Genomic DNA, 71,835 nt, shown 5'->3' on the forward strand with positions numbered 1-71,835 from the left:
GTATAAAACTTATAGAAGATAATGTAAGAGAACATTCTACAGTTAAGTTTGATGATGTTTGGATTTTTTTTTAATTGTTTTTGTTGGATCTGTCTTGTTTTGTTTGAGATGAGGTCTTGTTACATAGACCGGGTTGGCTTTGAACTCTCGACTGTCTGGCTCAGTCCCTCAGTACTAGGTTTACAGGCATGAACTTCCATGTCTGCTTTGTTGATTTTTGTAGATGCGACACAGAACTCAGGCCTCATTAAAAGAAAATAGAAGCAAGTTTGGGCTTCGTTAAAATTAAAAAGCTCTCTGTGAAAGACAGTTAAAAGGGAAAGATAAGTCTTAAACTGGGAGGAAATATTTACAAAACATGTATTTGATAACGATCTGGCATCTAAGTTATATCACAGAACTTTTGAAGCTCAACAGTAGGAAGATAAACATCCCCCAACTTAAAAATGGGCAAAATATCTGAACAGATAAATCACCATAAAAAGATCTACAGATGGCATAGAAACACTGTCAAGTGTGGGCCACATCCTGTGTCACCAGAGTGGAAGCTAGAGCAACAATGAGAAGCTGCAGAGAGCCTGCTTCGAATTTGTGCCAGTCAGAATGGCTGGGACCCCAAACACTGACAACACCAATGTCAGTGTGAACACAGAGCAATGGGAACTCTTCCTTCGCTGCTGGTGGGAAAGCAAAATGGTATAACCACTTCGGAAGATAATTTGACAGTTTCTTAAAGTAAAGAAGTAAACACATTCTTACCATATGATACAGCAATTGCCCTTCTTGCTGTTTGCTCAGACAAACCGAAAACATATGTACCCATTAAAACTTGCACATGTATTTTTTTATAGTAGATTTATTCCTAGTTTCTAAAATACAGATTATCACCAAGATGTCTTGTCAATGGGCGAATGTATAAACAGAATTTGGTGCATTCATACAATGGGATATCATTCAGTGATGAAAAGAAATCAAGTTGAAAATAGAGTTATTAGGTCACAAAAAGACATGAAAGAAACTTAAAATACCTATTGCTAAGTTTTTTTTAAAGCCAATCTGGAAGGGCGTTATGTGTGAATCTAACTGTGTAACATTCTTGGAAAGGCTAAACTATGGAGACGATTTAGGAAAAAAAATCAGTTGTCACCAGGAATAGAGGATGGGGTGATGTCTTAGGGTTTCCATTGCTGTGACCAGACACCATGACCAGGGCAACTCTTATAAAGGACAACATTTAATTGGGGCTGGCTTACTGGTTTTGAGGTTCAGTCCATTATCATCATGGCGGGAAGTACGGCAGCTTCCTGGCAGACATGGTGCAGGAGGAGCTGAGAGTTCTACATCTTGTCCAGAAGGCAAATTGAATCTCTCAGGCAATTAGGAGGGTCTCAAAGTCCACCCCCACAGTGACACACTTCCTTCGACAAGGTCACACCCACTCCAAAACTCTAAAGAGTGCCACTCCCTGGGCCAAGCGTATTTAAACCATCTTGGGTAAATAGGTGGAGAATAGAGAATTTCGTTTTGTTTTGGGGATAAGATATCACCATGTAGCCTTGGCTGGCCTAGAACTTACTATGTAGACCAGACTAGCCTCAAATTCACAGAGATCTACCCACTTCTGCCTCCCAAGTGCTGGGACTAAATGCATACAACACTATATCTGGCTACATAGGAAATTTTCTACGGCAGTGAGATTGTTATCTGTATTATAAGAAAAGATGTACACCATCACACACTTATCAAAATATGGGGGATGGACAGATAGAATCTTAATGTGGTCATGGGTTTTAAGCATTGGACTATGGGTGTTAACAAATGAGCCTCACTAACACCAGACTCTAGCAAAAGGGTGAAATGGGAGTTGAGGAAGGGTGGTATGTGGAAGCTAAAGTTTCTGTTGAAGTTTCTGTTGATTTTAAACCAAAACCTATTCTCAGTAATAAAGTCTGCTCTCCTAGATTATGAAAACATTTTTACCGATTATTTTAGACAGGATTTCACTATGTAATATTGTCTGTTCTGGACCTCGATACATAGACCATATTGGCTTTGAACTCCTAGCAATTGGCCTGCTTTCGCCTTCTGCCTTCTGAATGCTGGGATTAAAGGTGTGAGTTAGTTTGGCTATAACAGAAGATCCCATTGAAAATAGCCTAAACCAGAGGACTGGGGAGTTGGCACAGGAGTGAGTACCTGAAAGTATGAGGAACTAAGTTTGAATCCCCGGCATCCATAGAAAACCAAAAACAACAAAACAAAACAGGCATGGCTGTGTGTGCCAGTAACCATAGGATTTGGGGGACAGGTGGTTCCTAAGAACTCCCTGGCTAGACAAGCTATGCCAAGTGGCTTGAGGCATCAAGTTCAAGCATGATAAAGGCTACCACAGGCCTGTGTGCAGACCCATATGCCTACAAGCTCATGTGCATACACACACACACACTTCATACAATTCAAACCCCCCACGGCCCCACACACACTCACACATGAACTGGTCATGTCCAATTGTAAGATTGCAATGAGCTGAAGACAAATACAGACACCCAGGGAAGCCCCGTTTTCATGAAGCTGTCCATCCAACCTCCATAACTGTCTATGGACACAGCTCTGTCCCAAATAACAGGCTGTGTGAATCTATTGATTTCACTAAGTATTTTAAACAAATTTAAAAAATCAATATGTCAAAATACAGAAGAAATTGATTGGTTTTGTACTTGTTTAGAGACTGCTTGCTTACATGTTGAGTGCTTTATTATCTGTGATAAGTTCAAGGTGCTTCCGAGATGATTGATTCAGGGGCTGAAATACAGCAAGGACTGAAGCTCTCCTGTCTGATACTATCGTGTGTACAACGCTTATGGTGGACACTTGCTCTCCAACCAACAGCTTCTCTTTGTGCTTCTCACTGAGAGAATTGTTATCAGAATGGCTATTGTTACTGAATTGAGTGGCTTAGGATGGAAATCCTCCTGAAACAGAGTCCTGCATGGTGGCTAGCCAATGACAGCTAACTGATGACATTGCCTTCCTCACCAGGTGAGACTGTCAGGTGAGAATGGAAGCTTCCAGGAGCTGAGTGGTTTTGTGAGTAGTTTCCTCTTCATAGAATTGATGGATGAGGAGACTTTTTCCTTGCTTTTGGTGCTAGGGGATGAAGCTGGGCACATGAGCTACCTACCCTCTTACAGTCACGGGGAACTAGACCTGAGAAACAAAATCACATGCTGAGCACAAAGACCAAAAACTCTAGTCCTTCACAGTCTTTCAGTCACTGGACCGTCTTAGAGAAGTCTTCTCCTTTCAACTCAGAAGTTCTCCCCTTCCAGCTCAGAAGAAGTTCTCTCCTTCCAACTAGGTCACCAAGCTTCCTGACAAGTGCCTTTATCAGCTGAACCAGATGCCAGTCTTGAATTAACTATCCTGGTACCACCTTAAACTAATTACAGATAATAAAGGCACTTGCTGGTCTTGTCCAAAGCATGAAGAGAAAAAAAAAAAAAACCTATCCGCTTCTTTTTGTGTTTTGACATAGTAAAATTTAAAACATTTTAAAGACAGGGTGAAACCAGTAACTTCAGAGTCTGTCATTGATCAGAGGGCTGTGTCCAGAAACGAGCACAGCAGCTCCCTGAGGCAGAACAGGGTTTCCCTGGGTGTGTTTGTTTTCATCCAGATTTCGGAATTTACAGTTTGTGCATGTCCACTTAAGGGAGCTCAATGTTTTCTTTTTACATTTATGTGTGGATGTATGTGTATGCATGTGCACGAGAGACAGAGAAAAAGAGATAAGCACAACAGACAGACAGATGGATGTATGGACAGGCAGACAGAGACAGAGTGAGATCAGAAAACAATTTATGTGAATGAGTTCTTTCCTTCCATCGTGTGTTAGCATTCTGTCTAAGCTCCACCCCCACAGTTACCTGGCAACAGCCAGGTATGCCTGACACTATAAAAGGGGATGTTTGCCCCCTCCTCACTCTCTTGCTCTTGCTTTTACCCTCTTCCCCCTTTGTCCCTTCTCCCCCATTCCCTTCTTCCCCTTCTCTCCACATGCTCATAGCCAGCCTCTACTCCTCTACTCCTCTCCTCTTCTACTTCTCTCTCTCTGCCCTACTACCCTCTTAACTCCCTCCCCATGCCCTGAATAAACTCTATTCTATACTATACTGTTGTGTGGCTGGTCCCTCAGGGGGAAGGGACACCTCAGCATGGACCCACTGAGGCACCCCCTTTCCCCAGACCTCCATAGAACATAATCCCCCTCTCCCCTTATCTTTTATAAAACGTAGCACTGTGAGTTCTGGGAATCGAGCTTAGGTTTCTAAGCTTGGCCACAAGTGTGTTTACTACTGAGCCATCTTGACAGCCAGGATTTAAGGATTCTAGTATCTTAAATAATAAAATTTAAGAAACTTTGGGAGAAATTAAAAAAAAAAAGAAAGAAACTTTGGGAGAGTATCTTGAAAAATTGTTCCAAATAGTTTTGGTATATTTGAAGCTGACTCTAATTGGCCAGGTTCTTTTGGGGAGTGGGGGGAAGCCCAATTAACTCCACATGAACTGATAGAATCCACTTTAGGGTGTCTCCATCTAGGATCCAAACCCCAGCTGCTTCCTTGACCCTATCAACATCAGGACCTTTGAAAGTGTTCAAGGTATTCCCAGTTAGCAACACTGATATTTTCTGCAGGTTCCCCTTCCCCACCCAAGTTTCTGAACTTTCCCTCTGATGTTTTAACTTAATATTTTAAGACCGTTCTCTTCTGTCAGCCCGCATCATTACTGAAAAGTGTTTCAAAACTGACCTTGAGCGAAGGAAAGTGATCAACGATGAAGACACCAGGGACAGACCCCAGAGAACAGGAAATAATGAGAAAGCATAGTGAGAGATTCTTCATAAGCAAAGATAAAAACACACATAATATTACAAAGCTAATAACCCAGGAGGGCACCCAGAAGAACATCCTCACGGAAACCCTAACAAGTAGAAAGTCCTAGTGGGTGTGGAGTGGAGGGGAGCTGAGAGTAGGGCTGCAGATGAAGACGCCCGTGTATAATTGGCTGTGCTGACAAGGATGGGGGTGGAGAGGCACTGTCACGGGGTATTTTGATAAACGGAATAAATGCTATTCTGTAGACCTCAGGGGAATCACCTAGCGAAGAAAGATGATTTCTAGTACCAATTAATTCCAAGTTAGAAGTGAGTGCAGCTGAAGCCGTTGAGTTTGTATTCCGGTAAAAGCCGGTGTCAGAACTGCCTGGAGGCTTGCTAAAACAAGGTGCTCGCCCACCCTCCGTTCTCGATGCAGTGGGCACAGAGTGGTACCTGAAGGTTTTGCCTTCCCTCTGTCCCTCCCCCCTCACTGCCCCCCCACCGTGTGTGTGTGTGTGTGTGTGTGTGTGTGTGTCTGTGTCTGTGTCTGTGTCTGTGTCTGTGTCTGTGTCTGTGTCTGTGTCTGTATCTGTGTACACACCACAGCATGCATGTGGAGGTCAGAGGACAACTCACAGGAGTTGGTTCTCCTCTACCATGCAGGTTTCTGGACTCAAGCTCAAGTTGTCACTATGTTGCCCACTGAGCCATCTTGCTGTCCCAAGTGTTATATTTCTTACAATTTCTTAGATGATACTGTTCTTAGACAACTCACAAAAAAAAAGGATAAAAAAATGTATTAGTAAAAAATTTATAATGAGCCAGGCACGGCAGTCCTTGCCTATAATCCCAGCATTTGGGGTGAAGGGAAGCAGGGAGATCAGGAGGACTGGGGGATCAAAGCCGGTTTCAGTGACAAAAGTCAGTGGCCACAGGTCGAATGTGACCCTGAGATACCAGAAGCACACCCAGAACAAACCTTACCACACTTGTTTCTTTCTTTCTTTCTTTTTTTTCTTTTCTTTTTTTTTCGGAGCTGGGAACCGAACCCAGGGCCTTGCCCTTGCTAGGCAAGCACTCTACCACTGAGCTAAATCCCCAACCCCACCACACTTGTTTCTTTTTTTTTTTTTTCTTTTTTTTTTTTTTTCGGAGCTGGGGACCGAACCCAGGGCCTTGCGCTCGCTAGGCAAGCGCTCTACCGCTGAGCTAAATCCCCAACCCCTCACACTTGTTTCTTAACGTACAAGTTGATACTCCATGAAAGGGGGGTTTGGTGGGTTTTTGTTTTGCTTCGTTTTAATTACTTTGTGTCTGTGTACTGGAGAATTTAAAAATCACGTTATAAAGCTTGAAACAGTGTTTTTAAACCATTACTTATAACACCCATTCTTGCTTATGATGTAAAGAATAGGAAGTTTTCAAAATTAAAAAAAAAAAAACAATGACAGGTTCAGTGATATAAAAACATAAAACTTTGAAATAATGGAATTCCACAAAATCAAGAGGAAAAAAAAAAAGAGAGAGAGAGAGGCAAGGGAATAAGAAACTGTGTTTACTGTAGCCATGGCAGCATATTTAAAATTGCCATCTAAAATATATTGAGCTCATTTGAACCAGGTTCCCAGAGGGGCTGGGACACACATAGCCAGTTTCAAACATCAGGAATGCCGACATTAAGCCAACATTTGAAACGCTAAGTGTCGGAAGTTAATTAAAGAAATCCAAATGCAAACAATTATAAAGGGCCATTTAACACATATCAGATAAACAAGTATAAGGATAAATGATCAAATCCAGCAGCAGTGAGATTTGGGAGATCGTTACTGCTGAAGTATAAATCAGTTAGTTTCTGTAGTAGACCCACAAAATAAAAAAGACCGCGCCAGAAAATGTATCCCATATAAGTGATTCGTAGGAACAACAAAACTTTAATTATAAGAATATTTGGAGCAGAATTATATATGTTAGCTACAAATGAAATTGCCAAATCCCCAATAGTACAGTAGCAGAGCAAATAATGCCACACAAGCCAATGTTCATTCATTAGGAATGAAATTGTATGGAAATCCTGCAACCAACAGAATCATGCCCAGAGATGGTAGGCAGGAAGGTAGAGAGGATTCTGGGTTAGGAGACCTGAAATGAAGTGACCTCTACTAAGGACTCGGCAGGAGCTGCACTCTGACCATGACTTCTTCTTCTTCTTTTTTTAAAATTTTTTAAACATTTATTTATTTATTATGTATACATCATACAGCTTTCTGCCTGCATGTATGCCTGAGGCCAGAAGAGGGCACCAGACCTAATTATAGATGTGAGCCACCATGTGGTTGCTGGGAATTGAACTCAGGACCTCTGGAAGAGCAGACAGTGCTCTTAACCTCTGAGCCATCTCTCCAGCCCCCATGACTTCTTCTAATGTCACAGTTTTCTCTCTAGCCCAGTAAAATACCACCTAATGTAGCATCTATCCTCTTCACAGTTGTATGTGCGATCACGTAAGCGCGTGTGCTCATGTGTTTACATACATATGGAGGCCTGTGTTGTGGTTTGCCCTGGAGTTATCTGTATTTTGATGCTAATTCCACTGCCCCAAGGACAGCTGCCTAGTCACATACTCAGGACTCAGGTGACTTCACCAGAACCTTCTTCCCATCGAATTTGTAAAGTACAGGTGAGGGGCAGGTACAGGATAGAAGGAGGCCTGTCATTGGAAGAGAAGGAAGGATGGGTGGGAGAGAAGTTTGAAGGAAGAGGAGGAGACTGGAATGGAGGAAGAGACAGGAGGGAGAGGGAGAGAAGCCGTGGCAGGACAATATGGCAGGTGACGTTAAGATTCCGCTCTGTGTATTTACAGGTTGTTACAAATGTTCTTTTTGTTTTTCTTTTTTTTTTTTAAGATTTATTCATTTATTATATATAAGTACACTGTAGCTGTCTTCAGATACACCAGAAGAGGGAATCGGATCTCTTTACAGATGGTTGTGAGCCACCATGTGGTTGCTGGGAATTGAACTCATGACCTCTGGAAGAGCAATCGGGTGCTCTTAACCACTGAGCCATCTCTCCAGCCCGTTACAAATGTTCTTAATGGATGGATGGTACTGGGCTTTGTATGTTTAGGTGGGCAATTATATCTTATCAATTGGATCTAAGTTTATTGTGTTGTGTGTTCTTTCATGTGTAGATTTAAGTGTAGCGGAGTGTGGGTCTGGGCTGCCAGGGAATTGAAATGTGTGCTTCTGGCAAGATATCCAGCAGATATCCTGGGGGGGCAATGCAGTGCGGGATCTAGTGGGGATAAAAGACAACCACACTTTTTAAATTTTTTATATTTTTACAACCGCAGGCCCAAAGTTGACATTGAGTATGTTCCTCAATCATTTCCACATTATTATTATTATTATTATTATTATTATTATTATTATTCAGAGTACTTGTAGTTTCCTGATTCAGCCAGGCTGGCCGAAGCACCCCAGGGATCTGCCCTCTCTGCCTCACAGCACTGGGATCACAGATGCATGACACGATCAATGCCTGGCTTTTTATGTTTGTGCCAGGGATCTGAACTCAGATCCTGCTTGCAGGCAAGAAAGAACTCTCCCAACCAAGCCATCTCCTCAGCCCTCTCTTCACAAAGTTTTAAGTATGTACACAGTAGGGTTGATCTGGCCTGGTGTTATTCAGTGGGTCTCCAGACTGCCCCAATCTTGCCTAACTGAAACTTTGTCCCCTTTGACTAACACCTCTGATTCCCCTTCTCCCAGGACCTAGCAACCGGCATTCTGCTGTTTCTCTGACTTCTTTTAGACTTCACATTTAAGTGAAATAAATCATACCTGGACAAAGTTGTTAAGGTCACAGATGGGGGGATTTTGCAGTCCACTCACTGTAAGCACACGCACCTACGCTACCCACAGTGCTTGCTGGTCTATTTCGTTCTCTTCTATTTTCTATCTTGTTCCTTTCCACTCCAGTCAAACGTGCTCACCATTAAATTGATTCCAAACCCACCAATATATCACAGCTAGCCATTCATACGATAATGACCTAATTTATAGAAGTGCTTGAAGCTTATTGCCACGGTGTTCTCCCTCTCTCCACCCCACCTCCAACACAATACCCAAAGAGCTTTCATAAAGGCCAGGGTCAAAATGGAGCTACAGAGGAAAGTAATTGCAGTGGGCATGCAATTTTATACCTGACTACATATAGGACATATGCATTGGAAGGAATAAAGGGATTGTTAATATAACTGGGTCAGTATGATTTATATATATATATATATATATATATATATATATATATATATAATATCAACAGCTCTCTTGACCTCTCCTAAGCTATTTCATCCTTCCCTCTACTCGCCCGCAGCTCGACCCTTCTCCCCTGTCCACCCCCAAGAAAACACAGCAGATGCTTATAAGTCACGTGACCAAGCACATCTACTCCTACTGGCTTGGCTGTAGGCGGGACAGGCCTCCTAAAGGTGCCATCTGCTCAGACCAAGACCTGGCTGCTTTTCCTACCTCTGTCTTGGCTAAGTGAGCAGTGGGTCAGCCAGGCTCGGAAGCCCGAGTTGATTGTGCTGCATGCTGTAATTTGCCTGTGGGTAAGCTATGATGCAAACGTGGATCTCAACTGTGTTTACGGATCACTCGGGTATCAGTTAAAATGGCAAATAATTAAGCCTTGTTATAGAAAAGTTAGGCTCAAGGTGGGGAAGGGGGGTATATAGAGTCCTGGAAACTGTGGTTTGAAACACTACTCACTACTTTCACCAAACTTGGGGAGCTCTCCTGTGGTCCCCACTTCAGAGACAGGTGATTGACTGTTATTTGACACTGTTTATCCTGGCCACTTCAGCCTTCCTTCAGGTACAGGCAACAAATTGTGTGTGTGGGGGGGGGGATTGGGGGGGAGGGTGTCGTTTGTTTTGCTCTTTTGTAAAACACAAGGGATATACTGGGATATACTCAATACGGGGCCTCGTTCTTATGACTTCTTGTGACTGGGTTGGCAAATAATATCAAAAGAAAGATTAAACATGTCTTTTGTATATTGTATATTGTTTCCAGTGCTTAAAAATGTATCAGTGCAGGCCAGGTGTGCTAGTCACACCTTTAATCCCAGCACTTGGGAGGCAGAGGCGGGTCTCTGAGTTAGAGGAAAACATGGTTTACAGAGTGAGTTCCAGGACAGGCAGGGCCACACAGAGAAAAATCTCTCTCTCTCTCTCTCTCTCTCTCTCTCTCTCTCTCTCTCTCTCTCGTTCTCGCTCTCACTCGTTCTCCAGTTTGTGTGTGTGTGTGGAGAGAGAGAGAGAGAGAGAGAGAGAGAGAGAGAGAGAGAAACACGTATATTGTTGCGTGTGTATCTCAATTGTTGTAGAATTTCAGACATGTACTGTTTTAAAATTCAAGACATGGTCTCTCTATGTACTCCTGTTTGTCCTGGAACTCACTATGTTGACCAGACTGGTCATGAACTCACAGAGATGCCTCCGCCTCCGCCTCCGCCTCCCAAATGCTGGGATTGAAGCGTGTGCCTCGGTGCCTGTCTCAGACATATTTTCATTTTTGTTTTAAAGAATTTATTTATTATATATACGAGTGTAGCTGTCTTCAGACACCCCAGAAGATGTCATCAGATCCCATTACAGATGTGGTTGCTGGGAATTGAACTCAGGACCTCTGGAACAGTTGTCAGTGATCTTTAACCACTGAGCCATCTCTCCAGACCCTCAGACATACTTCTTAAGAGAGGTTAGTAAAATAGTATTTTTTCTTGAAAAAAAAAAAGGTGAACGTGTTCGAGGCCTGTGGCAGGAAGATAACCATGAATTTGAGCCCAACCTGGGCTACATACAGAAAGTGTCTTAACACTTTAAAAGGTAAAATGATAAAGACATGGGAAAGGAGAGTTAAGAATAGACCTCAGGGGAGATGGCTGGGTATTGGAGAGCACTTGCTGCTCTTCCAGAGGACCCAAGTTCAGTTCCCAGCACCTATGTCAGGAGGCTCACAACTTTGTCTCTGTCTCCTCTCTCTCTCTCTCATGCACACATTCACACACACACACACACACACACACATACACACACACACACACACACACATAAATAAGTAAATGAAAACTTAAGAATAGAACTTTAAGGGGCTGGGGATTTAGCTCACTGGTAGAGCGCTTACCTAGGAAGCGCAAGGCCCTGGGTTCGGTCCCCAGCTCCGAAAAAAAGAACCAAAAAAAAAAAAAAAAAAAAAAAAGAACTTTAAATTTAAGTGACGATTATCATGTGACAGGTGTCACCCAAGAGTGACAGTACAGCAGTGGACACAAAGATCATTCTGGGGCTAAAGCATTGAGTGAAAGCAATGGCATGAAGAGAAGAGCTAGTAGAGCAGGGTCAGAGTCAAGACATGACTTCTTCTTATAAAAATTTATTACATGTTCAAGTCATTCTCCCCACCCTCTGATCTTTTTCTCCTCACCTGTATGTTGTGTTGTATTGTTGTTGTTGTTGGTGGTGGTGGTGGTGGTGGTGTGTGTGTGTGTCTCAAGAGTAAGATATTTTTATTAAAAATATTTATTTAGGGTTAGGGGAAGGAAAAACACATGGGCCATAGCATGCATGTGGAGGTCAGAGGTCAATGTCTGTTTTAGGGATTAAAACCAGGCCGTCAGCTCTTGATGGAGGCTGACTCCACAGTCCGGTCTAAAAACAAGCAACTAGCACAGCCCCTCCTACCCCATGGCTGGAGGAAGAAAAGCACAACACCCATGAACGTAGTTGACAAGGATTCTGAAGAGAACATCCTTATTCTTCCTCACAAACTGACCTAGGGACCTTTTACCTTCAGTGCACAAAGAATGTGCCTGATTATCCAAGGCTACTGGCAGCCATCTTGTGGCCACTCGGGGAAAGACACCTCCAAGGCAGAGGGAGAAATAAAAAGCAACCATACTTTTACCTTCTGTAGAAACACAAATATTTGGAATCGTATAGGATAGAGCCTTTTTAGATGGGTTTCTTCAATTTAGTAATTTTGTATATGGGGTGTGGGGGGGTGTATTAAACACCAGGCCTTAAACATACCTGTGATCTGCACCCCCAAAACAGTAGTATGTGTTTTAGCTTTCCCCCCATCACCCAGACATACTAAAATGTCTTTATCTAGTCATCCACTGAGGGAAACCTTGGTTTTCCTCCTGGAGTGAACTCCTCCGTGCAGTTGCTGCTGGCACGGCTTACCTGCTTAGAGTAGTCGAGCTGATTGTCTTGTAAATGACTTGGCCCATTGACCCTCTGACTGGGAACACACGCTGTCGTCCCCCTTGCCTGCCCTCAGGGTCCTAGGTTCTAGCCTTGGGTTCTTCCCATTGCTGTTCTAGTTTGTGTTTCCCCAGTGACACAGTGTGGAGCGTCTTTTCTAGTTATTTGCCACCCTCTGCGTTCTTTGGGGATCTACAGCTTAAGCCCCTTGGCTCCTTGCTGAGTTCTAGGGGTCCCCCCAAAAGTTTGGGTCCCCGACTTTTATCAGACAATCTTTGGCAATTGTTTTCTCCTAACCTATGGTTTTTCTTATTGCTCTCTTGACTGGACTTTTAGACAAGGCACAGTCTTTAATTTTAACGAAGTCTAGCTCATTCTTCTCTTACAAATATGCTTTCTATGTCGCTTCCAACTAACCAAGGCAAACTCAAAGTCGCCCAGACTCCCTCATGTGTTGCCTCCAGGAACATTGTGGTTTTGCTCTGAGATCTACTTCAAGTTACATTTAGGAAGAGCCGAGGAATTGTATCCTGACTGCTTTCTTCACATTTGGATGCCCACATGTTCACACTGCATTGTGAACAAGGCTAGTTTCTCACCGTTAAGTAGGTTTCTCACCATTACCTGTAGGGTTTCTATAGACAGGGTCAAGGTAAAGACCTTGTCCTCTAGTCCTAACTGCTAAAAGTTTTTCTCATTATCCATTTGTTATGAATCTATTAATATGTCGAGATGACTGTTTTCCCTCTTTTTTGGGGGGCGGGGGGGGGGAAGCTGGGGACCGAACCCAGGGCCTTGCGCTTGCTAGGCAAGTGCTCTACCACTGAGCTAAATCCCCAACCTGACTGTTCCCTCTTACCCTGTTGATATGATAGACTGATATTTAAATGTAGAACCAGCTTTGCATATCTGGGATAAGTCTCCCTTGACCGTGGTACATAATCCTTTTTTTCTTTTTGAATATTGTTGGCTTTAGTTTTTCAAAATGTGGTCAGAAATTTTTACATGTGTCTTTCTTGGGTGACCACGGTTAATAGTTTCATATTTGTGTAAGGTCTTTGTCTGGCTCTGGTACTAAGGTGATGCTGGATGGTAGAACACATGAGGAACTTTTTCCCTCTGCTTCTGGCTCCTGGAAGAGTTTATAGGACATTTAGTAGAGTTTCCTCCTTAAATTTGGTAGAATTTGCCAGTGGACTCTTTTGTAACATGTCTGTTATTAACTATTGATTACATTTCTTTTGCAGATATGGCCCATTTCAGAGTGTCTATTTCTTCTTGGATGAACCTTGACAGACTGTGGTTTCTAAGGAAGGAGTCAGTGTCCTCTTGGTCATCCAGTTTGTAGGCAGAGCGGTCAATGATAGTCTTTGTTAATTGCTCTCTCTCTCTCTCTCTCTCTCTCTCTTTTTTTTTTTGTCTTTTTTTTTTTTTCGGAGCTGGGGACCGAACCCAGGGCCTCGAGCTCACTAGGCAAGCGCTCTACCACCGAGCTAAATCCCCAACCCCTTGTTCTCCCATTTTTATTACTTTTGTTCTACCTACTTTGAATTTAATTTGCTCTTTTCCTAGTCTCCAGAGGCAAAAATTTAATTATAAGGTTTTAGATTACATCCACCCCAATTTTTGCTAACACAGATCCCACTCTTAGAGCTATTCTTGATGTGTCCCAAACAAGTTGGTAGGTTGAGTTTTATTTTCATTCAGTTTGAGGTTTTTTTTTTTTTAATTCTCTTGAGATTAAGCCCCTGAGCTTTGTGTTATCTATAGGTATGTTTTTTAAACCTCAAAGAATTTTGGGATTTTTCCAGCTGTTTTTCTTTTCTTGATTGCTAGTTTAAGTTCATTGTGGTCTAAAAGCCGAGATTATGGGATTCATATTCTTCTATACTTGCTAAAGTGCATATACTCTGTCTAGGTGAATACTTCATATGATTCTTAGGAGAATGTAGACTCTGACATATTGGACCAGGTAACCCATTATGTCCAGCCAATTGGCAGCGTTTTGAGTTCAATCAAATTCTTACTGGATTTTCTGCCTGCTGTATCTATGTTTGATAGAAGGGTATTGAAATCACCTTTTTTTCCCCCTTGAAAGTCTTTCATTTTAAAGCGTGTGTGTGTGTGTGTGTGTGTGTGTGTGTGTGTGTGTGTGTGTGTGTGTGTGTATGTGTGTGTGTGTTTAGAACTGGAGTTGTCCCCATGAGCATGCGGATGTGGGTGATGGGAACTGAACTCGGGTCCTCTACATGAGCAGTGAGAACTCTGAACAGCTTCTGCCTCTCTAGTTCCTCCTCTCACTTCACACACGTGTTTTGATGCTCTGTTTCCAGGTGCACACGCATTAAGAACTGATGACTTCAGCTCATCTTTGCAAGAGTTCTCCTTACTGGTTACCTTCTAAGATCAGCACTGTTCTGTTTGTTGTGATTGGTTTCCGCGTGGTAGATCATTCTCCACCCATTTCCTTTTCATCTCTGGGTGGCTTTATGATTAAAGTGGGTTTGTCATACAGAGCCTGTAGTTTGTTTTCTCTTATTGATCTGAGTACAGACTCTTAATTGTCCTTTGGCTGGTGCATTTGGGCTGCCGGTGTCCATGATGATTGTTGGTATGGTTGCATTAAGTTTTGTTGATTTCTATTCATTGCTCTGGTTCTTTGTTCGCTTCTGTTCTGCCATTTCTGGGCTTGCCTGGTCACTTGCTATTATTCCATTTTCCCTTCCCCTTTTGTATATCAGTTATACTTAATCATCACAATGGAGTTCACAATGCGCATGTCCAATTAGTCAAATTCTACTTCCAAATAGCACTACCTTACCTCATGGGTAGTACAACCAGCTTATAACTAAGTAATAATAGTTCTTCCCCTGCCTTGTGCATACCAGCCCAGCCGGTACAAAGTCAAACAGTCCTCTGAGGGGGAAGCGAGGCTGATGATGGGAAAGATAGAAAAAAGATGCAACAGTCAGATCTGAGAGGGCTGCTTGGCGAATACTAGCCAGCAGCGTGTGTATTTCTCATAGCCTTCTTATACTTCAGTGAGGTGGGAAACAAAGCCACAAGCTACCAAACAACTTTGCTAAAATATACACAAGATATCTGTTCCTACCCCCCAAAACCTCTGTACCTTCCACCAAGGTCAATAGAATTTTCACCCCTTAGCCTGGAGTCCAGGTGCACCTCCTCTTATCATTCCACACCTTAGCGGGCCAGGAAATCTGCCAACAGGCCCTGACCGCCTTGACTCAGCCTCTCTCTCTCTCTCTCTCTCTCTCTCTCTCTCTCTCTCTCTCTCTCTCTCTCTTTTTCCCCCTCTGCTTCAGAGAAGCGGCAAAGTGACTCCCAACACTTGAATCACTGATACAAATCGCTTCATTTATACACAAACATTAATATATATAGTCAAACGTACTTTTATTGTGGCTTTATACAGTTTTCCATTAGATCGATTAAAGTTAAGAAAAAGAAAAGTCGGGCTGGAGAGATGGCTCAACAGTTAAGAGCACTGGCTGCTCTTCCAGAAGTCTTGAGTTCAATTCCCAGCAACCACAAGGTGGTTTGACCATTCATAGTGGGATCTGATTCCTTCTTCTGGTATATCTAAAGATAGTGACAGTGTATACACACACACACACACACACACACACACACACACACACACACACACAAGTATCTTTAAAAAAGGAGAGAAAAAGAAAAGTCTTAGGTCTAGTACAGTGGTTCATCCTTCTAATTCCAGCACCCGGGAGGCTGAGACAGGACACAGACAGCAAATCTGAGGTCAGGATGGTTTACAGAGTGAGTTCCAGGCCAGTCTTGGAAACAAGTTAAAACCTTGCTGACTGAGGAAGAGGAGCAGTAGGAGAAGGAGAAGAAAGTAGGAGAGGGAAGAAGAGGAAGAACCATGACAGGGAGGGAGGGAGAGGTTGAGCAGGGAAGAAAACTCTTCATTTTACATTTATTTATTTGTTTGTTTGTTTGTTTGTCTCACTATGTAGCCCTGGATATCTTGGAACTCACTATGTAGACCAGGCTGGGTCTCCAACTCACAGAGATCCACCAGCCTCCGCCTCCCAAGCACTAGAATTAAAAGTATACACCACCATACCTGGGTTCCTGGCTTTTTGAGCATTTTTTGAAGGCAGATCTACCCATAACAATCTCTCTCTCTCTCTCTCTCCCTCCCTCCCTCCCTCCCTCTCTCTCTCTCTCTCTCTCTCTCTCTCTCTCTCTCTCTCTCTCTCTCTCTCTCTGCTTTCCTGACAATTGATTTTTGTGTTTGAGGAAAAATTCTGCTGAGAACTTCTGTAGGTTGAAGGATCTACTCTGCCCACACTTTAAAAACTTCACCTTCTCGCTTACCTGGTTTGGGAGACATTGGATTGGCTTTCCAGCTTACGTTAATACAGAGGCAGCCATCATGAGTTTGCCAGGGTGAGGTGGAGGCAGTAGGGTAGATGAACACTTGAGCGACTCAGGGAAGAAGCTCCGAGGCGCTCCTTCTAACCAGTGAGTTCTCTCGCCCTGATGAAACCCAGCCGCCTCCAATAAAAAGAATGGCTTGTGTTCAAGTCATTTGCTAATTCCGCCTAGAGGTAGTTCAGAGACAGAGAGAGGGGAGAGGGAAGAGCGACGCTTTGCGTCATTAATTTTAAATATCCTATTTTGTTTTATTTTCAGGATGAAATGGTACGGAACAGTGTAATGAGCAACAGAAATATGGAACCAAGAAGCAATTATGTCTTCAGAAGAGCAAGAGGAAAGCAAACGCAAGGCTTCGCGCAAGCTACCATACAAACAGGCAGACCAGGGCATCATTTACAGAGTCCAAATGCACGCCTTTCGGTTATGTCCATAAATTATCTTCCACAAACACTATGTTGTAGGACTAGGGACTCATTTTCTGGGCTATGGTTAAAATTGGATCTCTTGAGACGTCCTAAAAACATCTCAAATTTAATTTCTTCAGTACCAAGTATCTTTAGTCTACAGCCATTGTGCTGGGCACTGGGGCAGCAAGATACATAGGGAATAAAATCTACCTTCAAAGTTCTTACAGTCTAGTCAAGAAGACACGGATAACTGTGACAGAGTACGTGTGCCAGGTAACCAAGACACTAGCACACTTAATTCAGGTGGAAGGGTAGGTCAGGCCTTCTGAAAAGGTGGCAGGAACTGAGATATGCCGTACAAGAAAAGAAAAATGGGCCAGCTACACGTGTAGGCCAAGTCGTCAGTATAAAGTGACCAAGCTCCCTGGGAATGAATGAGAAGTAAAAGCCAGAGCCCACACTCTCCACAAGTGAACTTGGGGCTACCTCAAAATTTCATGATCATGTTTCTGGGACAATGGGAAACAATGACTAGGATATAAAAATGGGAATAACGCCTTTGCTATCCGTGGGTATACCACACAACATAGTGTTCTACAATGGAGCAAAATGCCTAGTCCCCGATATGGAGACCTGGCTCCATGTTGGCATCTCAGAGGATCTGTCCGAGGCAATTCTGAAAGCATCCAACAGAGAGGACCAGCATGGGGAAAAACACTTCCACGCACGAACAGTTTTCAAATAAAAATTACAAAGCACACCATGATATCTACATTATTAAGAGCTGCTTAGCACAGCCAACAAACTGGGCACATTGCATCTAAGGAAGCAGAAATAAATGAGGTAACTTGTTAACAGGCTTAAAGCAAATGTGTTTAGCCACAAGTGAGAAAATATCATTATTAGATAAATAGGAGGCTATTAAACTTTATATATTCCAAATGATGGAAAATGGAATTTAAACTCAGTAGGTTACATTAGGAAAAAAAAAGAGAGAGTAAGTTTTTTTGGAAGAAAGAATTAACCAAATATGATAAAGTTTGGGAATGCACTTGCCACTTGCATGTTTCCTCCAGAGCACACAAGAAAATTCCATTTCCTGGCCGTCTTGGCACTGAGACTGGGGACATGGGACTGGGCTATGAAAGGAAGTGAGTTTTAGCCCTGAGCACTACACACCCTGGCTTCCCGTCCTCCTCCCTGAAGGCTGTGGTCCTCACGTATTGATAGCAGCACCAACGAGAGAAGAAGGGGCCTCAAGTCCTCCATCCAGAACTCTGCAGCCTGCAGCAAACTATGAGGTAGACAAGAAATAAACCTTCCTTTTGTGGGGCTCAGTTGTTCTGCAGGACGGCTTATCCGGAACACATACAGAAATCGTCCTGAATACAAGCAGACGAACGGATGGAAGCCTGAAATGAACTTGGAGAGGCTCAGGCAAGCAGCTCTGCTCTAACATAGATAAAACTGACATTCCCGAGCGAGAGGATAGTCAGATGGTAGGGAAGGAAATAGAACAAGAAAAACTAAGAGAATTTTCCAGAACTCAAGGAAGACCTAAATCTTTAGACTGCAAAAAAAAAAAAAAAAAAGAAAGAAAAAAGAAAAGAAATACATTTATTTAGTGGGAAATTTCACCAAAATTATTTTTTAATTGACGAAAGCATAACTATACTGCATCATCTCTAAAAGATCATTAATTCATTCTTTCATTCATCTATTCAAGGAATGTTTAAATAGCTTAACATACCGTGTTTCTGGTAAAGAACTGACAGTTTGTTTATAATCCAATAGGAATTAGAGAAGGTGCTGCTTGCTATAGTGTAGAGAAGGGAGCGGCTGGATGAGGGCTCTCTGAAATGAAGTGGTTAACAAGTATAGGGGTTGGGGATTTAGCTCAGTGGTAGAGGCCCTGGGTTCGGTCCCCAGCTCCGAAAAAAAGAAAAGAAAAGAAAAAAAACAAGTATAAAAAGATGCTAACACTGAAGTCAGGTTAGAGTGAAGGGCACACGTGGACAGATAGTTAGAGCCGTGAGCCAAACAGGTTTGGAGAACAGCATGGAGCCCTAGCAGTGCATTAGAATATGGAATGCTTTCTTTAAAATTAACCCTTGCTTTGCTTGACTGTCTCCATCAGCCTACCTCTAAAAAGCAGAGGATTTTGACAGCTCAAAACACACCCCATTCTTCTCCTGACAGACGCCCAAGAGCAGCGTGGTAATGGAGGAGCCCGGCACTGACTCATTTTTCTTTTGTGAGACATTGCCTCTGCATCACCTGCTTCCCCACGTCTGTGAGAGCGACTTACGCCTCACACCAGCTGAGGCAAAAGTTATAAGGAAAGAAAAACCAGAGAGGGAAAATGGGAAGTACCTCGTACTGCGAAGAATAGAAGAGACTCCAAAGACAGAAGAAGCTTTAGAACATCTTTATGCTTTGAGAAACTGACAGGGCTGGAGAGATGGCCCAGTGGTTAGGAACACTGACTGCTCTTCCAGAGGTCCTGAGTTCAAGTCCCAGAAACCACATGGTGGCTCACAACCATCTGTAATGGGATCAGATGATCAGATGCCTTCTTCCGGTGTGTCTGAATACAGCTACATTGTACTTATATACTTAAATAAATACATCTTTTAGGAGAGAGAGAGAGAGAGAGAGAGAGAGAGAGAAAGAGAGAGAGAGAGAGAGAGAGAGAGAGAGAGAGAGAGAGAGAGAGAGAAACGGCACACTGAAGCCTCCAGATCTTCAGTATTTGTGGGTGCTTCTGGAGTAAAAAGTTGTTTGCTTGCTTCAAACTGCAGTGATGGCACAGTCGGCCATAGATGGCCCAGTTTTACTTGGCCTTATATTCATATGCAGTTTTCCGATGGTGAAAGTCCCAGGATACAGTACCCCAAATCGTAAAAGAAACCTATTGCTGTGGAAGAGGGAGGAGGGGAGGAAAGAGGGAGAGGACAGGAGAGGAGAGGAGTGGGAGCTATTGTAACCCAGTAGTAACGATCTAGAGGAGAATTTAAAACTTCAGGCTGCTGTGGAGTTAATAGAGACAGATTTCAGTTACTTTTTATCATTTTGGTCAACCATGTTTACTGTTTACATGGTCTTGAGATGAATCGGACAAGCTCTACCTAATACAAACCAGGATCGAGAGAGAATTTGTTTAAGCGGAGCACGGTAGCCGAGGTGCTGGGGCTGGGCTAAAGCTGCAGCATCCCTGGATGGGAGAGAGTAGAGATGCATCCCCTGAAGAGGCTACACGACCTTAGAAATTCTGAGGGTAAGGGAGAGGGTTGGCTTTTTCCCAAGACGAAGTCTTCATAGCAAGGCCCGGCAGATAGGCCATTAGGGGAAACCAGAGCTCACTCTTTAGTTACCTTACTTGAGGCAATTGAGTCAAATGCCCAGCACTCCCTGGGGCATAAATATGTGTGCAAAGGCAGAAGCCCCTCTCTAGAGAGTCTGTCTTTTCTGCTCCTGGAAAGACATGACTACCTGCCCTGAATTATGGACACAGCACTCACTGGAGACATCCCACCCAGCTGGCTTATTGTTTGTGCTTACAAAGGCAGGCAGATCTGAATTCATTTGCCGTGTACTTAAAAAAAAGTGTACTCACTGCCTTTTTCTAAGAATCAAGGGGCTTGGATGTGAAGGCAATCTGGCTGTGAAATCTGTTACCACATTGGTCGCCAGAGTTGATTCGGCTGACCTGACTAGCTAGACGGGTGTCCCCTTCCTCCCTCACTACTCCATGTGCAACTGTCCCTTCCGAAGCTGCGTGCTCATGCTCAACTGAAAAGGATGACTGGTCTTCGGTCAAGGGTATATGAGTAGCTGCGCTCCATTGCTAGAACCTTCAAACAAACTCTCAAGAATCAAGGGTCTTATGTGATGGATCCTCAGGTGGAGCAGTCTCTTAATCCCTTTGATTCTTTCCAGCCATGTATGTAACAGAGGATGGCATTGTCCAGCATCAATAGAAGGAAAAGCCCTTGGTTCTGCAAAGGCTCGTTTCCCCAATGTAGGGGAATGCCAGGGCATTGAGGTTGGAGTGGGTGGGTGAGAGTGGGAGCATCCTCATAGAAGCAGGGAGGGGGGAGGGAGTATGGGAGAAGGGAGGGGAGGGGATCTTCATCATCTTCTTTTCTTCTCCTTTTTATTCTTCTCTTCTATTTTTTCCTCTTCCTCCTCTTCATTTAAACAATTATGTATCTGTGTGTAGGTTTGTGAATGTGAGTACAGTGTGCGTGGGGACCAGAAGAGGGCACTGGATAGTCTGGAACTAGAGTTACAGGTGGCTGTGCGCTACCCAACGTGGGTACTGGGAACTCAGGTCCTCTGCTAGAGGGCTAGTCTCTTCACCACTGAGTCATCTTTCTATACCCATATGTTACCTTCTCTTAAGTACAAGAAGGCTGTGAAATGTCTAGCAGGGAAATAGGTTTGTTTGATAGGCTTCCTTCAAGTGTGTGTTACAAGGCTGTTGGCATGAGTTCACTGTTAATGAATTAACATCATATATTAAGCTATGAAGAACAGTAATACGTATTTGCTGATTCAACCTTGTGGTAATTGAGATTCCCAGTGGATCCAGGAACAGGTCAAGTAGCCCTGTGAGCCACTGAGAGAGACACCCAAAGGCATATTTTCACTGTTCACTTAACAAATATTTATGCAATGCATTCTAATTGTCAGACATGTGAGTGAGGGCAGGACTTTGGAGTAAAGTGGGTGGGGTTGTTGAAAGGTGTTGGTATTCTGTCTGAGTTCCACTCCCACAGCTACCTGGCAACAGGCAGGTATGCTCTGCCCCACAGTTGCCTGGCAACAGTCAGCTGTGCCTGACTATGAAGGGGGCTGCTTGCCCCCTCCTCCTGCTCTTGCTCTTTGCTCTCTTCTCTTCCCTGCTCTTCTCCTTTGTCCCTTCTCTCCCCATTCCCCTGACCCCCCCCCTTCCTTCCACGTGCTCATGATCGGCCTTTCCTCTCCTCTTCTACTCTTTTCTCATTAAACCTCTCCACGTGGAACCATGTTGGCTTGGTATGTTCTGTCTGGACGCAAGCCGAGATTTAAACCCCAACAGAAGGGATATGGACCACATAATTGGTAAAGCCTTACAAATGTGAGGATCTGAGTCAGAGCCACAGGAACTGAACTCAAAAACTCTAGGCATGATGGTACACACTTGTAATCCCAGCAATGGCAAGATAGAAGGGAGAGAGACAGGTAGTTCTGCAGTTTCAAGTCAATGAGAGGTTTTGTTGCAAACAAGAGTAGACAAAACTTGAGGAATGACACCTGATTTTGTCTCTGACTTTGGCATGCACATACATAGATATGCACATGAATTTATACACACATGTACCCACATACACGAACACACACACACACACACACACACACACACACACACACACACCTACCTAGCATTTGGTGACTGCCCTCTTTCTGGTTTTCAAATGGCTGTCTTCTAATGTTGTCTTACATGGTGGAGCTTCGTCACTCTGTGTCTTTTCCACCCATTCATGAGGGCTCTATTTTCATGATCAAATCATCCCCCCCAGACTCCATCTCCTGCAGCTGTCGCAGGACCAGGCTGGTCCACACCTACCCCACATCCTGGGATCTTTGTGGAAAGAATCCAGAGGAGACACACTGTGCATACTATAGATGGCAGACTGCATTAGAGTCAAGTGAGGAACTGTCAAGGGGTGATAGTGACCAGTGCACATGGACGATTGCAGAGGAAAACACTTTTATGGGGTGCCAGTGGCCAGTGGCCAGTGGCCAGTGGCCAGAGTCTATTGTACCAACCTACATTTTTAGGTAAGTTTTACATTATTTCTTAAAGTGTCCAGAATAGCTTTAAAATAGATTTCTTGGCAGAGGACATTCTGTGCAGGTGGTTGACAAGTCCATCAAGATTAAATCTTGAGGGAAGGAACCATGGAATTTCTTAGTCCTTTACTAGAAAGGACTGTTAGTATCTGGATGATGGTAGTTTTGTAATCTTTTAGGCAGTCTAGAAGCTATTTCTCAACCCAAGAACAGAAATATAACTGTTGTCTATGAGGGAGGGATCCATCTTTAATGACTTTCAAGCCTGAAAATATCTGAGAAGCTACTTAGAAATGTCACCTTGAGTTAGATTTCAACACATGGATTTGGTGTATAGCGTTATCCCACAGCATTTGCCAATCAACTAAGTGTTCTGAGAGGGTGGACCATGTATGCCACATTAATTGTTTATTTTTATAGAGTCTAGTGCCTGACACTTCATAGTTTCTTGTGAGACCAAAGGATGGGAGGAAGCAAGTTCAACCCAGGGACTTGAGCATTTGACTCTGTAGGTTAAGCATCGACGGGGTGTTCTGTTGCATTAAGGTTGACTTCTCCGTCCTCCACTGCCCCTTGAATGCTGGTTCCCTCCCATCTTGCATTCCTCTAGTGATAACTAAGTTATCAAGAGTGCCAAGCTTCCCCTTCAGCCAGCAAGGACCCTCTGTGAACTGTGAAACACTTGATTCTTCTCAAATGCCCAAAACGCACTTAACTGTCTGTAATTAAAATTGTGCTTTCTAGTAGGGCTCTCATTATCTTTAATTTATAGATTGTATTCATTGCCCAGGAGCAAGAAACTGAAAGGCTCATTGCATGTTGGAGAAGGGCTCCACTTCTTTTTCTCACAGTGGGTTTTACTAGAGTTCTCTCACTGCATCGTTCCAACTCTCAGTCTGAATCACAGGTAGTCATTCACCTTAATCTATATGGGGTAAAAGGAGGAAGGAAACTGTCTTAGTTACGGTTTTACTGCTGTGAATAAACATCAGGACCAAGGCGAGTCTTACAAAGGATAGCATTTAATTGGGCTGGCTTACAGGTTCAGAGTTCAGTCCATTATCATCAAAATGGGAGCAGAGTAATATCCAGGCAGGCATGGTGCAGGAGGAGCTGAGACTTCTACATCTTCATCTGAAGGCTGCTAGCAGAGCACTGGCTTCCAGGGAGCTAGGATGAGGGTCATAGAGCCCACATCCACAGTGACACACCTACTCCAACAAGACCACACTTAATAGTGCCATTTCCTGGGCCAAGCATATGCAAACCGTCACAGAAACACTAGGGTATTTAGTGCTATGTGTCAGAAATTGTCCATGTCACGATTCAGTGTCTGATCTTTTAGGTTCAGAAACTTAATTTATCACTATCTTTGAGGTAGATATAGTCACCGATTGAGATTGAGGCTCAGAGGACACCACCCAAGAGCCATGACATCTTCATCTTGGTGCCTTGCATTTGTAAAAGTCAGGAGGGTGGATGAAGGCCAAGTTCAGCTTGGATCCCGGAATCAGAAGTGTAACTGGCTCTATCCCTGAGGGACTTTTGAAAAAAAGAACTTGTTTGTGTTTATGTGTTTGTGTGTGCTTGGTGTGTTTATGTCCGCTACACATGTGCAGGTGCCTATGGAAGCCAGAGGAGGGCACTGGATCCCCAGAACTGGAGTTACAGGTGGTTATGAGATGCCTTTTATGAGTGCTGGGAACCAACCCTGGGCCAGAGGAAATGTTTTGAGAATAGCTGTAGCTTCAATCAGTGAAAACTTCAAATCCGCTTCTCCTGGCAACCTCAGCCTCAGGAGCACTATCTCTAAAACTTGTTTCTCGGAAGCACAGACCAAGGATTGGAGATGCCATTTAGTTATTGTTTTGTTTTTTTGTTTTTGTATTTTGAGACAGGATTTTCATTGTGTAAAGCAGGCCGGCATCCAACTCACAGAGATCTGTCTGCTTCTGCCTCCTGAGTGCTGGGATTAAAGGCGTGCTCTGCTATATCTGACCTCAGGGATCACACTTAGGGGGAACTAAGATGGGAAATAGGGGAGACCCAGCAAGGATGTGATATCAGGTAGACTCTGGGGGTGCCAGGCATGAGGGCAAAACCATAGTAACACAAACTGCATTAACGAGTGGTCTCCCGTATGGGAGGGAGGACGTGCTATTTAAATCTGGAATCAGAGGACCATGGGTTGAGGACTGTGGCTTGTCACTAGAGGAGATGTCCCCCATTAGTTATGAGCACATCTCCTGAGAAGGAGCCGCTGTGTGCTGTGGACAGCCAACAGGAAGAGCAGCTGGGGGTTAGGTGTGCTGATGTGGGGGGAGGCACATCTGGGTACATACTACATCTACAGTCCCCAAGCCTGTGCATGGTCTCCCTGTCCTCTGTATGTTTTTGTACACGTGGTTTTTCTCTATATCTGGACCGCGTTTTTTTCTCTCTCACACACATACCTCTTTAACTAATACAACTTTATCTTAGAAATCTCTTCCCCTATGTGTCAACCCTCAAAGACAGGTTTGGCTCCATGTTTTCCCAGAGACACCATGTGACATAATAAAGCTACTCACCTGTATCCACCTTGACTGTGACTTGAAGGTCAGGGTAGGAGTGTGTCTGACCTGTAGTCCTGTCTGACCAGCACTAATGACCATTCCTAGCACTCTTTCCTCTCTTTGCTTTGGGTGTTAGGAAACTCAGGATCTGATTTCTTGGTTAGAGGAAGGAGGTAAATTCATTTATCTATCTGTCCATCCATCTATCTCTCTGTCATTTATCATTTCTCTATTATCTATCATCTATCTTCTCTCTATAATCTATCATCTCATCTGTCTTCTACCTAAATATCATCTACCTATCATGTATCTGTCTGTCTGCCTGTCTGTCTATCCATCTATCTATCTGATAGAATTGAACTTAAGTCTATCATGTGTCTTTCTGTCTGTCTGTCTGTCTGTCCATCTATCTGAGATAGAGTTGAACTTAAGGCCTTCTTGTCTCTGGCCCTTGCTCTTCAATTTAAATGCAATTTTAAAAGTTCCTTTCAAGGAAAATACCATGATTTCGCAAAGGAAGTGAAGCTCCAGGGGTTTCGTCAAGGTTTGAAGATGTGAAATGATGAGTTGTTTGGGACTGAACAGCATCTGCTACAGTCACAGGCAGGGCCTGGGGACCAAAGAAGGGATGGTAGGAGGCAGAATAATGTGTAAAGGGCAGAAATCCCCCAATAAGTTAGGACTAAGGGAGCCGTGACAGTGTCAGGAATAGAGGAAGACTATCAGAAAACCCCGGTTCTCTTTTGTGGAAGGAGTCAGTGTGCTTTTGGCTGAACCGGGGACAATGTGTTGGGAAAATCATGGCTTTGCTGTCTCTATTTGGATATGGATTAAAATAATGTGTTTGCAGGATGGCTTGACAAACATTGGTCTTGTGGTATCTGACCTTGGTTGCTGTGGTGTACATGAAAACGCCCAATATAGACTTATGGACAGAGAGCAGCATTAGTGGGAGGTGTGGCCTTGTTGGAGTAGATATGGCTTGGTTGAAGAAAGTGTGTCACTGTGGGTGTTTCAGAAGCTCAAGCTATGCCCAGCCTCTCTCTCTCTCTCTCTTCCCATGGCCTGCCTATCCAGATGTAGACTCTCAGTTCCCACCCCAGCAGCATGTCTGCCTGGGTATCACCATGCTTCCCACCATGACAATAATGGACTAAACCTCTGAACCTGTAAGCCATCCCCAGTTAGAGGTTTTCTTTTATAAGAATTGCAGTGATCATGGTGTCTCTTCCCAGCAATAAAGCCGTAACTCAGACATTGTTGACTTTGAGGCATCATGGCAGGGACACAGAGATTCTAAATAAACATGTGCGCCCCTCCTCTTGGCTATCATCCTTTTGGAACAACTCAGCAACTGGAATTTCCCACAGGAATCTTGTGCTGGGAGAAGGAAAGGCTGAAGCCTCCGTGCCAACCAGACATAGCAACTTGGTTCTAGAAAAGAGATGTCACACAGTGGTGACACTTGTTGGACCACCTTGCAGGAGAGCCTGGAACCCAGACAAGGTTGATGGATGGACAACACTTTGACCAGGACTTCTTAGCCCTCTATTTAGACCTAAACTTTACATCAGAATTCCAAAGGTGGACCTGAGACTGAGGGCTGGGTCACTGGCCTCTTGGTTCCTTTCCTCAGTTTGGCCATATTGACTAAATCTCTTCATCTCTCCAATTACTTTGTCCCCCTAGCTGGCCTGCTGAGGTCAGGGGTCCTGGGTTTGTTAGAGGTGTCTGGGATCGGGCTCCCAGATCACCTATGATGAGTAACAGCTGGACTGGATTAAGAGATTTGGTAAGATATTTCTGGATGTAAAAGTTAGGTCTGGTTCTATCTCCCAGTCCATGCTCCCAGAAATAAAACTCAAACTCAAAACATATTTACAAACACCTGGCCATATAACTACGTTATTCTCCTACTGTATCATAAGGAAAATAACCCATTTATTTTAACCTATATTCTGCCACGTGGCTGGTTATCTGTGCTCAGGCTCCATGTATTTGTCTCCTCACATCTTCCTAGGCTGATCTCCCACACGGCTCTATCCCAGAATCCTTTCTGCTTCCTGGATGTTCTACCTTTTGTTTCTTGCTTAAGCCATAGGCCATAGGCTTTTTAATTGACAGGTGATACATCCATACAAGACACTCTCTCTACATCCAGATGTGTCTTTGAGGGTGTTTCCCAGGGATGATTGACATGGGGGAGAGTGAGCTTAGTAGGGAGACCCTACTGAATGTGGGTGACACCATTCAATAAGATGGGAAGACAAGGAAGAAAGAAGGAAGGCAGAAAGGAGAGAAAGAAAAAGAACCGAGAGAGGGAGAGAGAGAGAGAGAGAGAGAGAGAGAGAGAGAGAGAGAGAGAGAGAGAACAAGCAAACAGAAAAAAGGGAGGCAAAGAAAATGTCGAAGAAACACATGTAGATACAGAGATACATGCATTTACTCACACAGAAATCCCATAAAAACACAAGATTGAAAACTATAATATATAAGCAAAAGACCTGTAAGGTTCAAAACAATATGCCCAGACAAAGCATTATGAGACAAAAATCAATCAAACAAACACAAAACACTCCAAAAATACCATTGAGTTCATTTTGCTGTTGTTTGTTGTTGGTCGTCTACTGCTGGGTATGGGGCCTGCCCTTAGGTTTGTATACTCAGTGAGACTCCATTGGAGAAAACGACTTTTTCCTTTGATAGCTTCTGGGCTAGGGATGGGGCTGGTGTCCACATGTCCTCTCTTTCCAAGGCTTCCAGCTTCTTACCCTGGGCAGCTACTGGCTTCCCTGGCTCTGTGGCCTGGAGGCAGCCATTGTAAGATGTTCCAGTCTCTGCTTATTCAAGGCCATCTAATCAACCTCCCCTTATAATTACATACACCCCATTCACTCTATTCCTCACGCAGACACCAAGTTTAAACTGCTTTCATCCTATGGAGTGAATGATTCCCCGTTATCTTGAAATTTGAAGCTTTGGTCAAGCCCATAACTCAAGCACGCACTAGCCAGTAGGATTCCTGTAAACCGTAGGCTCAAGGTTGTGAGATACAGAAGAGATCAGGTCAGGATTGAAAAGAGATGGTTTGCAAAGTAGACACCAGGGCAATCTCTGATCCAGGAGTAACCAGGAAAATACAAGCCACCCCCACCCCCACCCTCTGGAAATTGAAGGAAATTAAGGGGTGTGTGAATGATGATAGGTAGGGCTAATTTCACTTGGAAAAAAAAATTCTATCGAGACAATATGAATCTGGGCTCAAATTCCATATGTAGCCGAAAATGACTTTGAACTTCTGCTCTCCGGCCGTTTCAGCACCTGAGTGCGGGGATTACAAGCACCAGGCACCATACTAGATCTCACGGGATACCCAGGGCTTTGTGTATACTAGGAAGTCACTATACCGGCTGAGCTCCAACCCCATCTCCTTTACTTGAATCTTAAAGGATGAGATTAATTTAGGTGGCGCTTGTGTTAGAATTCTCTTCCAGAAAGCATGGTTTTTAATTAATAAAATCATAGAACACTGGACCTCGAGGGTACATCATTCAGCTATGCCATGGAAACCAGGGCTTTCGGAGGTGAAGTCCTTTGGCTTGACCCCAGTCTCAGCTTTTCGACAATTAAACAAAAGGTTTTAGCTTTTCATTTTCCAAGTCTTGACCCACATTAGAAAGACGTAGTCGATATATTGATTTAGCAAGGGCAAAGGTCATATTAAACTGCTTAACTTTCCCCGCGCTTAGAAAGTTGGAGAGGGTGGGACAAGTGAAGGGGAACAGAGACTTCTCGTTGATCAGTAAGGAGCAATCAGCCACAGTTTGTTCTAGGACCATCTGTCTTCCTATTGATACCTTGCATACCTGCTCCTCTGGAGTATAAAGTCTCTTGGCTAAAAACAACCTACCTGTTTATTCAATATCCGAAGGCTTCTTTCCCCCCTGAAAGGGGAGAAATGATAACTAAGCAGGAGAGAAACTATTTTCTGGTTTTCAACACTTAAGTCAGAACAAAGGTAATACTAACTCAATAATCTGTGAAAGGTTTGCAATTCAGCCCAAGTCTTCCCATTTAATTTATCAGACACCATTAAAATTAAAATTAAAATCTGGATCCTAATCTTTTCGTCAGCAACCAAAGCCACTGAAATACTTCTTGATTTTTTTTCTTTTTTAAATATTGAAAGATTTGCAAAAGCACAAAAACTTCTCGTCCCTTTGTTGAATAAACAGGAAATAGAAGATGATGGTAAGTTAACCTCATAATATCATATTCAACATTTCTCATGCTAAACTGGCCCAGAGCCTCTGTATAGGGTGATTTAAATTTGCATTTTGTGTATAGACCCAAAAGGGAAAAAATTTTAAATGTGTAAAAGTAATCACATATTTTTTTTGTTAGAGAAAAATGTGCTGAGCTCTCTTCCCCTTTTCCTAGCAACCTCATAAATAGAGTGTCCAAAGGAAATAGGTTTCTTGTTTTGGAAGGTTTAATTTCTATTTAAATTCCTTCTGGTGTGAATGGTCTCAGCCTTGGAAAGGCTTTAGTAAGAGCCGTGTGCGCCCTCTGCTGGTCTCGTGGAGGTCAAGCAATGTGCTCCCATTCTTTGTGAAACTGGCCAGGGAGATTCAAAAGTTGAGATTCTTACTCCTAGTGGAAAATATGAAGCAGGATGCATCCATGAATCCATTCACAGCAGTGTTTCTCTGTAGTGTGGCTATAGTATTCAGAATGCAGTGTAGAAGTTGGACATTTTTTTATAAAAAAGTTGAGCTGCACAGACTTGGGCTATGCACATAAGACACAGCTGTAAGACAAGCCTCGCATGTCTTGTTTGGATGGGCTTTGTCAGAAAAGGCTGATGATTCTTGAGCACCAGAAGATCTGTTATAGTGTACTGTCCTAATTTTATTCTGTTGCTGAAAAACAAAACAAACAAACAATAAACAAATCACTCTGATCAAAAGCAACTCAGGAGAGGAAAAGATTAATTTGGCTTACATTTCCAGGTCACAGTTCAACACTGGTGAAAGTCTGGGCAGAAACCTAAGCAGAAAGCATGGGGGAATGCTGCTCACTGGCTTGCTAGCTACTTTATGCTCACCTGTCTTTCTTACACCACCCAGAACCACCATAGGTGCCTAGGGAATGGTACTTCCCATAGTGGGCTGAACCCTTAGAAGGGCATTGATGTAGACATCAATTAACAATTAAGACAACCCCCTGTGGACATGCCCACAGGCTGATCTAACTAAGCAATCCCTCCATACAGGCTTTCTTCTCAGATGACTCGTGGCTGTTTTGAGAATTAAAACTAACTAGCACACATACATTTTAGATGCTGTGAGACTCCATGGCCTATGCCTTACCCCGAGGATTAAGGTCAATGAAGCCAGAGACAAGATTTAGAATGTAATAAGAGTGTGGTAAATGTCTTCTGAGTGGATGCCTGGCTCTAAATAAGGTTGGATACTGAGTGTCCAGGGTGCAGACTTGGATAAAAAGGCAAAGCAGGTTCAAAGATCAAGCCTAACTCTGTTCATTAAGAAAATCTAAGGAATGGAGCAACGTGTGTTTCAATAGCTGTTCTAGAAGGAGTTAATTATACTGCAGATCTCTAATATAGCAGGTTACAGAAGGGCTTCATGGGCATCTCATTTGATTTCAATCCGGTCCTGAGAGACATCTGTTGCCCTTGTTTTCGAGAAGGGTCTCTATCCTGATGAGAGTGGTGTGGTACTCTTAATGATGATCATATTTTCTGTCCTCAATCTCCAACATTCTCCCCTCCACATGATTTACTGGTTGCCTCGAATCTCTGAGTTGGCCGGTGGTTAAAATTAGAGGCAGTCACAGTCTTCAAAGTGGAGTCTGGTAAGCCATATCATGAACATGTCCTTTGATTACTCTTGACAGCCAGATGATAGGAATTACCAAGGCTGGGCTGGAAACCCTATGTGGGCTAACCCCCTCTTTAATAGCTTCCTTTCTCCCTGTTCTTCCCCAGGGCTTTATGCATAGCCGTACAGTCTCCTACCTCATACAAGTTTGCTCAGGGTGAAACTCTTCAACACTTCCCTCAGATCGCCTGCTAGAAAAAGCTCAGCATGGTCAGAGGTCAAAGACATTTACAAGTTGGGACCAGAGTGACCCCTGAGTCTTTGTTTGCTCATGACTTGGTTGGTCTATTTGATTTCAGAAAAGGCAAACAAACAAACAAACAAACAAAGCACCCAGAAGCTAAATGTTTGTTTAGGTCTGGGTTTTACTGAAAGAACAAGCCAGTAAAAGGTGGATCTGCTACTGGCAGAAGTCATTACATGCATCGGCACACACTGTACTCAGGCTCCTCTTCCTTCCCTAGTTGGCAAACACACCCTTATTCAGTCTTCGAGATGCAGAACAAACACTGTGGTTTTTGGCATCTTACCTCGAAGCACCCAGTACTACTATCTCCCCATCCCAGCCCTTCTCTCATTCCTGGTATTACATTTGTTTGTGTGTCAGTTTCTCTGAGCCACTGACCATTCTTTAGGAGGAAGAAGCAACATACATTGAAAGGAAAAAAAAAAAAAAGTTAAGTTCTCATAATCCCGTCTCAGAAGCCCAGAGTCTAGGCACATGGTTTTCAACCTTTTAAGATCACAGTCAGTAATAAATGCTACCTCATAACCCAGCAGCAAATCATCAAGTTGTGATGGCTGGCTTTAACTGGTAACTTGACACAACCCAGAATCACATAGAATGAGAGCATCCGTGGAGCATCATCTACATTGGCTTGGCCTGGGGAGATGTCTGCAGGGAGATTGTCTTAAGTCAACCGATGTGGGAAGGCCCAGCCCAGTGTGTGCAGGGAGTCCTAAACTATAATACAGTGGAGAGACTGAGCTGAGCCATTGATCAACAAGCAAGCGATGGATGCTGTGTACACACTCGTTTCTCTCTGCTCCTGACTGTGGGTGTGGCATTAGCTGTTCAAAGTTTCTGCCTTGATTTCCCCCACAATGGTGGGCTGCACCCTGGAACTGGAAGTTGAAATAAACTCCTTTCTCCCGTAACCCCGCTATTTGTCGGAGTGATTTCTGCCGGCAACAGAAATGAAAAGAAAACATGACTAACGGGGATATGATAAGCATCTTTCAGATGGCTACACAGCCAGGAAGCTAACTCTGGGTGGAGGCTGCCTACAGTGCTCACTTAGCTGTGTCTAAGTGCGGGTCAGCGTGTGAGCAGAGAGATCTGCAGATTCGTAAAACAAAACCTCATAAAATATCTTTGCATGCTGCTCTGCTATTAGCATTTTTTTTTGGCCCGGTTTGTTCTCTGTCATTTTTATAATGTGCATTGTGACTGTCAATTGATTTTATGATACCCCAGTGGATGGTTACTTGCAGCGTGAAAATATTGATGCAGTGGACACTTCATCCGGCACTCCCCTGCCCTGCTTGTTTTCCCATTTTCCGTTTGTATTTATGGGATGCCTTCAAGCTGAGGGGTTTGGACGGAGAGAAACAGCAACCAGAAAAGAAAGGGTATGGGCAGAGTGTGGGAGAAGCAATATCCTACCTGTCCCCTGGCCTGACCCTTGTATAGGGTTTGAGCTCCCTTATGGTTGTGACTGAGTATCACAAGCTAACCAAAGTGTTCGGAGGACATTTCTTGAACTGCAAGCAAGGTTGTTTCGAGCCCAGATCACAAACCGGTCTACAAACTGAAAGCCTTGATCCAAATCTCCTTATCCAGTTAACTCAGTGAGAGAAGCTCCATTTTCACTTTCACATCATCTATAGCTGATTCTGCTGCGACTGTGGGTTGGGTAGCCTTGATCAAGGCTTGGGAGGCAGAGGCAGACCGGTGTCTGTGATGAGCCCCTCTCTCAACAACCAACCAAACAAGACAAGACCGTATGATCCATGACGCCAGAAAGCATTTGCTCTTGGCCAACCCTGGTCTAGACAGAAAAACTTTTCTGCTGCTTGGGCGGGAAGGCAGCATGGTTCTGACACACAGGCAGGGTAGTAGCTTTCTCCACGTGGCTCTCCCTGGAAGTGTCAGGCTGGATATCCTGAGCTGAGATGCTAAGGAGAGTACTCTGGGTGGGGACTGCGGAGAGCACTGTCTTTGGCAGCATCTGGAAACACCGGTCATGTCGCTGTGTCTGCAAAGATAGGGGCTCTGGAGTCAGCTGACATTGGGGCTTCATTTACATTCCCAGGACCTGGCACAGGAATAACCCAAGGAGGTTGTTATACATGTTTACTACCAGCAATGAATCAGAGAGGACCTGGTGGCACATGGTGTGGGAACTGTTTTCTCATGGCTGCTCTTGACAAGCACCCCAGTGGAGAGCCCAGTGAAGGGCTCATCTCCTACATGGAGATGGAAATGTCTCTTCTCAGCTGCTTTGGCAACTGATAGCAAAAGATGGGGTTAGGATGGTTGTGACAACAATGGTGATCTAGCCGTCAGCATTGATCTGTCGCATGCCTGGTGAGTATCAGACATCCCTCTGGATTCTTTCTAGCTTGGAATTCACTCCCATCATCTTTACAAACAGTTCTACTTCAGTCTCATTTTGCGAGTGAGGAAACTGAGGCACGGGATGCTTAGATGGCTTCCTAAGGAGAGACATCCACAGAACAGGATGGTTAGATAACTTCCGAAGGAGAGACATCCACGGAGTGGTAGAATTTGAAAATGAAATGGGATTTAGAACAACAAACAAACAAACAACAGACCACTGGGATGAATTTAAAGGAAGAGATACTGATCAGCTGTTCTCTGATCCCTGAAGTTAGACTGGTAGGGGATCCATTAGATCCTGGCTGGGCCCAGAGCAGATTCATCAGCATCGGAGGCTGGGGCATGCCAGTCTTTCCAGGAAGAACGCAAGAGAGAGCTGCAGCAGCTCCCTGGGAGGTTAATGGTGAATAACTGATGTTTCCGAAGGCAGGTATGAGCTTGATTCATGTGAGATTCACTGGTGTGGCAGGCAGTAACTGCATGTTTGTGGTAGTGAAGCCTTCTTTTGTGAGTACAGGTAGAGGAAACCAGGTTTCTCAGTTATGAGGGTTCCATAGCCTCCATGTGTGTATGGAACACAGAGGAATGGTCCGTGAGCTCATTCGTGACTGCCCACTCAACCCCGAACCATGGGATACCACCCCTACCCCCACCACTACCACCATGCAATTTCTACACCACACGGCGAGCACCGTATTCAGAGCCGCAGCCTGAAGTGAACCAGCAAGCCTTTAATGGGGATCACAGGACGTCATTCAGATCCCACCGGCTTTCGCCCCACAAGGGAGAAGAGTCCTTCATTATTGGATGTGGTAGAAGAGTAACTTTGAGAAATCACCTCGAACTGCTCGATGGTGTACCCAGCCTCTTCCACGGCATCTCGAACAGCCTCCCGGTCCAGGGAAAGGCTGGAAAACTTCTGTTCCCCAATCATGTAGTAGCTACTCTTAAGAGCGTCCACCATCACCAGGAAGCCCCCTGGCTTGAGCAGGCTGCCCAGGTTCCTGAGGGCAGTGCGATAGGCCGGGAGGTCAGGGCAGGCAGCATCCAGGCACAGTGTGCTGAGCAGGCAGTCGGCAGGAGGCAGAGAGACCCCACCCAGAGGCTGGCTCTGGCTCACATCGCACTTCAGCACCTGCTTGATTGCTCGCCTCAACTTCTCCTCCTTCTCCGGTCCCTTGGTTCTGGAAAACAGGCAAGCATCAGAGTTGCCTGCTGCTCTAGATATGGGGACCTCAGATCTCTTTGGTCAGGTTTGAGTATGTCTGTCAGCGTGGACTTTAAGTGCATCCTGATCTAGTGTCTGCATATCACCGTACGATCCAAAGCTGGGTCAAATCTCTTTATAAAGCAAAAAAAAAAAAAAAAAAAATGACGTGAATAATCACAACAGCCCTATCCGCTTCTAAAACTAAACTGCTCTCCACGAAATTATCTTTTATTTTTAATAGTTTTTTTTAATTATTAGTACTGTCCTTGACCTCTGTCAAACTTCGAGGTGGTAGCTCTTGACCCCCACACAGTAAATAATGATAGGGCGTAAGTGTTGACTGACTGTTGTTACAGTAGTTATCTATTAATGACGGGAGAAACAGAAACAGCTCCCAGAAACAGCTCTAGAAGCTGTTGATCACGGGGCCTGGGACTTTGGCTCAGTTGACGAGAGTGTCTGCCTGACATGTACAAACTACGTCCTGGGTTCCATCCCTAGCATCATATAAATCGTCTGTCTGTCTGTCTGCAATTCTAGCATGCACTTGTGAAGTGGAGGCAGGAGGATCAGAAGCTGGCTACCCAATGAGTACAAGGGCAGTCTGGACCATAAGAGCCTCTGGCTCAAAAAAAAAAAAAAAAAAAACAAACGACAGGGAAAAAAAAAAAGCCCTACTGATCATCTTATCACCAATGCTGTAGGAAGAACAGTGTTGCAGCCGCTGGATAAATGCAAGGGGCACACAGCCACAAAGACATCTCCTGCCAGAGGACCTAATTGAGGACTGACCGACAGATCAAGGATTGCTGACGCAGACAGTGCCAGCCAATTGGGAGCTGCTGTTTAGAGGAGATGCTTTCTTGGGACCAATGGGGCACGGGTGGAGGGTATTTAAAGGAGCTTGTAGCAGCGTTCAGATGAGCTCGCTGTAGCGTTTCTCAATAATGCTCTGAAGAAGACATAGGCAGGCTCTCTCTCTCTCTCTCTCTCTCTCTCTCTCTCTCTCTCTCTCTCTCGGCATTCTTACAGCGATGCTCCACCAAAGACTTATAAGCAACGTGAAACTGCGAGCTAAACTAAGTCTTTCTCGTGGCAAATCAACCGTCTCGGGTATTAGCTATGGAAAGGCCAACGGACACGCAGGATCCGTTTTATGTCTGCTAGGGGAGAAACCAAGTAATAAAGTAAATAAACACATAGAATCCACTAGAGAAACTGGAGAGGGGAACCAGAAAAGGGAAACTAACAGAAAGTCAGAGAGGAAGGGAGGAAGGTATGAGTGTGTGATGTGCCCAGACCCTGACCTTCACTAGAAGCCCTGCTCACTGCTGCAGAACCCATAGAGGAAATCGCTTAGCAAAGCACCTGGCGCATGCGCAGCTGTGAACTCGGGAACTCAGCCCGTTGTCATCGGACACAGATCCGGGAGATGAGATGGCTCTGTGAGGGCGAAGCTTGATGGAGACAGAAGAGGGTGCTTCAGCCTCAGCCAAGAAAGAAAAACCTTAAGTTTGGGACAACTTCTGGTCATGAGGAAAAGCCAATGCTTTGAAGAAGACATAAATCTGCCTCTGGGCAGAATGACTTGAGGTGGGGGGAAGCTGCCTGTGGCTGTCTAGTCTGAGTGTTTGATTAAAAAATTTAAGCCCAGGGCATTCAGTTAGTCACCAGTGTCCCTTGAGTTTGCCATAACTTTTCATATAAGTGGCTTGATTATGAGCACAGGAGAGGGAAGTATCAGAAGCCATTGGAGAAACATACCCAAACCACAAGGGAGAGAGAGCTAGCAGGAAAAACACAGATAAAAAGTGTTGGCGAGGAACCTGCATGCACTGCTGGTGAGAACTTAAAGTAGTCTAGCTCCTTTGGAAAATAGTCTAGATAGTTCTGGGAAAAGTTAAACAAAGTTTCTGCGTGGTCCTGTAGGGGCTGCCAGAAATGGTGACATACACCTTCAATCCTAGCTCTCACAAAGCTGAAGTAAAGCAAGAGGATTGTGAGTTCAAGACTGGTGTGGGTCATATGTGAGTCCAGGCCAGTCTGGGTTAGGTAGCAAGATTGTGGAGAAGAAAGAGGAGGAGGGGAAAAGTGGAGGGGAGAAGAGAGTGAGAAATATACAGAAAGGGCAAGGTGTTACTGGGGGAATTTCTACAACAAACACTCGTCTCTACATAGAGAATGAAAAACAGGGGCTGGAGAAATGGTTTAGTAGTTGAGAGTACAGCCTGCTCTTGCAGAGGATCTGGGAGGAAACTCCAAGTCCCCAGACTCCAAATGGCAGTCCAGTGAGATCAATCTAGACTACAGGGGCATTGCTGGCAGTTAGACAAAAGCCAGCATTCCTTAGAAATGTGTGAAACTGATTCCCATTTACCAAAAGGAGTCATTTCCCTCACCTCTGGCAGATGGGACACATGGCTACCTGTGGTACCCATCAGCACATCAAAGCTCATGCTGGCCTCCAGGCTCCCAGAGTATCCCAAGTACCTGTTACACATGTTAGCATCCTAGCCCATCTCACCTCCACCACTGCCCCACACTCCCTCTAACTCACAGGCTTCTGTCCCCCAGCTACTCGATCTCCTTATAACCCTGCTATTTTCACTATGTTTCCTCTCTGTGTGTCTGTCTCTCTGTGTGTCTGTCTCTGCCTGGGTGTGTCTGTGTCTATGTGTGTGTCTCTGTCTCTGCCTGTCTGTCTGTGTGTCTATGTTTCTGTGTCTGTCTCTGTCTATCTCTGTGTGTATATCTATGTGTGTGTATGTCTATTTGTGTCTGTCTGTGTGTGTGTGTGTCTGTCTCTGTGTGTGTGCCTATGCGTGTATGTCTATTTGTGTATATCTTTGCCTGTCTGTCCATCTGTCTGTCTGTGTCTATGTGTATGTGTGTGTTCGGCCCCTACTTCTCTTACCAAGTTTCCTCTGCTTTCTAACCCCTGCTGTTCTCCCCTGTCTTGCAGAGAGCCCTTGTCATGTTTAGTGTGCTGGCCATATTCACTGTGCTTCTTTCCCTCTTTGCTTTGGATTCTTCTAGATGCCCCTGGCTGCTGTTCTCTCTCTCTCTCTCTCTCTCTCTCTCTCTCTCTCTCTCTCTCTCCCTCTCTCTCTCTCCCTCCCTCCCTCTCTCCCTCCCCCTCTCCCCTCTCTTTCTCCCTCTCTCCCTCTCCTTCTCTTTCTCTCTCACATCTCACATCTACAATAAATACCTTCTCCTCATCCATACCACAGAGCAGTGATGTCATCAGTTTATCAACGGAGCTTAGGTCCCAGCAGCCATACCGAGCAGCTCGCAGCCTCCTGCACCTCCAGCTTAGGAGGGTCTGACATCTCTGGACTTCATGGGTCCCTGCACCCAGTGGCACATACCCAGTCCCCACAGACGTATATACACAATTTAAAATGATAAAAGTCTGTTTTAAAATTACCCTTGGTTGGGTCTGTCAGGAATGAAGACAGTCCTATGGCAACCACTTTGTCCTAATTTGTCTTGGATTTTCCTCATTTAAAAATCTCCTCTGCTGAGATCTCCTGCACTGGGAACTCCTTCCCATGCTGGGCAGAGTCGAACAACTGTTATCCCGAAGGTAGGGAGACTTGTTCCAAGGCTGCTGCCCAGTCCTGCTAAACGCAGACAATTTGGCAGGACATATTAAGAAGAAAAGCAGATAATTAAACAAGAAGCATCTATGAGAAACAGATTTAAATAGGTAAAGTAGACCAGAAATTACTAGTGTGCACACACACACAGCAAGTATATAGAAGAGGCTAAGGAAATACAACATGACAGTTCTGGGGGAGTTGTTCGGTTTTGATTTTTTTTGTTGTTTGTTAGTAGGGATTTTTTTTTTTGGATGTTTTAAAATGTCACCGTAGGTCGGGGACATCGTGAGAATGTGTATTTAATCGATTACGTCAGAAGCAGCATGGACCTTTGTGCTCTATTGTGTATTAAGCTATTTTAAAGACGCAAATTACCACAGAACTAGCACTTGCCAGTCAGACGATGACGAAAATTGTTCCCACACGGTGAAGCCCACTGTGAAATCTCGAAAGCTCACGGGAAATTGCCAATCTGAGGAGGGGAATTTGTTAGGCGCTCCCACTGCCTAGGTAGCTGCTTGTCCTTGGCCTCGAAGCAAACACTGGTGAACTCATTTGCCAAGGTAGCTGTGTAAAGATTACCCCTCAGGGCTCCTTGAGGACTGTGGATAACACCCACAGGGAAATGGACTCGCCTGGAAACCTGGGCAATTACCACTCAGACTCACAGTTAGTTCAAGGAGAAGGTGATAAACACACGCCAGAACAGCATGGCGCTTGGTTTACAGAAAGCTAACTGCAGCTTGGCCATTGCTCTCCATGTAAAGATCGATCCTTTCAAACAGAGGCTGCCATTTCCTCTGTAAATACACCACATACACAAGCATAAGGGACACGGAGGAGAAGGAAAGAATAGGTAAGGACTCCTGGCAAGAGCCCTTTGTGAGGATGTCTTCCCATACCCAGCAGTTATCCTGAGATTCTGCCTACCCTGAGAGGCAAGGCAGATGTTGTTAAGTCAGAATGTCCACGGGGGCTTTTTCCATTATGATCCCCTGCTCTAAGGCCCATCCCCAGAGACTCCAACAAACCCTCCTGTGGCAAAGCCATCAAAACATCTCAAGGAAATAAAGGCTAAAGAAGTCTGGCGTGGTGGCATATGCCCTAAATCCTAGCATTTGGGAGTTGAAGGCAGGAGGATCGGGAGTTCAAGGTCACCCTCATGTTCAGAAGGAGCTTGAGGCCAGCTGTGATACACAAGACCTTGTCTATCAATAACAGAAATTAGTCAAACCAGCTTGTCGAGAGGCAGGAAGGATTGCCCATAATCCTTCAGTACAGCCCAGACTTGAATCAGGTGGGAAATGTAGGTACAGGGTGGAGTCTTAAAGACAGGACGCATCCGTTCATTTTCCACTTACATTTAAACCTCTGTTAGGTGCTGGATGGGTACTAAGGGACTCAAAGATACTGGGGACTCAGGGATGAGCAAAAGAGAAACAGCTCCTGTCTTCCTGGAGGTTACAGAGGGAAAGAGAGAGAAAATAGTTCATCTAGGGATTACTCGTTAAAATGCAAGTGAAACAGATACATTCAAGGAGGAACAGAACATGGGATGTTGGGGTCCTGGCTTGATCTCTTCTACAGTGGAAAGAAAAGGAGCTGTTTGAGCAGAGATGTGGAGTAGACACACGGCGTCATTGTCTGAGGCAAGGAGAAGAGCAAGGGGAGAAAGATGGTTCGGCCTGAGAAGACAGCACGTACAAAGGCCATCCGGTGCGAGACATAAGAAGAGTATGCCGGTGAGCCTGGACTATCAGACAAATGAAATGCTGGGTGCCAGACAACAGAAGGCTTTGTCAATCATCCTTAAATTTTTCCTTCCTGGGCCAGGTGTGGTGGCACACGCCTTTGATCTCAGCAGGATCAGGAGGTTGAGGCAGGCAGATCTCTGTGAGTTTGAGGCTGGCCAGGTCTACAAAGCGAGTTCTAGGATACCAGGGCTACACTGTGAGAGGGGTGAGTCTCCAAAACTGGGATTTTTGCTTTCTCTCCTAGGACATCTAAAGGGTGATGTTGGAAGGTACGTCATGAGCAGGAGTGGAGGCACATGCCAATAATCGCAGTACCCCAGAAGCAGAAACAAGAACACAAGATGGGGGCCACCAAGTAAGACCTTGCTTCAAAAAAGGGAGGGGATCCTGATGGGCGGCACGTCTTAAGATGTAGAGAATTGAGTGACAGGACAATAGTGGAGATGGGAGTCTACGTCCTCAGGAACGGCAGCTTGGATACAGAGGGAGATAAGCATCTCAAGAATAAAACTGATGAAAGGGAACACGCAGGAAGAAAAGTGGACAGACGCTAGACCTGGGTTAGATGTGGTCCGTAACAAAGAGGGCAATGACAAGACTGACCGCCAGGCTTTGGGGTCGTCCAACTAACTGTCCGATGATGTCATTGGAAGAGCCAGGAAACTAGCTATGGAGGAGATCCAGTGGGTCATCACTCATTCTGGGTACACTGACTTTCAGGTCCTTTGAGACTTATAAACAGATGCTTATAATGGAATGGAAATGGCTAATTGAGGGTTTCTTAACCAATTCAATCAGTATTTGCAGAGAGATAATGTGCTTGAGAGATGGGAGAGTGCCTCGCTGAGAAAGAGAGACATCTCCATAAAAGAGTCAGTCGGCAGTTAGTCACTGTGACCATCAAGATCCCGAGGAGGAGTGCTATCAGCGAGCTTTTTGTGGGTTCGAAAACCCAGAGACACTTGCAACAAACACAATACTGGCCTGAAGAACAAAGTTGTCACCGTTGTGTATAATTTTGAACTATGTACCAACTATTGTTGTTAGTATGATATCTGTTTCATTTTGTTTTGTGACAGTCTGGCCTTTTGTGTTTTTCTTTGGTTTTTAAAATATAAAAAAAATGATTGTAATGAACTTATAAATAAAAGTGTCAGACTGCTAGACTAATAAAGTACTGAGATAAACACCTGCTTTGCAGCCCTGGCTAGGCTCAGCTTCATCCTGTGGCTCCAGGCTGGTCTTGAACTCGATGCTCCTGCTGTCTGCCTCCTGAGTGCTGGGATAACAAAAATATACCACCATACCCGACCCTTACTCACCTCTGCAGGCAGAGCTCTGGCTTTGGAGAGCAGTCACCTCTTCAGTGTTTCAGGCTTTCTAAGGGGACACCTGGAAGTCTCTGTCCTCCCCAGGCCCCACTGGCTGTGTGGGAGGTGGAGAGAGGAGCTTGTGCAGCATACCCATAACTCACTTCCCCTCCCCTGTGCCTCCCAGTGCATCTGCAAGAATCTTAGTTCTAGGTGTAGTTCCCCTGCCTACCCACACGGTCACCTCAGCAGATCTCATAGAAGGAGGAACCCAAGCTCTGTGCATGAACGGTGGGGCCTAAAGTCTGCATTTTTCCTTCTTAAAACAAAACAAACCAAATAAGCATGTGTGTGTGTGTGTGTGTGTGTGTGTGTGTGTGTGTGTGTGTGTGTGTGTGTGTGTGTTTTGTTTGAATGTATGTCTGAGCACCAACATGTGTGCCTAGTGCCTTTGGGGGCCAGAAGAGGGTGTCAGATCCTCTGGAACTGGAATGATAACAGTTATTAACATCACGTGGATGCTGGGAATTAACACTGGGTCCTCTGGAGGAGCAGCCAGTGTTCTTAGGCACTGGGCCATCTCTGCAGCCCCAGAGTTTGCATTTCAAACACACTGCTTACATGATACATTGAAACTGCTAATCTGGAGATCCCAAGGCTAAGCGATGTGTTCCAAGGGCTAAGGCTAGCTCACATTTCCATGATTTCTTTTCTAAATTTCCTTTCTTTCTTTTTTATGTGCGTGTGTAGGGGGGTGGTACCCTTAGAATCCAGAAGAGGGATCCTCTAAAACTGGAGTTATAGGCAACTGTGAGCTACTGAAATGTGGGTGCTTGGAACTGAATTCAGGCCCCCGTGCGATAGCATCAAGGCCTCTTAAAGCTCCCAATACCGGGCCAACTCCTATTTATATCATTTCTTAAGAAAGGAGTCCATTTTCCTTGCTCATGACAGATCGGGGTATTAATGATATTAATATCTCATGGTTTACAGTGAGGGTTTAGTAACCGAATGTTTAAGACTTTCAAATAATTGTAAAGTGAAAGATTTTTAAATGTCTGAGTTGCACTCCCAAAGCAGTCGAAGAAAGCAGCCAGCTCATATTGTCCTTGGAAGCCATCAGCACAAGAAATATCTCCAGATAAAGAAGAAATCATTTTGGGGGAAATGGACTGTAGGCTGATAGAGATACTGGAAGATGTGAGAGAGACATGAGCTGAATGGGATCACTATCTCTCTCAAAACAGTTGAAGCTGCTGGATCTGGTGTGAGGATAACTCCCTGCCAAAAGTACAGTTCCTCATCCGGGCCAAGTGATGGGGGACAGGAGTGCGTCTTAAGAGGCAATTGTTCTGAGCTGATGATTCTACTGGGAGATAAGTGATTCTTTTAGTATCTTGCTAGACTGAAGGGTTCATCTCTGAATGAGATGTGAGCTGTGATGTCTAGGCAAAGCGGGAATGCAGCTCCCACGGCTTTCAGGACATGTGCTCTGGATTTCAGAAAAATATGTTGTCTCAAAGTGGCAGAGAATTTCTGTTTAATAAATTTTCTCTGAAATTCTATCAATCCTGGTAAATTCCTTGTTTGCTTGATACGTTGTGATAGTGTCCAATGCTTATAGCAAGTTAATTCTGTCCTGGGGAATATCAGACACTTCATATTAAAAAAAAAAAAAAGAATAGTAAGATTCACCTTCATTTTTGAAAATGTATTTTTACTTATGCTAGGTGTATAAGAGGTTTCTAAGTTAAATTGACATATGAAAACAGCCTTTCAACTTGTTACTAAATACCATAATCTTTAATGTAACCTCAAAGGCCCTAAATGATCAGACATTTATCAGACTTCTGATAGGAACTAAAGGACAGAAAGGTGTCTTCTCCTATCTCGTTCTCTGCTCCAGCCTAAGAGCTAGTGTCATGTGGTGCATCACAGTTATTCATCGAGGTTTGTTGGATGAATGAGTGGGTGAGTAGGTAGGTAGGTGGGTGGGTGGATGAATGGATGAACAAGTGGGTGGATAGATGGGTGGGTAGACAGGTGAATAAATCAATTGATGGATGAATGGATAGGTGGGTGAGTGGATAGATGTGTAGATGGACAGATGGATAAATGGAGGGATGGATGGATGGATGGATGGATGGATGTATGTATGTATGTATAGGTGAGTGAATGGATGAATAGATGGGTAGATAGATGGATGGATGGATAAACAAATAAATGGATGTATGGATAGTTGGGTGGACTGATGGATGGGCAGATAAATGGATGGATAGATGGATAGATAGTTGGGTGGATGGATGGATGGGTGAATGGGTGGGTAGACAGATAAATGGATGGATAGATGTTAGTTCCTTTAACCATTAACCAAGAAGCACTGACATTTCAGAACCCTCACCTGACTATCTAAGGCCCCAATAGAGAATTATTTAAAACAGAAACCAAGACACCAATCTTATTTCAACAGCTATAATAAATAAGTAAGTAAATAACCTCCAAATGAATTTAGCTAAAACAAGCCAATGATCTCTACCCTGAAAAACATCAATGGAGAATAGTGTAGACACCAACAGAATGGAAAGATCTGAAGAACTGAGAGGAGGAACCATACTACCCAAAGCAACCGGTGGAGCCAATAGCATTCTCTTTTTTTTTTTTTGTTTTTTTTGTTTTTTTCCGGAGCTGGGGACCTAACCCAGGGCCTTGCGCTTCCTAGGTAAGCGCTCTACCACTGAGCTAAATCCCCAGCCCCAATAGCATTCTCTTAAAACACTAACGACAGGGCTAGAAAACAATTCTAGAATTTTTAGGAAACCACACACACAAAGCCCAAATAGCACCAAGAAAATATCAGAAATCACACACTACTTAACTTTGACAACAGCAGCAGCAACAACAAAGCTATAGTCACCAAACCAGCATGGTATTTACACACAGAAAAAAAATACAGAAATAAAAACAACAACAGAACCCAGAAAATGCAGAATAATGGAACAGAACAGACAGTCTAGGATTAAGCCGTGTATCTGTAGCCAGTTGGTTTTCAATAAAGATGCTAAGAAGACACACTAGAGAAAGGACAACTTCTATGACAAGCACCTTATCCACTGATCATCTCCCAGATCCCAAAGTTTCTAACTTTGTGGATGGGGAGTTATGAATTCTTTTCCCATAATTGCTTCATGTCTTTTCTGTTGGGTTAAAAAAAAACCTGTCAATGTTTTGCCATTTCTGGTGGTGTGAGCATTAGGTACGCGTAGAGCCCCCACCTTGTGTCGGATAACTGGTAATAAAATAGTACTCAGGTGGTACATTTGACAGCCCAGCTACTCTCCTGGGCTCTCATCCTCTATCTGGAGTTCCCTTTGGTCCCTGTCTTTGAGTTTCTTTTGCATCTTTCATCTGGATTTTAGTGGTATATTTTTGGCTGGTAGAAACAACCAGTTCCCTTCAGAAAGTTGAAGAGTAGATACCCATCCCTCTACCTGTTGCCTTCAAGATCACACACATAGGTGACCACTGGGGACCAGTCAAAGGCTCCTGGCTCCTTCTTCAGCCACTTCTGCAGCTCCCAGAGGTTCTGGTCTGTGTAGTCAGTGACAATGATCTCCGTGAAGGACTCGCAGGCAGAGAGAAGCTGATAGATGGTTGGGCCAGAGCCAATGTCAATCAGGAGTTCTCCCTTTACACCATCTGGTATAGAAGAGGGGCGCGGAATCAGGCATCATAAGGGGACAGGCAGAGCTGAAGTTATACTGTCTTTACTGAGAGTCTGCCATTTTGTTTTTGTTTTTGTTGTTGTTGTTGTTGTTGTTATTGTGTAACAACTGAATTTAAGAACTGGAGAGATAGTCCAGCAATGAGGGCCAGCATTCAGATCCCAGAACCTGCGAACAAGTCAGGATCTCACAAATACCTGTGATCCCATTTCTGAGAGGAGCAGAGAGGAGAGGCTCTGGGGCTTACTGGCTTCCAGTCTAGCCAGCACACAAGCCCACAGACACAGGTGGAGAGAGTGGTGGAATCGGACACCTGATGTCCTCTCCTGGCCCCATGCATGCACCAGCATGGGGCATGTACACATACGCTTACATGGATGCATAAATTAAAAAAATTAATATTTGGGGAGATCTTTACCTCGTGAGTAAACAAATATTCCTTTCAATCAAGAATAGAAGAATTAAACTTCCTTCTTTCTTTTTCTTTTTTTTTTTTTTTTTTTTTTTTTTGGACAAGGCTGAAAAATCACTATGTAGTCCAGGCTGGAGATGATGTGCCAGATTCCGTCTCAGCTCCACACACCAGCCCAATGCTCTCCTGACCCCTCCTCCAGAAGCAGGGCGTCACCCTGTGAAGTTGGCTTTGGAGTCTTAGATCTGCCAATCTTCCTTTCTTGAGTCCTGTGCCCCCGACACCCAGCTCTCTTAGAATCTCTGAACTGTTCTGTGAGGTGAAGTGGCTCCTTCAAGCCACCTAGAAAGTCCCTGTAGCTACAAAGATAGTACTCAGAGCCCCTGGCCTCCACTTTCACAACCATACACAAGACAAAAGACATAAAATAACTTTGTAAAATGTAAAACAGCTTAGCCAACATTGACTTTTATTCTCATTGAATAGGTAAGTGTTGCCAAGAGACTGTCTAACAGCAACGACTAGACACAAGTCCAGTAATCCCCCGAGACACACTGTGACTCTTATTTAGACAGACAAACTTACCCAGGCAGAATATCTTAAAAAGATTTTTCAGCAGATGTCTGAGGATCTCATTTTCTGCACAGTGCCTGGACCCAAAGCTGTAATATTTTTCCAAGTAATCTCGAGGATTAAAATGACTTAGATAAGTGTCCTTGGAGGTGAAGCCAGATTCCATCGTGTCTCAGCTCTGTTGCACCAGCCCGATGCTCTCCTGTCTCCTCCTCCAGAAGCAGGGAGTCACCCTGTGAAGTTGGCTTTTGGAGTCTTAGAGCTGTCAATCTTCCTCCAGCTCGGCCCATGCCTTAGAGACATATGTTTGCTAAATATTAACAGTGAATAGACTGCAGATGTTCAGACTATTCCAGGAAGTGATGAAATTGCTGGAGAAGGGAGCTTAAGAGAAGAGGGGCGTGGCAGGGGGAGGGACATGCATTGCGCACAGCCCTCTTGCCCGGCGGTGAAGGTCGGCTGCAGAACTGCAGACAGGAGAAATGGCCCCACGGTGATTAACTCCTGGAAGACACCCTGGGTTCAGAGAGATGAGTCATCTCCAAACAATCCAGTCATCTTCTTGTTCTTGCAAGGACTCTTCCTGGAGGGGTGGGGAAGAGTCCCACAGAATGGTTTCAGTTTGAACATACAAAAGAGGGAATGTGGGGTAAGGAAAGGAGCTCATGGCTAAGGAATGCTGGCTAGAGAAAAATAATCTCATATGGAGTCTGGAAAGATTGCATGGACAGTGTCTTCCTAGATCCAGTATGGCTGCTGCACTCTTAAACATACTGCAGTTACGGCGATCTGCACAAGGCCAAGCCAGCAAGCAGCCAACTTGCCAGCAGGCAGCACCACTAGGACCCAATGAGTTCTAAAGCTGGGAGGGGTTGTGAACATGGAAGGAGGGTGTGTAAGGAGTGGCAAGGGATCGCCGGGGATGGTTATAATCAGGATGCATGGTAAGAATTACAAAATTGCCAAAGAATAATCAAAAGATACTATAAAATGTCCGAACATCAAATTAATCAATAAAAAACGTGTTTAAGGGCTGGAAACACAACTACTCATTTGGTAGAGTGCTTGCCCATCATGCATTTGGCCTGAGGCTTGATTCCCCAGCACTGCATAAATCTGCTATGGGGCTGCATGTGTGAAGTCCCAGCACTTAGCACTAGGAGTCAGAAGTTCAGGTTCATCCTTGGCCACAGACATAGTGAGTTCAAGGCCAGCCCAATGCATCTCCTACCTCTGCCACTGCTCTGCACACCTCCAAAACTCTCCCGGCAGCTCCCAGTGAATTCAAATTTTGTCGGTTGTTTCAAAGTAAACTCCAAGAAACCTCAATTTCCTTACAGAATTCCTCCTGTTCCATTTCTGGACTCACAATGCCAATTAGAACTCACACTGCCTAGCCAGACCCTTCTGTACCAGTATGCCTTTGCTCCTGGTTTTGTCTGTCAATTGTTTTTCTCACAGCTATCATAGAAGTGATAAACGTAACGACCAGTAGATCAGGGGCTGTGCCTTGAGTCTGTGTTTCCTGCTCTACCTCATGAGTTGCATCACGAAGTGGTTGCTCAAAACAGTGTTTGATTAACCAGTCCGAGCTGTTGCACCAAATGCAAAAGCCCTAAGTTCCAGGCATCCCATGGGTCGTGATTAAGCAAGGGCTCTTTGATTACAAGGCTTAGAAACTCACCCAAAGAATCTCCATTAAGGTTGGGAATAGAAGGTGGCCCACAGGTCACATAGTTACATATACAGGTTACATAGCTACACATACAGGTTACATAGTTAGACCCCATCTCAAGTTTTTTTTTTTTTATAATATAATAGAAACAAATTACAGGAAGTCTAATTGATAGAACAAAAACAAACAAGAACAACAACAGAAAACCAGACAGCTTTGTTATTTTTTCCTTGATTCTGTGTCCTTTTGCCTGTCTTTGTGGGGCTAGAGGTCTCTATTCTGTGCACATCAGTTTCTCTTGATCATCTACTGAATGCGTCTCCATTATGGCCTTTCCAAATGGCCAAGGGGATAAAAAGAGCCAAGTTCCTACATCCATCATCAGGAAGGAGAATAAAATTCTAATATCTCATTTACTCATGAAGAGAGGAATGCCTCCCAGTTTGTCTGATGCACAGATTTTAAATGATAGGAAGATTCTACAACTGGTTTCAGGCCAGTTCATTATAGAAATTAGGTGAATAAGCTCCACAGTGAAAGTATAACAGTCTGAGAACAAGCTCTGAAGGGGTTGGGCAGAGAGAACCAATTCCCTCACTTGGTCCTCTGACCTCTACACATGTGCTGCGGCATGAACACACACACACACACACACACACACACACACACACACACACACACACACAGAGGCATGCATGCACACAAAAGACAGAAGGAAGAAAAGATTAAATTATATTCACACATAATTCTTCAACAGCTATGGTTATAAGTTTAGGAAAAATACAAATACCATGGTGATTTGCAAAAAGGAAATGTTACAAACTAAAAATTACCCTTGCAAAAATTCTAAATTAACTACTGTCTCGTCGGTAAAAGCACTAAAACTCTTCTGTGGTGCTTAATACCTCCCAAGAACTTCCTGCAGCACTCCGTACATGTAACTAAATCTGACAGTAGTTGTGTGAATTAGGACTGTTGCCTCTGTGTCATCAGAGGCTGAGGCACGGAGTGGTTCCGTGACTCCATTAGGCCACAGCCCTGTTTTAGAGAAGGGCTAATTCAAAGGCCTTCTCCCATGACAGCTACACCACAAGCAAAGCAGTTTATGCCTGTGATTCACGACAGTCCAGCAATTAAAACTCAATGAGTCCTGGCCACCGCATTGGCACATCCCAGGGAGGTGACTGGATTTATTCAATAGGTGCAAAGGAACTGGAGCTCAGTTTCAGTGTCCGTCCACAATAGTAACTTCCCACAGTAAAGATAGAATGGAGCTTCCTTGACCCACTGATAAAGATCACGCGCAGACATTTTACTGACTGACCGTGCATTTGCAAGCTTTCTCTTTGACTAAGGTCAGACATGTGTGTTAACAATGATCAGGGTTGTTTGTTTGTTTGTTTGTTTTTCAGATAGAGTGTCGCTATGCAGACCCAGCTGGCCTAGACTCTGCTACGAAGACCAGGCTGGCCCTGAATTCATAGATACATATGTGACTCTGCCTCCTGTTACAATGGGATTAAAGGAATACACGACTACATCCTACAACAGTTATCAATATTAATAAAAGATCTACCAGAAATACTGCAACTACAGGAGATGAGGAAAATAAAGGAAACACTAGGATTAGAAAGAGAAGGAGAGGATCCATTATGGACATGGTCCCCTATTTAGGAAATGAAAAATAGCTACAAATTTGCCAGAATGAACACAGGAAGCCACACCTCCAGGTACAAAATCAACCGGCAAAATCAAATTTCTTTTCCGTTAGCAACAGTTTTAAAATGAAGTTCGAAATCAGCTTTTCCCATGGTGACACTAAAAAAATATGAAGTACCTACGACAAATATATACAGGACATTAATGGAGCAAAGTATCAAGTTTTATTGAAAGACATTAAAGAAGACTTAAATAAATGGAGAAAAACACCACTCTGCAGAGCAGACCGCTTAACATTGTAAAGATGTCAGTTCTCTGCAAATTGATTTATAGACTCAGTAAAATCCCAATTAAAATCCCAATAGGTTTTTTTTTTCCTAGAACTTGACCAACTGGTTTTAAAATTTATATGGCAGTGCCAAGGGCCAAGTGTGGGAACTCTTAGAAAGAAGACTAAGGCAGGAGGAACTCCCTGTGGCAGGCATACACACTTATTAGATAGCTATCACCATTAAGGCCGAGTGGTATTGGCAATGGGTTTGATGAATAGATCCAGCCATGGACAAGAGTGGAGGGCCTCGGACAGACCCATCCTGTAGACATTTGACATATACTTGGGAGGTCACTCAGGTCAGCAGGGAAAGAGATAACTAGCCCAGGAATAGTTGAGTATCTGTAGGGAGGAGAACGGTGTGAGAGCCCCGGCTCGCACTGCAAGCAGGAATCAATTAAGTCTTATTAGTCAGTTATATGTACAGAGCAGAAGACTCAAGATTCAGAGAATAGAGGAGAATGTTGTCCTAGCCTTGGGTGTCAGGAAGCATTTCTTCCAAAAACAAAAGCCATTTATTAGGGAAAGACTTATACATTTGAATATGTGACAGTTAAAGATGTCCACTCCATGCACATGTCGAGGGATAGGAGAGTCAACTGACAGGCTGAGAAAAGCTATGCATATAGAGCTGACAGTGGACTGAGAGTTCATTCATTTACTTATTTTTGGATTTTTTAAAACACGGTCTAGCTATGTAGACAAGACTGGCCTCAAACTCACATAGATCTCCTTGCCTCTGTCTCTCAGGTGCTGGGATTAAAGGTGTGAGCCACCAGGCCTGTCTGGGATACAGAATTTTAAAAAACACTTTTGCAAACTCAAAAGACGATAAAAATGGAAAGAGAAGACTTGAACAGACCTTTTATAACAAAGGAACGCCCCCCCCAAAAAACCTATAAAATGATACTTAATTTCATCAATGAAATATAATTAAATCATAGTGAACTTTTACTACATATGCATCAAACTGGCACAAATGACTTGTTACCAGAACCAAAAACATTTGTCAGAGAATATACAAAAGAACTTATTATTCACATCGACCACCGACAGGAGTGTGTGTGTACACCAGACTCAGAGTTTGCACTACAAGGTACATGCCCAGAGAAATCCAGGGGCATAGCCACGGTGTTCTTTACAGCATTGTTTGGAATACTCCTTTTATATTACTTTTTTTTGTTGCAGTGGCTAAATACCTTACGAAAGCAATTTATGGAAGAGCGTGTTTATCTTGGCTACTAGTTTGAGGTTGTACGGCCATCACAACAGGAAGGCATAGTGGGAGGAGTGTGGTGTGGGTGGTCACATTGTGTCCACAGACAGGAAGCAGAGAGAGATGAGTGTTGGTGTTCGGCTGACCTCCTCCCTCACCCCAGTCAGTAAGATGATGCTACCCACACCCAGGCTGACTGAGTCTTCTCTGCTTAGTTAACCCTTTCAGGAAATGTCCTCAGGGACATGCCCGGAAGTATGTCTTGTGACTGATTCCAAAGCCATTTAAATGGAAAATGAAGATGCGCCATGGCAGTCAACTAGGAACCACGACGTAACTGCCCCACAACAATGGAGCACGTAAAGTGGGAATGGGCTAGAATGGGGCGTGTACAGCAGCTGCCAGCATCAGCTGGGGATGCTCCCAACGACGTGGGGTGAAAGCAGCCAATCACAAGAAGCCCTTGTAGTCTCCCGTTCTATGAAGCACAAAGCAGGCAAAAATGAACTATTGTTTAGGGATGTGTAAGCAGTAGAAAGGCTGCAAAAAGAAGAAGGGGTGTTCATGTCAACTGTCAGCAAGTGGAACCCCCCTGCCCCAGTGCCAGCTGGAGGAAGGAGGGACTGTACCCCACTATAGACTATAGGTGCAGGAGAAAGGAAGACCTCAAAGATCCTGCAGTGTTAACCATGATCCACCCCATAGTCATCTTTATGCGAAAATGGATTGAAACTTTTGGTCTCATGCTTGCTCTATCTGTCTGTCTGTCTGTCTGCCTGCCTGTCTGTCCGTCCGTCCATCCGTCCATCCATCCATCCATCCATCCATCCATCCACCTACCTATACTGTATTCAGCTGCTTGTAAGTCTTTACAGCCAAACCTGCCTGCTTTTCTGAGATCTGCCCGGAAAGTGTTAACTTTTCTTTTTTCTGTCTCTTCCTTGGATAACAATCAAAACCAAAGGCACACCGGCCCTGATTCTCTCTTGGGCTTTCTCTCTTGGGAAGTTCTCTGTGGACCCATCCCACCACACCCCACCTTTCTCCATACAGCTGTTGTCTGACTTCTACTGCCAACTATAACTCAATGTTATGACTTTCTCTTTTCTCCATCCCCTTCCTTCTAGCAGCTACTAGGATTTGCAGCTTGCTTGCCCTGTAGTTTTTCTCTCAAACGCTAATCAAATCAAACAAGTGACCTGCCACCACTCAAATCCAGTTATGTCCAAACATAGTCATCTCAAACAGGTTTACAGTTCAAGAGTATTAAAGATAATATAGGTCCCCATCCAGGTTTCCTCTCTGCAGGATACAGCATGCTTCTTTTTGCTTTCTGATCCAATGGGGCCAAATCATTTAGCAGCCTTGGGGCCATTTGGGCTGGAAAGAAGAGCTTGCATCTAACAGTTCAGTTCCCCAAATCCATCCTGGGCAGTTCACAATCACCTGTAACTCCAGTTCTAGGGTATCTGGCACCCTCTTCTGGTCTTTCTTGTGGGCACCAGCACACACACACACACACACACACACACACACACACACACACACACACACACAAATAAATAAAAATAAAACAAACAAATCTTTAAATACATCCAGAATGGAGGGGAGGAAAACAGATAGAACCAAGAAGCCCCAGACTAGAAGCCCTAGAAGGTGTTGGTGTAAATGCAAGTCCCAGGAAACTGAGTTTTCTTTTGATATTCCATGGTTCCCACTTGTTTCCAAAAGATCCACACCTCAGGTACACCCCCAGCAATTGCGAGCCTGGATGATGGAAGTGGTTATTCACTTATATTGCAGAGATGTGTCGACAAACACTTCTTCTGGTTCTCTGTGTAAACTCATGCTATATACAGACCAGTGTCAGGATTCCAAACTAGAGCCAGATTAAATAACTCCTGGAATAGAAGAAGCAGCAATCTGGGGCCAATCAGGAGAGCTGTCAATCTGGGAGCCTTTCATACGCTTAGCTGTTAATAATGAATATTGTAAGAATGATAAGTCATCAAGTGTATGTGGCCCTTCGAGCTCCGACTCAGATTTTGATGGCTACATTTGGTGAGAGTAGCCTTCTTTGCAGGGCAGCAGGGAACCATGTTTTTGTAGCCTACAAGAAGGTGCCCCATCAGACACAGCCCTGACGTTGCGCATGCTCACGCTACATAATATGTGATCAATGACCACATATCTTGAAGTTTTAAATTGGCTCTGGAATCCACACTGTGGGTTTCTGTAAACATTGAGAGGGCTGCCTAGGAGGGACTGGACAGGAGCGCTGTTAGTGGGCATCTGCTTGGCTTAGGAGTGGGATGGCTGAAGACTACTTGGGAAAGACAGCTGAGCTAAAGCAGGCCAGTTTCCAGATCCACCCTCATTACACGGCTTGTGACCTATAGAAAGGACAGTTGGGGTCAGGGCTTTTGGCTGAGGCTGGTACCAGCCACCATGCTGTGGGAACCATGAGTGCTGGACAGATGCAGTGCCAAAGCCCAGAGCAGCCTGGCAGAGCTTCCTCAGTTCCCAGAGAGTTCTGAGTTATTTGGATGTTCTGCCTACTCCCGTCCCTCCTCTTCCTCCCAGAGTGATGCTGTTGCCCGTGCTAACACTACTCACCCTATCTTTCAGTTCTCTCTGCTCTAAATATTTCTGCTGTTCTCCTATACACACACATGTACACATACACACGCATACACACATATACGCACATGCACACATACACATGTACATATATACATGCACCATACCACACACATATACACATGTACACGTATACACATACTATATACACATACACACATGCACACATACACATGTCCACATACACATGCATATATCATACACACATATAAACATGTACACATACACATATAGTATATACATATACACACATACACACATGCACACATACACATGTACACATGCACATGCACACATACTACATATACACATGTACACATACACATGCACACACTACATGCAATACACATGGACACATACACATACTATATACATATACACACATACACACATGCACACATACATATGCATACATACTATCTACACATACACACAATACATGCACATACACATGTAAACATAAACATGAACACATTACACACATATGCACATGTACACGTACACACATACTATATACATATACACACATACACACACATACACATGCACATGTACACACACACACAAACACACTTTTCCCTTTCTTCTCTTCTTCCTTCCTTCTGAGATGGTCTTGTGTAGCCCAAGCTGGCTTGGAACTTTGAACTCCTCTTCGTGTCCATGCCTCCTAGGTGCTGGGATTACAGGCACCTGGCTTCATGCTGTGCTCAGGTGGAACCCTGAGCTTCATGTATTCTACCAAGCAGCCTCAGTCCCCATTCCAACGCTTTCTGTCTTACTTCCTGCTAATTACTGCAGTGGTAAAATACCTGTGGGGAACATCTGTCCCGCTCCTATCAACGCTGACGGACGCCATGCTATTTCAGCATTTTCTCCCTCTATGTATCTGCCTGTGTCAAAAGCAAACAGTTTTATAATCTGAGTAGAAGATGTCAGGACCAAGGTTGCTGTAGTTCTTTTATTGTTTTGTTTCTGAAAAAAAAAAAAAAAAACATGAGGTCAGATGATTAAATGAAAAATGCCCGTTAAATCAGAAACCATATTAAAAGCTGATCACAAGCTTAAAAAATAAGGCTAGACGTAATAAGTTGCTGGGAATCAGGTTCTGTAAAGAAAACCAAGCCTCAGAGATGGATACCTGTGATTATCTCGAAAACTCCTGCCAGAGGGCGAATGAACTAAGAAACTGCAGAATGGAGGGAATCTCAGCCATTTGGGTTTTTTTTTCTTTCTCCCATCCCAATTCCATTCTGATGCAGATAGGCAGTCATTCTGAGATGTTAATATAGAGAGAGAAAGATTCAAATTTTTTATTACATCATTCATGGTGATGGTGGTGGTGGTGGTGGTGGTGGTGGTGGTGGTGGTGTGTGTGTGTGTGTGTGTGTGTGTGTGTGTGTGTCTAGTATGGAGGTCAGAGGGCAACTTGAAAACATCATTTCTCCTTCTACTCCGTGGGTCCCAGAAATCAAACTCAGGCTATCATGTTTGACTGTGAGTTCCTTCACCCACTGGCCATCTTATAGGCTTTACAGACATCCATGTCTCCTCTGCATAGACATGAATAGACATTTATGTGACATAGATTAACGGCACTGGAAAGGCTGAGCCCTAATATATCCACCAGATCAACCATGTCAGACCACCCCAGTCAATATCCCTGTAGGAGGAATGGAGGTGGCCACCTCTGCATAAACTCCAGGGGCAGGTGTGTGTGTGTGTGTGTGTGTGTGTGTGTGTGTGTGTGTGTGTGTGTGTGTGTGTGTGTGCAGTCAGTCACAAAGGCAATTCTTGCAGGAGGACCTAATTGAGGACTGCCTGAGAGATCACGGATTCCTGACGCAGATGATGCCAGCTGAGAACTGCTGTTTGAAAGAGATGTTTCCTTGGGACCAATGGGGCATGGGTGTAGGGTGTTAAGGAGCTTGCAGCCGTGTTCAAATGGGCTTGCTGCAGCGTTTATCACCTGCTCCCAGAGCCTCTGTTGTTAGTTCCATGCCGCCTCATCTCCAACCCCCAGGGACAAGTAGGGTCCGGCAGTGGATGGTCCAGAGCACAGGGATCAAACCCCTACCAGCTGCTGCATCAGCCTCTAAACATTATACACACTTTAATGTTTCTTGCTTTTCTCTGAGAAGTTTGGCTGCAGTTGAACCTGCATGTCAGTGAGTTAAGCTAAACAACATGACAAGCCCCACAAATCAGGGCTTCACAAAATAAGTACTTTTCTTTGTGTTCCCTCCAGTGAGCGAGTGGAGGCTTGGGAGGCAGCCTGTCGCCATTCATTCGACACTCAGATTTCTTCTTTTGTGCGGGTGGCTCTTGGATCAGCTAGGATCCCAGAGTTGGGGCCATAGGAGAGAAAATGGGGCTGGTTCAGAAGGTTGCAGAATCTGGCCCAAGCAAAATAATCCGCTGGTCCCTTAGGACAAGGAGGTTGGGCGCTGGTCTGGCTGTACTCCGCCCTCCCTCCAGTCCCTCCTCACTAGTGAAGAAAACTGGTGAAAGTTAAATTCTCTCTGCCAAAAGAAATCTGCTCTGTAAACTTCCCAGCCACACCCTCAGTCCTTTTGGTCGTTGCTTATCTTGTTGTTGCTGCAACCCAGAAACATCTCTATCTCTGCTAGCTGGGCCACTGGGTTTTAACTGTTGCAAGCATTTCCTTTGTCGGTCTGCCTACTCAGTTTGACTCCATCAAAATGGTGGCTTTCCCTCATCAGGAACCTAATTTTGATGGACCCTAGGTAAGCAGGTTCTTTTGCTTGTAGTTTTTGCTTCTGAAACTGTGTTTCTTTTGAATGAGGTACAGGCGTCGCTCATCAGTTTAGCCTTCTTCATCGGTTTCTCCATCGGTTCACAATTTGCCAGAGAATCGCTTATTTGGGCCCAAGGAAATGGAAGCTCCACCCACACAAGAAAAAAAGACCCCTTTAAAGTCCATTTCCTGGGCTCCAACTCTCCTTCCCAACTCCCCATCGCTGCTGACCCTTGCCTGCAGAGTCAGCTCTCCAAAAGCATGCACAGAAACGCACCAAGTTGTTTGGAAAGCACTTTAAACTGGCCAAAGAGGCACGCAGCCAGCTCGTGGGGCACGAGTCTATTCTTGGTTGCGACACTAAGGGCTTGCCTCTTTTAACTGGAACTCTCTCTCGGCGCCCACATGGTTTCTTGACTTTAATCTCTTGCTCACACTGTCTGGCCCCTTGCCTGAACCCTCCCATCACCAACCACCACTATGTTTCCTGGACCTCAAGCGTCTGCTGGGGAGGCAGCAGACTACATACTGCACTCGCTCAAGTGAAGGTCGGATGTTCCGTGCTGCCTGTACCCCTCCTCTTCCTGATCATTCCATTCAGGACTTGAGATCTAGGACAAGAGGCAAAGAGCAGGCAGTGGTCTAGCAACGGAGGGAGGGAAAAAGAATCTTCCTAGCCACCTTGACCCTGCAGCCTGCTAAGATCAGAGCTCTGCTGCCCCCTTGTGTCCAAAGAAAGAAAAAACGAAGAAAACAGATCTGGTTCCCCCTCTTCTGAGAGCCATCCTGAAGGAGCAACACAAAACTCAGCCTCCCAAGGGCACTGTGTCTTAATAGATTTCCTGGAAAGATGTAAATCCATGTCCATGAACCTCAGAAGGGCACCAGTGCAAGATCAAAGTAGGATTTCACCAAAATCCAGCTCGGTGAGCCCAGTGTTTTTTTGGTTTGGTTTTTTTGTTTGGTTGTTTGGTTGGTTTTTGTTTTGGCCTTTCCTGCAGAGCACAGGTAGGGGGTTACTTACAGGAGAGTAGATGGCTCCAAACAGCTTCGTCATGACAAAAGTCCCAACCTATCATGGATATTAATTTCATGGAGGCTGCATCATGAAGTCCTGCCTTTGATCAACCTTTCACTTCCATATTCTTTAGCATTCCCCAATTTCCCTTGGGGTTAGGGGATAGAGTAAGAGCTGAAATAAAGGGGAACTGAAAGGAAAATTATACAGATTTAAGGTTTAAAAATATGAAGTTAAAAGAATAAGTTTCAAAATTCAGACTCAGGGCTAAACACTGTGAAAAGCAAGTCCAGGCAGCCCCGCCCTGCTACTAGGACTAAAAGACCATAAAGATAAAGAAAAGGAATGCAGGAACCAGTCCGAGTTATCAGGACTGACTCTAACCATCTGGCAGAAGGGCACCTCCCCCAGCTTACTCAGAGTCACACCTTAACCAGATGTCCTTCAAACCCTGATACGCCCCTAGCTCCTAAAATCCTGTACGCTCCAGTCAATACGTACTCTCCTGCTGTGCTGTAATCTCACTGCCATGTTTAAATGAGCCAATCACTTATAGCCGCGCCAGAAATTAGCCAATTGTGTGTAACCTCGCCAAACCCCCTAGCCTTCCCTATATAAACCCCTGACTTTTGAGCTTCGGGGTCGACACCTCTGTCTCCTGCGCAGGATATGTGTCGACCCGGAGATCCCTGTAATAAATCTCCATAATAAACCTCGCCTTTGCTTATTACATCCAAAATGGTCTCTCTGTGTCTGGGGTCCGCGATTTCCCGAGACTTTAGAAAGGGTCTCTCTTCGGGGATCTTTCAGAACATCTTCTGGCCCTCCCTAGGGAGTATCAGCGATGCCATGATCATCACCACAGACCTGGCTACCTCTGTATTGTACTGCTCTGGTTGTCATGGCTACAGGGCAAGGTCCAAGCAGCATTTTGTTATGACCAGAAGAAAAAAACACCTTACAGGCCAGTATCCATAATTAGAGACAGATACTCAAGGGGGTGACCTGAGGGGAAGAAGGGAAGGTTGACTAGTTAAAAGGCAACTCCTCAGGGTTGGGGATTTAGCTCAGTGGTAGAGCGCTTGCCTAGGAAGCGCAAGGCCCTGGGTTCGGTCCCCAGCTCCAAAAAAAAGAACCAAAAAAAAAAAAAATCATGGAAATTCTTCTGCCTCAGCTTCCTCCATGGTGGGCTCTCGGGCATGAGCCAGCACATCTGGATTCCAGAAGCAATTCCTGTTCTACTTTTGAGGAGTTCTGCTACAGAGCGAGGCGGGCTTTTGGGCTCAGCACCAGGTATATACACCCTGTACTCATGCCGTCTGCCTATGGGAGTTCAAGTTCTGATGTGTTTCTACCAATTCCCAGTTCACAGCCTCCCCCAGCCTCAGTTATCCCCTGTGGTGCCCCTCTGCTTATTCTTTTTCGTGGATTCTCACACAAAAGCATCAGTGTCTTATCTGCCACCTCTTCCCCACCCAACTAGAATGAGGGCAGAGCCGTCCACAGCAGGCACACGGCTGTGTTTGGTGCTCGCCTGTTTCTTTGACAAGAATCCCTCCAGAGCAAATGGAAGTCAAGTGACATGATCAGTATCCACGTGCACATGTGTGTCTCTGCCACGGCCTTGGAACATAGATTGCACAGTCAAAATGTATGTCAGAGGGACTAGCATTTGGTGCAACACCCCAAGACCAAGTTCTCGGCACAAAGGAGATCCCTTTGCCCCAGAGGGACAGAGGGCAGGGAATAAGAGACAAAGACAGGAGACAGAGGGCAGGGGAGACGGGAGAGGGGGAAGGGGTACTTAACCCAGAGGACAAAGGACTGCCTCTGGATAGAGAGGACACAGATGTGGCTCATAGGCAAATGACCGTTTATAAAGACAAAGGGGAAATGTCCTGATAGGATGGGGTGTTTGATTTGGATTGGACAGGTTAATTAGGGCAGTCAAAAGGCAGCTTTGGATTGTTGGACTTCAATACTTTGGTGGTCAGCCTCAGGAGGGAGAAGTGGCCAAATTAAAAAACAGACCTTGGTGACTAGCTTTAGGAATGGAATCCTAGAGTTTTTAGCAAGGCTGAGGGAATAAGTGAAGGGAGGGCAAAGCCTGCCACAGCCTTGTTTGCCAAGCTGGGGCTGGCTAGGGTCCCTTCATATGTTACGGTATAGGGAAATAAAGACGGATATAGGGGGTTATGTCCTGCTGCTCTTGGAAATCAGTCTTCAGATGTGAGTCTGACAAACCAGTACTGGCCCAAGCTAACACTGCGCCGTCGTGGCAGAAAGCCTCAAGCTCTGGTCTCTCTGTACGAGAGCCCTGCGACATTTTCTCATCCAGTCCCCATACATGTCTTCAACCTGTCTGTGGTTCTCACCTACACTACACCATTTCTTCCACTTTCATTGCCTCGGACCCCAGAACCCACCTCCACTTCCACCAAACTGCTTGCCTACAGCAGTACCTGCTCTTAACTCAAACTTCTTCTGTGAGAAGCATCCCTTATCTCCTCAACTTAGGTGTGTCCATGCGTGCCCTCGTACTTCTGCAGCACGGCCACTAGGAGTCCCTGGCAGCCCAGAGAGGACAGTGGTGACAGTTACTACTCATTCTCACAGTCCTTGTGCCTGGCAGGTGTCAGAAGCTGAGTAAATATTGACCAACGGACTGTGGTGACTCCGGAGCTCAGTGCTCCCAGCTACCTCCCTGCCTGCCCTGCTCTGAAATCTGAATCCCTGTAACTCACTCTGTAGACCAGGCTGACCTTGGACATCAGAGATCCACCTGCCTCTGCTTCCTGAGTGCTGGATTAAAGGTATGCACCAATGTGCCTGGAAGTCCCCCACCCCTGAACTTTTTTAAGACTGTTTTTAGCAGTATCTATCCTTTCAATAGTATGAACTGGATATGGTGGTGCATGCCTTTAATCCCAGCACTGGGGAGGCAGAAGCAAACAGACCTCTGTGAGTTTAAGGCAAGCCTGCTGTACAAAGTGAGTCAAGGACAGAAAGGGCCCTGTTACACAGAAAAACCCTGTCTCAAAAACCAAAATGGGGGGGGAGGAGAAGGAGGAAAAAGAGAAAGGAGGAGGAAGGGGAAGAGGAGGAGGAGAAGAAAGAGGAGGAGGAGGAAGGGGGAGGAGGAGGAGGAAGGGGGAGGAAGAGGAGGAAGGGGAAGAGGAGGAGGAGAAGAAAGAGGAGGAGGAGGAAGGGGGAGGAGGAGGAGGAAGGGGGAGGAAGAGGAGGAAGGGGAGGAGATGAGGATGAGGGGAAGGAGAGGGGAGGAGGAGGAGGAAGGGGAGGAGATGAGGATGAGGGGAGGAAGAGGGGGAGGAGGAGGAGGAAGGGGGAGGAAGAGGAGGAAGGGGAGGAGATGAGGATGAGGGGAAGGAGAGGGGAGGAGGAGGAGGAAGGGGAGGAGATGAGGATGAGGGGAGGAAGAGGGGGAGGAGGAGGAAGGGGAGGAAGAAGAAGAAGAAGAAGAAGAAGAAGAAGAAGAAGAAGAAGAAGAAGAAGAAGAAGAAGAAGAAGAAGAAGAAGAAGAAGAAGAAGAAGAAGAGGAAGAAGAAGTTGTTAAAGTTGAAGTTGAAGTTGTTGTCATCTAGGGGTACAGGAACAGATTCTTCCCCTCTGACTGAATACTTACTGGATAAGTTAACTTCTCATCACCAGCCATTCCTGTCAATTGCTGCTTCCACACTCATCTGTCTGAATAGAAGCACTGGCCTCTTCAGCTACACCAGGTACTCACTGTGTTAGCAGTGCCTTCTGAGACACTGTCTCTCTCTGCGCTCATGTGTTACTGCAACAAAATGCCTGAACCAATTAATTCCAAACAAGAAGAAAAAAGCTGTTGCAGCCACAAAGGGGTTCTCATTCAAGACCAGGAGCCTCCATTGAAGGTAATAATAGCAATGGCGTACCATGAGATAGTAATGGCCCAGAGGCAAACTGCTTACCTCGGCAGCCAAGAAGTAAAGAAAAAGAAGGACCCAGGGTCCCATGGTCTTCTCCAAGACTCTTTAGGTTTTCCCCAGTTATCTAAAGACCTCCCACAAGGCTCCACCAAAGAAAGGTCCCATCTGGGGACAATCTTTAGATACACAGGTATTTGGGAAACATTCGACATAGACCATAGCAGCTCAGCTTTGTCCCCAAGCACCTTTAGTTCTTTCCTGAAGAGCTTCTGGCTTGGTCTTAGTATACACCCACCACACACCCTACTCCCCACCAGCATGGGACCCTTCCCTTCCTTTGCTCTGCCTCTCAAATTCTGGCTTATAAGAACGCTGCCATTTCCTGAGAAAATTCTTTCCCCGATGGGGAAATGGGGTGGCTCAGGCTTCCCTAGCTGCTGTAGTTTGAAGGTGGAATGCCCCTGCAAGGTTCCTGCAGTGTGGTTTTTGAAAGTTGTGGGACTTTTAAGAGGTAGAGTCTCCTTTGAGAGTCTGTCTTGGGGTTTTACAGACAAACATGGACCTACTTCCTTCTTGCTCTGCTTCTAGACTGTAACACAGTGTGACCTGACAGCCTCTTGCTAAGGCCACTGTGTGTGACCTCCATCCTTGCTGCCTTCCCTGGCTATGACAGGAGGATCTCTTCAAACTAGAAGCCAGAACAAACCCTTCTTTCTTTAAACTGTTTCTTGTTGAACATTTTACCACAGCAGTGAGAAACAAAACAGATACGCTAGCTCTCTTCATAATTCCTTACTCATATATACACGTTAGACGGGCCCTATCTTTATATATAACATTGTATATGTGTCTACCACCAATGTGTCTTTAGGGGTGTGGGGAAGTCAGTCTTTCCTCAAAACCAGGTTAATGGCTGTGGGTGTGCTTCCTCACTTCCCAAGCTCCGTGTAACCCATGTATTCCCTCTACAGCCCTGCTTTCCAAATTAGCCTAGTATGGGGTTGAAGCTCACCCAGTGAGAAACAGCCAAGTAAGACAAAGGCCATCGTGTCCATGCATGCTTGCTAGCCTGGTTTGGGTCATGGATCACCATTTCTTCAAAAAGAACCTGCCTTGTTGGATTAGGTTCCTGTTCTCTGTGTGCCCAGCTCAGGGATCCTTCATTTTCAATAGGGGTATCATAATATCATGGAGGGCTGCTGTCGTTGCTACGATAAAACATCACAACCAAAAGCAACTTGGGGAGGAAAGGGTTGATTGATTGATTGATTGATGATTGATTTTTGAATATAAAAAGGCAGGTTTATTGCCATGAGGAGGGAGGAAGAGGTGAGGGGGAAGAGAAGAGAAAGGGGGGGGGAGAGAGAGAGAGAGAGAGAGAGAGAGAGAGGAAGAAGAAGAGGAAGAGGAGGAGAAAGAGGAGGAGGAGGAGGAGGAGGAGGAGGAGGAGGAGGAGGAGGAGGAGGAGGAGGAGGAGAGAGCTTGAGAGAGGAAAGGGTTTATTTTGTTTATGCTTCCACATCATAGTTACCATTGGAGGAAGTCAGGCAGGAACCTGATCCACGGAGGGGTACAATTTACCGGACTTTCTACCCATGGCTTCCTCAGCCTACCTTCCTATAGCACCCAGTATTGGCATCAAGAACCGGCTTTGCAATCAGGAACTGGCTTTATGGTTGCAGATCGCCTCTGAATCCAGCGATGACGGTGACATCACCCATAGGCCACATGGATCCAAACATCTGTTGCCATGGCAATCGCCATATATTCGCAGCGTCCACCTGGCTCACTTCCCATCCTTACCTGCAAGTGGTAAGACCCTTCCTGACCTTCGCCCCTTCTTCTCTCTCTTTTCCCACTTCGTCTCCATTGTCCCCATTGACCTTTCCACACCCATCCCCCACAATGTACCACTCTCATGTGGAACTGTACTGGCCTGGTGTGGTCTGTCCGGATACAAACCAGCTGTGTGCGGAGAATGTGACCGACCTCCACATTGCCCTGCAGACTGCTGCAACCGCAGCCTGCAATCGTGGCTGCTGTACCCTCTGGGTTCTGACAGCCGCTCTCCCTCCACCAACACACCCACCTCGCGGCACTGATTTGGACCACAGACGTCACTACTGCTGCTGCACCCACTGGCTGTGGGGCCCCAGCCACCACTAAGGGGCTGCTCAGCTGCTCTCGGGCCTTGAGCCACAGCAGTGCTGCCACTGCTGCTACCGCTGTCACTGACTTGGCCATGTGGATTTCTGCCACCGCAGCTGCAGACCACTGCCACCCGGGCCCCTGTGGAACTCAGACTTCCACCACATGAACTGCTGCAGCTGCAGTCCACCCCGTGGGCTAGCTTCTGCCATGGGGCTTTCTCATTCGGACAGGCCCACACCAACCATAGTTTCACGTTTCCTGCTACCAGACTGCTAAAATTCTCTCACAAACATCAGCAGATTGCCAAGGATTTTCCTCCAGTTGGTGGGGAGGGCCCCGATTTCCCTAAAAGGGACTGACCAGTCCATATGGGCTAAGGGGTTGGCGTTTTATGGCCACAGTCTTTATGACCAGCCTTCCTAGCTGATGTACAAGATAGGACTTCGACCCTTGGATGACTACACTCTCAAAAGTGGTTTTCGCACCCCACCTCCGGGCTCTTGCAGTCCGTTCAGAAATACCTAGGCTTAAGTAGAGACGCTTTCTTATGAGTACGGGGTTCACTGTAGCCTCTAGAGGGTCCAGGTGATGACTTGAACATCTAGCCTGGCTGAAATTTCATTATCGAATTATTCTCAGGACGCCGGTTCAAATAATACAGTAACTCCCCATTGGGTGCTTCACTGTCTCCGAATGTACCTCCAGGCTCCCCAGTGGGATGCCTCCTGGAAAATCTCAACTCTCTGAAGTTAACACCCGACTTGAAGGCATCAAAACCAATTCACCTCTACAATAAGGTCTGGATTCAGTGCCCACTAGACAACAGCTCCAAATGGCCACTTCATGGCATACTAGATCCAATTGTCTTATGGGATCTTCATACATACTGTCAGGGGTCTGGTAAATAGAAAGAGGTTCCCTATGCCCAAGCGTTTACCTATCTTCACTCCAACCCCTCCCTGTACTCCTCTTGTTCCCCAACCCAACTTCTCTTAGCCATGAAACCTCCACCAGGTGACGCTACAACCCTCCATCCAGCTAAGGAACTGCTTCCTTTCCACCACAGACCCATTTCCATGCCTCTGAAAACCCAAACCACCACCTCACTTTCTCCTTCTCACCAGAGATATCTCAACATGAAAGCCAAACTTAGAAAGCTGGAAAAGGGGCTCCTAAGTCCATAGGCAGAAGTTTTAGCCCTGGCCTTCAAGGTATACCATGAAGAGAGATGAAAAGCCCTGCAGACAAAAATACCATATGCTGACAAAGGCTGTCTGACCAGCCCCAGCTACTGCCCCAGACTCCTGGTCTTCTAAGGCGAAGAGACCACCAGGCTCCTGCTACAAATATGGTCAACAAGGTCATTGGGCGAGGGCTTGCCCTAACTTCTTCAAGCCAAAGGGTTCATGGCCTAGGTGGCAGCAGGACAGACATGGCCCTCATGTTGTGCAGGATAGAGGGACATCATTCCTAGATAACCTTCCAGCCAATTTCCTAGGCTTCTGCTGATGACAAAAGAGGCCCAAGCTCCCCCTGCCCCAACCACTGCCATCACTAGCAGGGAGCCCCAGGTAGTCATCATGGTATGTGGGTGGCCCATCTCCTTCTTCTTGGACACTGGGGCCACTTATTCAGTCCTGGCAGAGTTTTGGGGACCACTTCTCCCTCTTCTTTTCCTATTGTTGGGATAGGAGGACAACCTTACCTTCCTCACCAGACCCCACCACTTCGTTGCATTTTTAGGGGTGCACCTCTCACCCATTCCTTTTTGGTAGTGCCAGCATGTCCTGTCCCCTTATTGGGAAGGGATCTTCCAGCAAAGTTGGGAGCCTCTATTTCCTTTGTCCCCGCAACCAGCTTCTCAGGTAGAGTACTCCACCCCACCCCCGAGTCTGGGACATCCAGAATCCCTCTGCTGCTAAACATCATTCTCCTGTTGTCATCCAATTACTGGACTCTATCAGACAAAAGATGATTGTTAAAAAAAATGGCCAGACAAATATGGGGGCTGCCCATATTGGTTTTGCTGGATACACATGCTAGGGTCATGGACAAATCACATTTTCTATCAACAACTTGAGACACAGGGGCTGGATGTCTGACAGCTAAAGAAGGTGGTCTTTGCCTGTTCCTCCAAGAAGAATGCTGCTTCTATGTCAACCAATTCGGGATAGTGAGAAATAAAATCCAGGAGCTACACTCAGACATGCAGAATTTCAAGGAACATGAGGCCTCTGACTCCTGGATTTTGGAAAACCCTGTACGAAAGTGGATACTCCCTTTCATAGCACCTTTCTAGTCGACTTCCTGGCGTTACTATTCGCTCCCTGCCTCATTAATCTTGTTTCTACATTCCTTCAATGACAGATACAAAAGATTTCTAACCAAACTATTAATCAGTTCCTGTTACAGAATTACCAGCCGCTGTCACTGAGGAGCCACCATCCATGGAAGAGACTGATGTAAACGTTTACCAAGTAGACCCCATGGTGAAAGTCAGCTACACCCCAAAATTGATGACACCCCTAGACAGCAGGAAGCAGTTTAAGAGATACAACATCTCTATTCCCCTTTCACCATCGGCTTCTCTCTCCCCGCTTTTTTCTTGTCTTTATGACAAGAAAAAGGGAGATATGTTGGCAACAAGAATTAGCCTTACAGTTGGGAACTGGCTTTACGGTTGCAGGTCACCTCTGAATCCAGCAATGACGGTGACATCACCTGTAGGCCACAGGGACCCACGCATCTGTTGCCATGGCAATCACCATACGTCCCCAGAGTCCACTTCCCACCTCTACCTGCGAGTGGTTATGTCACAGCCTAAATATATGGCAGACACTTCCTGACCTTCCCCCCTTCTCTCTCTCTCTTTTCTCCCTTTGGCTTTGTTTCTCCCTTTGTCCTTTCCTCCTCCTCCACACCACCACTACCACTACCACCACCACCACCACCACCACCACCACCACCACCACCACCACCACCTCGAAATGAACTTCTCTCATGTAGAACTGTACTGGCCTGATGGGGTCTGTCTGGACACGAGCCGAGATTCCAACACAACACCCAGGATCGCCAGTGCAGGGGTGGCATTATCCTTAGTGAATTGACCTTCCCATATTACCAATTAACAAAAAAATGCCCCACCAGCTGGTCTGCAGCTTGATTGTATGGAGGCAACTTCTCCATTGAGGCTCCCTCAGATGACTCTAGCTTGTGTCAAGCTGACAAGACCAGCCAGCACAGCTGTGGTTTCCAACTTCAGGAAGAGGAAAGTAAGCTTCTGAGATATTGATGTCACACCAGAGATCACAGAGCCAGGAGAAAACGGAAGGTGAACCCCCACACTGCCCTGTGCTGAAGCTTGCCACTTCATTAGGCAAGACTTCAGCCTCAGAGGGGTAACAACGGAGGGCACAGTGCATGAGCCCAGAAACTGTGCAGATGCCAGCCGAGCCTGGTGATACGGGCCCACAATGCCAGCTACTCAGGAGGCTGAGGCAGGAGAATCATGAGCCCAAGGCCCTTCTGGGTGAAGGAAGGAATTCAAGGTCAGTCTGGGCAACTTAGTGAAAGGCTATCCCAGAGGCAAGAGTAGAAGAGGAGAGGGCTGGGGCCATGCTCTAGTGATACAGCATCTGCCTAGAATTTGTAGGATTCTAGACACAACCCCCCAGGATCATTAAAAGCACTGTGCAAATCCCAAATTACATTTAAAAGGAGGTGGTGGGAGCTCACCCCTCTTCAGTCCATAGAAACCTGTAAAGCCCTCAAACTTATGGGGAAATGTAGTTTCAGGTCTCTGGTCCAACTTTTTCCTCCATCCCAAGCTGGTAGTGGAGTATATTGTAAATTTCCTTGTTTGAAATAAAGATCTTTATTTACCTGGCAATCTCATATAATGACGTGGAAAGCATTTGCTGTGAGGGCTCTGGATAAAGCAGGTTAATGGAGAGAGAGAGAGAGAGAGAGAGAGAGAGAGAGAGAGAGAGAGAGAGATGGGAAATCAACTTCTCAGGGGTCCATTGTTCCAAGAGTCTGATAGCCAAAGCGAGGCACACAAGCATCACTTAGAACATCCTAGTTTCTGTCAGGTCATTTGTAATACCGGGGTACCTGGCTGTGACACTCTTTCTGGAAGGGAAGGCGCATCCTACTGGGTGATGCTCAGCTCATGGGACAAACATATGTTCCCTGTCATTCTCCACTCTCTCCCTCTCATAAACTGCCAGGTTCTCTGTCACACATCTTACAAATGAAGAAAGCAAAACCAAATGAAGATATGACCATGAGGCCAGTTACTGGCCAAGTCTAGGGACCACTGGCCCTGTGTTGTGTTTGTTTTATTTATGTATTCTCTCTACAGAGGATGCCTGACACTCAGGCCATTTGTCCTCTGCCTAACTCATGGCTTCAAAGAACTCAAGCAAGTACAAGGAGAAACAGAGACTCTACCTGAACTCAGCAGGGCTGCCTTACGAACCCATAGCTTTGCTGAGGCCATATGGTCTTCTAATCCTTGACCATTAAGCGTCCCCTGCCACAGCCCTACCCAGCAACCACGTGGTCGTGAATATTAACGTCTTACTGACAGCCTTCTTGGTATATCACTTGGGTGGATATATAAAGAAAACTGGTTCTTAGACAAGCTTCTCAGTTCTGTATTTATTTTTAAGTTTGCAGGTTGTAAAGCTATCGGGATCTGAGATCAACTCTAAGGGATATTTCTGGGGAATGGAGGCACCATGGTGGCTCTTCCTCACTCTCTGAAATTCTACGAGGTCGAAAGATTCTATTCCACCCACCATCTGTGTATGACCAGTGATTCCATCCCCCAGTCCCAACCCCAGAGAAGGGCTTCTCTGTGTTTTGCAGATCTTAATAGGCAAAGGTTACCTTGTGAGGCCTGCAGAGATTCCTCAGGTTTGGGGTGAAGGTTCTGGAGTTTGCTGTTGAGATAACAGGGATGCTTACCAATCAGAGCTGAAAACTCGCTCCTGATGAGCGGGTTGTCACCCTGTCATGTCTGCTCTGGCCCGGACTGTGTCACAGTTCCTTTATGGCTCCAGTTTTGTCTCTAGCCAGCTATTTCTGTCCCTTTTCTTAGGAGGTAGGCTCATTCCACCCTCTCTTCCTCTCTGCCCCTCTTTTTCCCTTCTTTCCTAGTCCTCATCTTCCTGGATAGTTCTACACAATGCTCCTGTTAAACCCTTGGATGTGAGCTATGCATCCTGGAAGAACAACCTAAACCTTTCCCTGTTCCCGTGAATACGCCCATTTCATCCCTGGAGACCAAACGCCAGACGCGTTCCTCAGCTGTGTTCTCAGCTTCAAGACCGTCTTATCTCCATAGACAGTGACGGAGACTTCCTGGAAAGCCCACAGCCACAGAGGAGCTGAACGAACGAGTGAATGGGTAAATGAATGAATGATAGCTGATGTTGACCGCAGAATCCCTTTACACTTCTGCTTCTGTGTTAATTACTTTTCTCCTCGCCCAATCCCTGAGGAGGATTTCTTTGATCTCATGGGTAAGTGCATACAGCCCATCCTGGAGGAGAGGGTACCAGAGCATATGGCCCATCATGGAGGAAAGGAGGGAACCAGAACGGGAGCAGCTGTGGCTGAGGCTGCAAGAGAGCGAGGATGCTTTGTTCACATTATATCTCCTCAGACCAAGTAGAAAATACATGGAAGCAAGGCCAGGAGTGACCCGATAACCTACTGCCTCTACATAGGTCCTGCCTCCCAAAGGGACAGCCACCTCCCTGAACTGGAGGAGCACTGGAGAGCAAACATTCAAACACAAGAACACTTTCTATTCAAACTACAACCATTTTAAACTCTCAGAACCAATGCCAGGCTTGGAGGAGCACATGTCTTCAAAGACTCTAGCCCATGTGTGGTGGTTTGCATACGCTTGACCCAGGGAGTGGCACTGTTAGAAGGTACAGCCTTGTTGGAGTGGGTGTGTTACTGTGGGTGTGGACTTAAGACCCTTGTCCTAGCTTCTTGGAAGCCAGTCTTCCCTTGCAGCCTTTGGATGAAGATGTAGATATAGAACTCCCAGCTCCTCCTGCACCATGCCTGCCTGGATGCTGCCATGTTCCCGCCTCGATGGTAATGGACTGAACCTCTGAACCTGTAAGCCAGCCCCAATGAGATGTTGTCCTTATAAGAGTAGTCTTGGTCATGGTGTCTGTTCAGAGCAGTAAAACCCTAACTAAGACACCTTCTAACCTAGCTCGAGACTGGCTGGAGTTGGCAGCAGAGAGTGAACAACTTGGAAATATAAACTCTGGAGTGAGGGGTTTCATCTGGACTCACGGCCCTAGGGTCTCAGTGTGGATGCTGGGGGGGCAGGAAAAGTGTGTGGAAATGGTTACCTGGGAGGGAAGAACAGGCCTGCTCTCATGAGGTCACTGGCTCTCTCCTCTCTTCATTCTTCACTACCAAGCAGGCCCTTGGAGATCATCTAACGCTCCAAAAGCCAATCAATGAACAGGCATTAAGTAGCAGCTGCATTTCCAGAACCTTCCTTGACAGAGTGAGGCCCAGATGGAAAGTGTGGGACCTGCTCAAACCGCACTTTCAGCGATCAGAATTGACATAAAACTGCGGTAGCATTTGGACCCCAGTAAGAGACTTGCAAGATAAAAAGGGCATGAGGAGAAAAGACCGCCTGGACCCAGGGGTCTTGTTATAATCCTGCCTCTGGCCCAGCCTCTAACCTATTGTTCAGTGGGGCAGCGATTCTCTTGCCTGAACCCATCTGCCTACCTGCAGGCTTTTGCCATCTGATGCCTGTGCAATTAACTGCTTCTTAAACGCCTTCAGATGGCAGAGCTCCTGGAAGTCTTGGGCCTTTTTGGAACACACGAGGAACTACTTGTCTCTGTAGTTCTAATAAACAAATTATGAATAGGTTTGCAAGCAGGAAGCATGCCTCTGCGCTGCTCAGATGTACACGTGTATCAGGATCAGAGCCGGGTGCCCACAGATCCGGGGAGGAGAGTGGGCTATTAAACTTGGCATGCCACTAGCTGCTATCTGCATCCTGTTCATTTGTCTCGTCTCGGGGGTGGTGGTGGTTATAGTAACAACTGAATTGATGCAGGCATCACAGATATTAGAAAATTCGATTGTGGGAAATTTTTAATTGGGGAAGTATATTGGGTCTTCTTCTTCTTCTGGGAACTGTGGAAAGACACCTGTCATTTCTGTTCCGTTGCCGTGATAAAAACACTCCAGCCAAAAGCAATTTAGGGGAGGGAAGAATTTACTTTAGCTTACCCTCCCAGGTCACAGTCCATCACCGTGGGAAGACAAGGCAGGAACAACAGATGACTGCCACTTGCTGGTTCACTCTCTGACTTGCTGTCTAGCTCATGATTAGCCACCGTCCTTATACAGCCCAGGGCCAAATGCTTAGGGATGATGCTTCTCACTGTGAACCAGGCCCTCCTACATCAATTAATAATCAAAAGTCTCTCACAGATATGCCCACAGGTTCATCCGATCAGCAACTCCCCATCCAAGTTGGCAATTTCAGCTGACTAGGGCATGCCCACTATTTGATTTTAATGCTCTAACCATTTCTCCTCTAGGGACAAATCTAGGGAAAGCCACTCACTATGACATTCTCACTAGTCATGGGGACAACCAGGCAGAACGGTAAAGACCATTAAGGACACACTACGTTTGGAAGGAGCCTACACTTCCTGATGCCATGTAGCTTCTTCTGCTGGGGATGAGGAGCAGAGAAGCCAGCTCGGGACCAGAAACTTAGAAACTTAGAGGTGTTCAGGGTCTCCCACCACATATGTCAGGGACGGTGACTGTCTTCCTTCAGGGAGGATCTACACTCTGAAGGTGACTAGTTCCTGCCAGTAACTCCCTAGAATCATTTCCTGTTATTGTAAGGAAATGCCCAAAAAAAGCAGCTTAAGGGGGAAAGGATTCATTTTTGTTGACAGTGTCATGTCCC

At 45.3% G+C, this 71,835-nt stretch overlaps 1 protein-coding gene and 1 long non-coding RNA gene across 8 annotated transcripts; one reads left to right on the plus strand and one right to left on the minus strand.

Annotated features, from left to right (window-relative positions):
* Window positions 1–23,834: 23,834 nt before the first annotated feature.
* Nnmt (nicotinamide N-methyltransferase) lies at window positions 23,835–54,980 on the minus strand. Of its 7 annotated transcripts, none has more exons than XM_039081062.2 (4): window positions 46,505–46,971; window positions 45,274–45,481; window positions 34,748–35,093; window positions 23,835–34,004 (listed from the first exon to the last, which is right to left on the minus strand). In XM_039081062.2, the coding sequence occupies exons 1-4, from the start codon at window positions 46,656–46,658 to the stop codon at window positions 33,993–33,995; spliced, it is 720 nt and encodes a 239-aa protein (XP_038936990.1). In that variant the 5' UTR covers window positions 46,659–46,971; the 3' UTR covers window positions 23,835–33,992. The 7 variants fall into 7 exon arrangements, with proteins under 7 accessions (XP_038936990.1, NP_001100289.1, XP_063121183.1 ...); XM_063265113.1 differs by lacking the exon at window positions 23,835–34,004 and adding an exon at window positions 54,823–54,980 and having other exon boundaries at window positions 34,621–35,093; window positions 46,505–47,075; XM_039081067.2 differs by lacking the exon at window positions 23,835–34,004 and adding an exon at window positions 41,798–41,900 and having other exon boundaries at window positions 34,959–35,093; window positions 46,505–47,030.
* LOC120094143 (uncharacterized) lies at window positions 36,061–41,662 on the plus strand. Its single transcript, XR_005488152.2, has 3 exons — window positions 36,061–36,306; window positions 40,720–40,830; window positions 41,274–41,662. It is a non-coding gene; the product is annotated as an uncharacterized LOC120094143 (long non-coding RNA).
* Window positions 54,981–71,835: the final 16,855 nt, after the last annotated feature.

This window comes from Rattus norvegicus, chromosome 8, assembly GCF_036323735.1.
Source record: "Rattus norvegicus strain BN/NHsdMcwi chromosome 8, GRCr8, whole genome shotgun sequence".
Taxonomy (NCBI): Eukaryota; Metazoa; Chordata; class Mammalia; order Rodentia; family Muridae; genus Rattus; species Rattus norvegicus.

What these genes read in the sequence shown, in the direction of transcription:
- Nnmt (NM_001106819.1), bottom strand. Translation starts at nt 46,658, where the DNA reads ATGGAATCTGGCTTCACCTCCAAGGACACTTATCTAAGTCATTTTAAT. An exon ending in TTTTAAGATATTCTGCCTGG is followed by an intron (nt 45,482 to 46,504) that starts GTAAGTTTGTCT and finishes CTTCTATACCAG; the next exon opens with ATGGTGTAAAGGGAGAACTC. An exon ending in TGTGATCTTGAAGGCAACAG is followed by an intron (nt 35,094 to 45,273) that starts GTAGAGGGATGG and finishes CCTGTTTTCCAG; the next exon opens with AACCAAGGGACCGGAGAAGG.